The sequence below is a fragment of the Coturnix japonica genome, chromosome W (genome assembly GCF_054131305.1).
Source record: "Coturnix japonica strain WE chromosome W, WE-NBRP24, whole genome shotgun sequence".
NCBI classification, from domain to species: domain Eukaryota; kingdom Metazoa; phylum Chordata; class Aves; order Galliformes; family Phasianidae; genus Coturnix; species Coturnix japonica.
This window is the reverse complement of record NC_140701.1, coordinates 4,273,698-4,325,111: the sequence shown is the minus strand read 5'-3', so window position 1 is coordinate 4,325,111 and position 51,414 is coordinate 4,273,698. Positions and strand designations below refer to the sequence as shown.

At 46.5% G+C, this 51,414-nt stretch overlaps 1 protein-coding gene and 1 pseudogene across 1 annotated transcript; both read left to right on the top strand.

The window, feature by feature from the left end:
* The first annotated feature begins 25,764 nt into the window (after positions 1-25,764).
* On the top strand, positions 25,765-26,701 carry LOC146754302 (olfactory receptor 14J1-like; annotated as a pseudogene).
* A 5,930-nt stretch (positions 26,702-32,631) lies between these two features.
* LOC146754301 (olfactory receptor 14J1-like) lies at positions 32,632-33,615 on the top strand. The gene has a single exon (XM_085527510.1). It carries the CDS (start codon positions 32,650-32,652, stop codon positions 33,613-33,615), a length of 966 nt encoding a protein of 321 aa, XP_085383636.1. The 5' UTR covers positions 32,632-32,649.
* The last annotated feature ends 17,799 nt before the right edge of the window (positions 33,616-51,414 follow it).

Below are 51,414 nucleotides of genomic sequence, written 5' to 3'. Positions count from 1 at the left end.
TATCCAGAAGACTGCAATTTATCAGCCATGCGATATTGGAGGCAAAGTCATTGCAGGGGATGGGAGTGATCTACTTGTTCCAGAAGCTGTTAATAGAGCTCTCGTTGCTACTGGGTACATCATGATATACACTTAATTACACTACTTTTCAAATGGTATTTTTATTATGAGAACAGCCTCATTGCTGCCTGCTGCTGCATGGGAAAAGTAGTTGCACACTTGGTATAATTATATGTGGTTCTCTGCTGCAAAACTGACCTTTTACAAAATGTCACATGTGGTGTTTGGTGAGTCTCAGGCTTGCCTAATTTCTGTGCATTTTCGTAAGGCACAGCAAGTGCAGAAAACAGGTTGCTTTGTTTAGGGAAAAGAAAAACCAACCACAAATGTTTAGCTGACTTGCGGAATCAAACTCTATAATCCAGAGATGGGTTGTAAAGCAGGTATGTTTATTCCAGCGTTGCGCAGCGCCGGGTGCAAGGGGGAGAGCTCCTCCAAACCTGCACACCGACTTGTAAAGCCGTGATACAGAAAGCAGGCAGAAGAAACATCCTTCAAATCCAGAAGGTAAACTCCACCTATTCATTCCTTAACTGGGTTAATAAAGTGCATGGATTTGCCACCACTGAGTGTATGCATTCAACAATTCTATTACTTGCCTTCAAGTGTTGTACCAAACTACAGCACTTGCTATCAAAAATTTTTGCAAAATTGGAGTCCAAACTCCAGAAAGTCTTCTATCCTTCTACAGTTATGTATCCTTATAGGGTACCACTTTACCCTGACTGGGCAATCTCTTGCTTTTAACTTCTATTCAGGGCTTCATGTTTGGCCCTGATGCCCACACCCCTAAGTGCATCATGTTTGATATTGCTGTGACTCCTGGGGTACAACATTGTTTTTCCCCATTTGTGCTAATGTCAGACTTACAGTTTTTAAACAGTCAATATTGTTGGACCCTTAGCTCCAGTTTTATTAAATTTCTTGCCAGAGCAACCTGGCAGGTACAAGAATTTCTGTATTCCTACTTAGTTTATATTTAATTAATCCAAAAAAAACGTAAACCTTTTCTTGTTGGGCAGTAGCTTCTATTACTGTTACAAAACCATCTATGAGTAGTAAGAAGCACCCATATCCACCAGAAAATAAATCTCTTTATCCTGCTTCCCTAGGTGCAATTTCCCGTTGCAGTTTGCACACTGCTTTCCTTTCAGTGGGGCGGAGCCCTCCCTGGGCACTTCAAGCCCCCACTCCCCCCACCTCTCCCTGAGGGGATCTCTGGGTCCTACGGCCCTATTCTGGCACCACAACAGTAACAGCTGTTATTATCACCAATTCCCTTACTATCTGTTTGTCAAGCAGTTTTGTTTTGTTTTCATATCGTTCACCTCTTTTCAGTCCTGACATCCCTGTTATACCTTGCCAGTCCTTACTCCTCCAGCCTGTGTCTGTCCCAAACTTTCTCACTTTCCAAACTCTCATCATTACAAAAACTACTAACATCCTATTTCAGTTTCACCTCCTTCTCTCCAGGTGTCCAGTGCTAACACTGGGATTTCAGGTTTCCTACATCTCTGCACATGAAGGCTATTCTCACTTCCATTGCCCCCTCCTCCCCACCTCCCCCCTTTGCTGCTTACAGCAACAGTCTCCGTACCCGGCTCTCTCTCACTCCAAGAGTTCTTGCAAGGGGGGGGAAACAATACAGGGGGTTGCTCTCATGCTAGCACACATAAACTCACTTTCTCTTTAACCCTTTTTCCTTTGTACACAATTTCACTATTTGTACCTTCAGTTACACTTTGACACACCCTCAATTATACTTTCTGTATACCAATAGCAATTACACTTTCTTATACCATCAAAGCAGTTTGTCCCATTCCCTTCATAACCCACAGATCAAACAGTACAATTTTTCAGTTTCCACAAACACCCTTAATACCATATAACTTTCCCTTAGCAATTCATATCATTCAGTTCCTTGGGCTGTTCCACCCTTATCTTTATGGCCTTATTTCATGTTTTTCTTGATTCCCAATTTCATCTTTATCCCCTAGTTTTAATACAGTATTCTCAAAAAGTGGTACTGTCATCCCGGTTCTCTCTACCCCTGTTATCTTTAAGGCCTCATTTGTTAATTTGAGTCCTGACACCTTACGGGCCAGTGATGAACGAGCTGTCCCAGTATCAACTAAAACCACAACTTCTTCCCCCTCAAAGTTTTGAAAGCCCCAGAAATTGATCTAATTGTTCTGCTACTCTTATAGAATCTTCAATTAAAGATTTCATTTCCTTCTTAAAATTTCTAATTTCTCCACTAGTGAGTGGGGAGTTTACATAGCATATTTGTCCTTGTCCCAATGGGACCTCCCATAAGGGGTACACTGAGGTGCTGGTACAGCTAGTGTCTGGGAAAGGAGAAATTTTTATGTCCCTTTCACATTGTTTTAATTCTCTCCTGAGCCCAGCATGCGCCTCTTTTCTGTGAAATGTCCCTGTGTGCTTTACCATTTCCTCTTACTGGGGCAGCGCCTGTCTCCCTTTGTGCTACATTGGGGTTATATGGGGGGGAGATTCTCAGGAGGGTCCCATTGATTAGTTCCTTTTTCTAATTCCTCTCCTTCCTGGTCCGGGCCTTTTTCTTTTTACTAATAACAGGCTGATTTCTTGTATCCAACAGGCAGCATATTCTGATTCCTCCTTTGAAAAGGGGTTTTGTTCTTTACATATAAATTCGAGATCTGACAAACCCAACCTTCATCAGATCCACATTTTGGCCAAATACTGATTTTCCCTGTAGTGGATCTCTAGGCCATATCTAACACAATATTTAAACATCTTTTCCCTATCCTTTTTCCTGGTTTTGGGATCATTTTAACCCGTCCTCCAAGTTATATACTAACCACCAATGATGACATTATTTGATGAGGGTGTTCTTGCTTAGAGTCCCTCCCGGTTCCCCAGCAATATCCCTCTGATATTCCAATATACATCCTAAGAGATTTTCTTAGGTATCTCTTTCCCTTATGTTCCTACACACACGAGGAGGGGGAGCAATGGTTCAAAAACAAAGTTTGTAAAGTTAACATGTTAAAGCGGAGGTAACACAACCCTATTGTTTCTCTAATCTGGATCATTATCACATTTAAACCGTGGTATTTTCTACAACAAAAGCAACAGGGTCTCGATACTAATTGTGGTTTGCCTTTTGTGGGCTTTTACCCCGCAGGATCATCTGCTTCTGTCTTTAGTGAAAGGACTCTCCCTCAGCAATCCCAGACCCTGGAGGTTGATGAGAGAGTCCGGGGAATGGGAGATTTCCCTTTAGTCGGGGAAGAGGTGGTCTGTGAGTGCCTAGGAAACATTAAGGTCCATAAATCCATGGGACCTGATGGGGTGCATCTGCGGGTGCTGAGAGAGCTGGTGGAGGTCGTTGCTGAGCCGCTCTCTGTAATCTATCAGAGGTCTTGGAGAACTGGGGAGGTGCCTGAAGACTGGAGGACGGCCAGTGTCAGTCCAGTCTTCAAAAAGGGCAAGAAGGAAGACCCGGGTAATTATAGGCCGGTCAGCCTCACCTCTGTCCCAGGGAAGGTGATTGAACAGCTTGTTCTGGATGCCATCTCCAGACAACTGGGTGATATGGAGGCTATCAGGAGTACTCAGCATGGGTTCACCAAGGGGAGGTCATGGTCGACCAACCTGGTCGCCTTTTATGAAGATGTCACTAGCTGGGTGGACAGGGGGCGGGGCGGTAGATGTAGTCTACCTTGATTTCAGTAAGGCTTTTGATACTGTCCCCCATGACATCCTTATAACAAAGCTGAGGAAGTATGGGATAGATGAGCGGACAGTGAAGTGGGTCAAGAATTGGCTGGCTGGCAGAGTGCAGAGGGTTGTTGTTGGCGGTGCGGTGTCTGGCTGAAGGCCTGTAACTAGCGGCGTCCCCCAGGGGTCTGTACTGGGTCCGGTCTTGTTCAACATCTTCATCAACGACCTTGATGAGGGGATAGTGACCACCCTCAGCAAGTTTGCTGATGACACGAAGTTGGGAGGATTGGCTGACGCGCCTGAAGGCTGTGCTGCCATTCAGCGAGACCTGGACAGGCTGGAGAGCTGGGCAGTAAGACACCGGATGAGGTTTAACAAAAGCAAGTGTAGAGTCTTGCACCTGGGTAGAAATAATTGCATGCACCAGTACATGCTGGGGGAAGAGCTGCTGGAGAGGAGCTCTGCTGAGAGGGACCTGGGCGTCCTGGTGGACGACAGATTGACCATGAGCCAGCAGTGTGCCCTTGTAGCCAAAAAAGCCAATGGCATCCTGGGGTGCATTAAAAAGAGCGTGTCCAGCAGGTCAAAGGAGGTGATCCTCCCCCTCTACTCTGCCCTGGTGAGGCCTCATCTGGAATATTGTGTCCAGTTCTGGGCTCCCCAGTACAAAAAAGACAGGGATCTCTTGGAAAGAGTCCAGCGGAGGGCCACTAAGATGGTGAAGGTCCTGGAGCATCTCCCCTATGAGGAGGGACTTAGGGAACTGGGTCTGTTTAGCCTTGAAAAAAGAAGGCTGAGAGGGGACTTGATCCAGGTCTATAAATATTTGAGGTGTGGGAGCCATAGTGGTGAGGCTGGTCTCTTTTCAGTAGTGCGTGGGGATAGGACTAGGGGTAATGGGATGAAAGTACAGCATAGGAAGTTCCACACGAATGTGTACAAGAACTTCTTTACAGTGAGGGTGACGGAGCACTGGAACAGGCTGCCCAGGGAGGTGGTGGAGTCTCCTTCTCTGGAGATATTTAAGACCTGCCTGGACGCCGAGCTGTGCAACATGGTGTAGGGAGCCTGCTTTGGCAGGGGGGTTGGACTCGATGATCTCTAGAGGTCCCTTCCAACCCCTACAATTCTGTGATTCTGTGATTCTGTGATTCTGTGAAGTCACCTCACCACCCAGGCAGGACCGCTGAAATCAGTGGGGTGCACCTCTCCTGTCCAGGAACCCGAAAGAGGTGATAATAATCCCAGGCCAGCAATTGTAGTATTGATATGATGATTTTATTCAAAGTCTTTGTTAAACTAAAAGGGAAGGAAGGGAGGGGTGCGCTGAGGGGGGGAATGGGAGGGGTGGAGGAGGGTTGATGTCAGACTGTGAAATCGATTTTTTTAATCTTAATTCTGCTTCAGAAACAACATCTGATTCCCATGCTCTCTGCTTGGTATTTTGTCTTTTGATGCAAACACGTAAGCCCCATTGGTGCCTGGTTCAGCAGTTCAGCTTCCTTTGTGCCCTTTGCCTGGTTGTAGGGAAGGTGGCAGGCTCTGATTCAATGAGGGTGTTGTATGGACACAGTATTTATCGCCATGTATCCAAAGGTGCAACAGTTTCTGGAAACCCAGGTGGGATCCTATAGGTGATGGTTCTCTCGCCACCAAGCATCCAGTTGCCAGCAGTGGGTGAGTTCACTGGGACTTTGGGGATGGGAGGTGCCAACTAGCAAGCCTTCAATATCTGCTACTAAAATCAGACTTGGAAGCACGTTACACGTGGGAAATACACTTGGTGCAGGAAAGGGGATTTCCTTAGCCATCAAAAAAAGATGAAACTGCAGATCTATCAACAAAAATGTAAGCACGTGACACTCGACTTGGCGGGTCTGTGGGAAGGTCAGCTTCTCCGTGTTTGTATTTCAGCCATCATCCTCCACACTGGAGAGGATTTATCCGCTTGGCTTGCTTAATTGCAGCACGTTTCACACGCGTGGATAACCTGTGCATATTGTGTCACTACCTCTGTGGCCTGAGGTGGTGCACCAGGCTGGAAATAATGCCTTCCTTGGGTTGTTGAAGCTCTGCAAAAGTTTGCCAAGCAAAGTTGTGGATGCTCCATCCCTGGAGGTGTTCAAGGCCAGGCTGGATGGAGCTCTGGGCAGCAAGACTCTGTGGGTGGCATCTCTGCCCGAGGCAGTGGGGCTGGGGTTCTGAGTTCTTCACTGTCCCTTGCAAGCCAAGCCATTCTATGATTCTGCATTTCTATGATGTAAGCACCAGCCCCACACAGCCCTGGTGCAGTGCATCACAAGAGCAGCAGCCTGCGGGGAGCCGCCACCCGGAATCACAGAGATGTGAGGTCACAATGCCCCATCCTATGACTGTGCTGAGCTGCGTCATGAGCTCACAAGGCCTGGCCGCAGGCTTGGCTCAGTGCGACACTCACTGTGGCTGCAGCGGTGGTGTTGGAAGCGTGGTGCAAGTGTGGGGGCGGCCATGGACCCTGCCCGCCTTGTCCTCTTCCTCCTATTGGTGGCCATGAGTTTCCAGGAGAGCTGTGCTGCTCCGTGGCGAGCACGGGGAGCAGGTGAGTGGGTAGAGATGGGACCCAAACTGAGCAGCTCTGGGAGCAAGAAGTCAGGCTGTGTCCCCACGGCCCTGTAGTACACTTGCCTGGGGCCTGCCTTCCATGGGGGTGTTGCTGGGTAGGGGGTGATGGGCAGCACTGCAGGAGCCGGGCAAGAGCCCGTGGCTGCGCTGCTCCCCAGGGCTGGCTCCAGCCATGCCAGGCTGTAGCTCTGCTAATTGCTGGCTGCAGCACAGCCTTCGTCCTGGGAGATGCCCGGGGAGAGTTCAGAAGAGGCATGCTGGGCGTGCATGAGCATTTCTGCTTCAGGCTCATGGCACTCCCCAGTTTCCAAGCCAGAGCCCCAGTCCACAGCCCAGGGGAAGAGACAGGTGTGCTTTCCTCCAGTGCCTCAGTGTGACCTTGCTGTCCATCAGAGGCCTCCCAGTAAGAAAGCCCTGGGGGGCTGCATCTTCTTCCACGTAATCTGTGAGAGATGTGGCACGTGGCCCGGAGAGAGCACTGCATACGCTGCCAGGTGCCAGCCTACGGGTCATCCCGTCCACCCTGCAACTTTGGAAATCATGACCTGAGTTATTCTCCCATGCCCCACATCCAGTTACTGAGGGAGAAGGAGATCACACCATATAGTGCATATAAGTGGGAACTTATCTCATCTGTTCTTGATTCTAGATGATGAGCTTCGTGCTCCCTTTCCGGATGTTCCTTTGGATCCGGACTTCATGCCTGTGCCTGGGGGACAACCCAGGGGTAAGTTGTGAGTGTCTGTTTCCTTGGAGGCTGAAACGTTCATGCTCTCATGGTTTACCTGGGTGCAATTTTACTGGAGATCCTCTCCAGGTCTTCCAAGCCTGTTTGTGCCCAGAAGGGTTTGCACAGATGAGCCATGAGTATTTTTTCTCTCGGAGAGCTGCCACGTTTCAGTGGGAAGGTTACCGCTGCCCCTCTGCAGCTGAGGGAGCCCAGACCTTTGTATTTGGGCTGTGGCATTCCCCAACCACCGCCAGACCCTACAGGTCACTCAGGGAAAAGGAGGCCCCCACATGTGCCGGAAGCTCTCCTCACCTGTGTCTGATCACACTTGTGTCTGCAGGACCTGTCCCCTGTATGCTCTGCTACTCAGTTGATGCTGTAGTGTGTGACTAAAACTTTTCATGGGTCTTTGGTTGCAGAAGTGCCCCCAGTGTGGGCCTTGCCCGGTCATCGGTTTCCTCCTGTGCTGGAGCCCAGCTGGAATCCCAGCAGTGAGTACTCTGTCTTCACTGACTTGGCTGACTCGCCGCTGATCTTCAGATCTTCATGCACATGATATTTAACTTCATACATTCTGTTAAGGTCCGGAAAGAGAAGAGGATGAATCCAATCGAGGAAAATACTCTCAGGGCTCATCCCATCTCCTGAAGCGACTGCTGAAGGAAATGGAGAAGGCAGAGCGTGGTGGGTATACTTCAGCCTGTTCACTGTGGGACCTGGGAAGCTGAGGTGTGATATACAGGTGTGGGCAGGCTGTAGCCTGCACAGCAGGAAGGGATGGGTCAGAGCCGTGCTGCAGCCGTGTTCCGTGTATCACCTTGCAGGTGCTGTCAAGCACCAGAGCTGGTCTGCTGCCAGATGGTCTGCATCCAGCCAAGACCCAGAGGCAGCTGCTCCCCCAGCACAACCATTACTTGTCAGAGCTGCTTTGTGCAGTCATTGGCACCCAGATGGCAGCAAGTGGCAAAGTGGCAAGCGCTGTGCTTCTGTTCATCCAAAGCCCTCCGTGCAGCTGAGCAAGTTCAAGGCAGGAGGAGCATCCCGAGCAGGGTTGGCTGCCTTTGCTAATGCTGGAAATGAGGTGGAGATGCTGATTTTGAAGGCTTGGACTGTGTGTTAGATCTTGGATTTCAGCCTGCAGCTACCTGGCTGTGACGGGCTGGTGACAGCACAGAATGTGAGGGCCTTGCACAGGAGCTGATTCCTCAAGAGGTGTGAGGGAGTCAGCATTGTCAAATAGCTGGGAGGGCCCAAATGCCCTTGGGTAACAGAGGGGCTCACAGTGTACTTGGGGGGGGGGGCTGGACTTTACCTGAGCTCGGGATTGGAGAAGCTCAGTTTTTGATGAGGGCACGTGACATCCCAATCCTACTGCCCTGCTTTCTTTCTAAAGGAACGGACCAACAAAGTGAGCGGGATGCACTCCAGGAAGGTGGATATCCCACACTGCCCGTCCCGGACAGAGGAATGCAGGCAGCACCAACCGGCATGCCAGGTAATTTCTGTCCTATGATCATACGGTGTCACGAACCAGAGTCACTGCGTGCCTGCAGGCTCTTGCTGCCAGCTCTTGCACACCAGGTCAGCAGCCAGACCTGAGCGTGTGAGCATAGAGCACATGTAAAAGAAGCCAGGGGTGGCTCTCTGAAAATGGCTGGCCTTCGTGGGGTGTGGAGAGTTGTTCCAGCAATGTGCCAGGGAAGGTACTTGCAGACCTCTGTGACCCTGCTCAGCTCCCACCGCTCCCAGATCGCAGAGTTTGCCCTTTTGGAACGAAGCCACCTGAGGGTGATGAGTAGGGTCTTGTGTGCTAGGAGCCTGCAGGAGTGTTTCTCCCCTGGGCTGGCTCTGGCTGTGCCCTGTGCTGGCTGAAGCCTGACCTTCAGCCTGGGGGGCGTCCCACAGGGGGAGCTCAGGACACGCATGCCGGGAAAAGCGTGAGGGATTCTGCTCTGTAGCTCTCCCCACGGACCAAGCCCAGACCCCAGGGTACAGCCCCAGCTCTCGGCCCAGAGGAGGACACGGGTAGTGCCTGTGCAGCCTCTCCGTACCCAACGAGAGGTGGAAGCAATCCTTCTTGTCCTCCGGTGCTTCGGCACCAGAGACGGAGGCACCCACTGACAAAATGACCTCTTGGGTCCATGAAGCACACTGAGAGATTATCTGTAGCGCAGCTGAAGGTAACGTGGGACATTGTCTCATTTTTTCCAGGGATGAACACAGGCAAAAGCACAGAGGCTGCTGCTCACACATCTGTGCGGAAGCGCCACATTCCGGTGACGGTCTCAGCGATGCTGCTGCCTGCGCTGGTGCTGGCCGTTGGTGTTGGGATATGGGTGCTCAAAGACTACCTGTGAGTTGGCCGTTCCCCAGAACACCTTATTGCTGCATTTGGCAATGAAGCATTTATGGTGCCAGGATCCTGGACGGCCAAATCAGCCACTGGCAGTACACTGCCAGGACTTAGGTTGCAAAGTCTTTCAAGTTTCCCCTTATTTCCTGTCACTGAGTAGTGCTTTCTGAAACTCATTCTCACAGAGCACGCAAGAGGGAAAAGAGAGCAGCAGAAGCAGCAGATGGAGCTGGGGAAGGCAACGAGACAGATTCTGACCCAGTCAAACAAGAATCTCCATAATAGCTCCAGTCCGTTCCATTCTGCCATTGAAGAGGCCCGAAGTCTTCAAGGTCATCTGGAAGACCAGGAGCTTGAACTGAAAGCCATGAAAGAGATCCTTGGGAACAGTCCTGAGTGCTGCCTTCTGTCAGAGGATGGCCCTGAATGTGAGAGCAGAGCTTTTGTCCTTCATCCTGCATACTCCAGGACAGGTATCACCAGCAGTTTGAAGATTCTTAGCTCGACACAGCTACATTCCTGTTGAGGGTCCTAATGAGGACCCAGAAAACGAGCTTCCTCTGACTGCCGGACAAAACGTAATGTCTTTGGAGATGTGGGTGAGAATGGCTGGTTTCAGGGAGAGCTGACAGATGGCACAAGAGGACTGGTCCCTTCCAATTTGGTTGCAGTTGATGAACTGGATACACCTGGAGATCCTGTCAGAATTCCTGCACTGCTCCATCTGCAAGACTACCATTGCTCCACTCAATGGAACAACTCGATGTTGAGCAGAATGTGGTTGAGCTCCTTCGGGAACTCTCTGAGGCGACTGACAGCGGAACTGGATAGCTTTATTGTATATTAAAAATAACCAAACAACTGTCCCCTCCCTCTCCCTTCCCCTCGCACCCCTCCACCCCTCCCCCCCCCCCCCCCCCCCAAAAAAAAAAAGACAAAAAAAACAAAAATAAACCCTAAAAAACCAACAAAAAACAACCCACCCCCAATAAAACAAAAAACCAAAACCAATTAAAATCTCAACGCTGTTCTTTTTCTGGGATACACTGAGGTGACGCTTCTTCTAGCTTAGACTTTGCAATGAGTTTGTGTCACGGAGTTCTCTCTAGAGCTCACTCGGTGACAGTGGGAACAAACCCAGGGAGAGAAGGAACAAAGAACCTCCCCTCTCTAACAGCGTGGTGCGGCGCGGCCGAGAGGGGAAGGGAAGGGAGATTGTGAATGGGTCTAGGAGGGAAAAAATGAAAAAAACCCAACGATCTGAGAATGAACAGCAGTTTAACGAACCCAGTGACACTAAACAACAACGATGTTGCAGAACGGCGGGAGAAAAGCAGACGACCACACTTGTCATTGACATGATCAGAGAATCTCGTTTATTCCTTGGCTGCGTGTACCTTTATAATACGGATAATTAGCTCATACATATTGCAAAAGTGGAGCTCATCATTGGTTCCCAATTACATACCATCCCCAAGTATGTTAACAGCTTGTTGTTATCATCCTGAAAGATACTCCCTTGCTGAGTTCCCAGAACCATGGCTAGTTTCTAACCATCACAGGGCATCCTGATGTTCTCACTGTCCTTGCAGGTGTTATGGATGCTTGATTAACCGCACCGTGTTTACGACCTTTCTCAGCTAACTAGCTGTAAAAAACAGTCTCTACAGGACCCCACAGATTACCTTCAGAATTCAACAGTTAGTTCTGTTTCCTTTCTGAGTGCATAACAACCTGAGCAAATGAATTGAATGACGTGGCTTGTTAGTCTGGTACAAACTCTGCTGTACACTGGAACTTGGTCCATTTGTAAGCAGGACTTCGTCCATCTCTGCAGGACAGCAGAAAACCCTTTGTGCTAATCATGATGCCAAGAAGCAGAATGCGGCAAATGGCAGATGATCCAACTGATTCAGGTGTTCATTTCCTTAAAACTGCGAATAATTTTGGACTGAGAGTTTGTAAGCAGAACGGAGCTCTTAAAGCTGTCAGAGATTATTTCTGCACTGTTCAATTCTATCTGCATAACATACATAGGATCTCAGAACTGCATTGCTTGAACTGGTGGAACTTGTTGAAGTGAACTGGGATGAGCAAGTTTTAGAACTTAGTCAGAATGCTGTAAAAAATGGATAATCTCATGAGTATTAAGGTACAGGATTGCTATTTCTGCACTGAATTTGTTTTTATTTTACATGGCTGTGATCTGAAAGTTGCTTGAAACGCAGGCACCTAGGCACTGTTGTGTAACTGAATTTCACACATGATAGGTCCTGAAATATCCTGGAATCTAAAACTCTGATTTGTTTTAAGTCTGCTGCTTGAGTATAATCAGGGTCATAGTGTCTGTGTGCAGTGTTTCTTTCCCTGTAATGCTCCACATCATTTCATTTTGGGAATATTGAAGGAAATGGACTATGTGCCATAACTGTTGTTAGAACAAAGTATGTCTGGTGTGATCTTATGCATAGGTTCTGTAACTGCTCTTCACAGCTCAGGTGTTTGACCTTCCTTTTGGTGAAGTGATGAAATACTGCTGGTTTCTATTTGTGCTTCTAGGCACCTTGAAGCTCTTAGGAATAGAACAATTGTCTCCAGTTCTTTTCAGTGATATCAGTAACAGCTCGAGTGCTGCTGCCCACTAGGTAGACCAAAAGAAGCGGATTACAGTGAAACAACACACGAGCTGGACCTGCACAAGGATCACTTTCAAGACAGTGGCTCTGTTGCTTGAAGCCTATTTGCTTCTTCCTGCCGCCACTCTATTACCAAATATCAACAACCTTTCATGATTCAACTTGCAAATGTTTGACACTAACCCTTGTGTTTTTATGCCTTCCCAGGTGATTTGAGCCCTTGTCAACCCCAAAGATCCAAACCAAGTAGTGATGTGCAGTGTGTTTCCATCAATGGAGAGTTCTTATTAAGCACAAATCGCTGCAATTCGGATGACAGCCTTCCACATGGTAACAGTGATGGACACAAGGGGCTCATCCACGTTCATGCTCTCATATCTCCTGGCTCTGCTGAAGATGCTGACCTGAGCCTGCCAGACACAGCAGTCACCTGCCTGGATTGTGACCCAGCGCCTTTGCAGTGCTGCCCATCCCAAGGACAGCCCGAGTGCCCCAACAGCAGCAGAACCATGCAGGAGCAGGGCAGCATCAGTGAGGTGAAGCTGAGCATCTTAGATGGGGACTTAGAGTCAGGCTGCCAGTCCCAGGCACCAGGCAGCAGCACAAGCTCTGAGCCACTCTCATCTTGACAAGAGGAGTCCCATCTTCACCCTTGACCTCTCAAGCCCTCCTGTCTTTTATTGAATAAAGTCACTCTCATGCTCAGTCATCGCCTTGACTGCATTCTGAGTCTTCATTCACAGGGATTGGGATGAATGCAACAAAAAGCAAGGCAGCTCAGCTTGCAACGCTATGGCTGTGGGGTTCGTGCAGGCAGAGCTCTGGGTTCCCATTTTGCCTGGCTTTGGGATGTCTGCAGCAAGATCTCTACCATTTTGTATGGGAGCAAATAATCTCTAGCATCCAGGTTGCTGCTCATGATAATCCCAGTCTTCCTGGCTGTCGCTTTGTGATACCTTTCAAAGCCTTTTGATACTCTTTGATGCCTTGGCTGCTCCCTAACACCTCTGTCCTCCTGCCATGTTGACTCATGTCTCCCACTTTTAAGCTGGCTTTGCAGATCATCTCCAGCCCTGTCATCATCACGCTGCAGCAGGAGGTGCTCACCTGGCCCAATGTCTGGCAGTACTGCTTGTTCTGCAGATGAGCAGCTGCCTCCTCATCTCTTCAGCTACAGTAGTTTTTCTCAGGGAAGTTAGATGCAGTCATGCTCCTCTGGATTTGGTGTGTTAAATCCATGCTGCATGGCAGCAGTCAGTGCAATACAAAGGTGTTCTGTGTGCCACAGCATTTCTCCAGGGGCTGCCAAAGGTAGAAGCACAACACAGCACCATCCTTCTGACAGTAATGTCTGTGAGTGTTAGACATGTGAGCACTGCATCATCCCCAGCGTGTCAGTGCTTTTCCACACCAACCTGACTCTCACGCTCTGCACTGAATGTAACTCTGCTCTTGTGGAGACAAATGCTTTCTGTCACATCCTCCATCCCTGCAACCATTTGCCGGTAGGCAGCTCTTGCAGAAGAATCAAGCAGCAGAACCTTTTGCTCACCCTACAGCATGCAAATGCTATGAAAGCAGAAATAACCTGGCATGCTCTGGGTCTGCAAGGCTGCACAGATGGGAGAGGTAGATTGTGTTTTTGCAGTGGAAGTTTCCAGTATTTTCAGTACATAGTGTAGGCCCTAACTGAATGTATAACCCTCTTGTAAAACAGCTGTATAAGTAGTTTTTCCATCAAGAAAGTTGCTGAACAGAGTTAAGTTCAGACTGGGGGCATTCTGACATGGGGAGAATTGAGACAAGCACAAGATAAATACACAGGGTGGGTAGAGCCCAACACAGGACAGAATGAATGTACTGACTTTTGGAAACATCGCCCTTCTCTCTCCGCAGAAAAGTACAAGGCAGACCTAAAAACAAGAGGTTGGTAATTGACCTTCTATGGAAATGAATCCTAGCAACAGTCTGGAGGAGTCTGTGAGCCTGAGATGCTCAACCAATGAGAGCCATGAGAGCATCACCTGCATTGGGTTTAGGGCATAGAACAGAATTGATTTCACTGACTGGTGTGCAGTTTCTCCCTTGCCAACAGGGGATGTGTGCACAGTATTGCAATAATGAATAAGCACTGCTGCTATCGCTGCCATCTTTGCCTAACTAGAAATCTTTGACTTTGAGAGTTTCTCACACGAGGGGAGAGGGTAAGAAAGTAAAGAGGCACAGAAAACTAAGGAAAACTGCTCTTCTTTATCTATAAAAATTGATACGATCTTGTTGTGCATTTTTTTTTAATTTTATTTTTAATTTTTACCCAATGTCGGTTAGATTGTTTTAATATATCCACACACCAAAATCTGACTACCAAGCAAATTTAATGAAAATGAAATGAAGGTGAGTTAGCGGAAAGCACAAGGCCATATTATATTGGGCTCCAGCAAATTTACAGGCAGTCACTGCACGAAGAGGTAGATCTGAGTTGCACATTATATGATTCCCACAAAGATTAAGGAAATCTGAAGCTTTCAATATATTTTTTTAATTCTTTTTTCATTTCATTTTTAAACACCTGACCCAGACCCCAACCCTCACAGGAGCTGTAAAGATAACAGCATTAACCAGCAATGTAACTCTAATCCTAACCCTTACCCTGATTCTAAAATCGTCCCTAACTCCAAATGCAACAACAAAAATGATGCTAGAAGTTTGTAGCAAAAGGAACCTTAACCCTGATCATAATCCAAAAAAAAAAATCATTATGGTAACAATAATCTTTACCTTAAAAGTAATATTAATCAGAGCCCAGATGATGCCTGCATCCAATCAGAAGCATGCTTTGTATTATTTAAGAGTTGTATTTTTTCCAATGAACTCTCTCTATTATCACTTTTATAAAGTAACAGAGTCTGTTCTTTTTATCCTGACACTGTGCCTTACTCCTGACATCCCCTGGAAATGACCCAGATAGGGCACCATCAAAGTAATGCTAATAGTAATGTCAATCCTAAGGGTATCTCTAGCCTCAGTGTTAATGGGACGCTAACAACAATCCCAACAGCCTTAAACATTCTGGTGGTGTGAAAGAGGTGCTGCCGTGCTCATGCTGGGCAGTCCCATTGCCTGTTAAATGCAGGCGGCAGCGTAGAAACATGATGCCCGTGGTCAGAATGCCCTGTGGCAGATCCTGGCACCGGAGAACTGACCGGAGAACCATGAGAGAACTGACAACAAATCACTCGACATCAGAACCGACCCAGTGGTTATTTACAAGCCTTGGGTGACCCAGACAGGATCTCAGAGTGGTGAATGTAGGTACAGAAGTTGTTACTACTCTGTTTTCTTCTAAAAGCTGCTCAGCTGCTTTGCGTTTCAGACCATCCCTGGCTTCACTGTGTGCATCTGTCCAATTGATACCAGGTGTTTTTTTTTCATCTCAGAAGTTGGGGGGGGGGGGGGGGGGCCGGAAAGGGATATCAATTTAATTACTCATTAATTTATTGACAGACATTCACGTTTGCTACGTTTGGAGAAGTTTTTATTTGTTTGCTGTGGTTTGATTTTTTTTTTTTCCTTTTTTTTTTCCCCCTTCCCTCCTCTTCCATCTTTGTGTTCTTCCCCTATAATCAAAAGAGAACGGATCCCCAGGGTCTGTCCCGCAGACGTTCTTTCCGTGGTCTCTGCTGCCACCTGCTGGCCAATACACGGAACTGCCACTGTTGGGCGTTTGGTGCTGCAGGAAGCACAACGCAGATCTGAGTTCTGACCGGTCTACGCAGCAAATCCGCCAGTCTTTATTGCGATAAGCCCTCCAGACAAGAGCATAAAGTCTTTGCCTGAGGGCAGGGTTAGTAGTAGTGGATGTCAGTTTTGAAATTTCCAGTCCATTCACCATAGCACTTTCTGCCTCCATGTCCCATAACCAGAGCAGCTATGCTGGCATGCTCTCTTGGTTTCTGTCTAAACCACTGTACTATATCCATCAGTTCAGCTGCTGTATTATGGGCAGCAGGGTTTGGGGGGTGGACACTGGTCAGGGCACTCCCACCAGCCTATCCTGCATTTACTTTTTTTCATTTATGGGTTACAGTCAGTCAGATCTCAAATAGATCTAGTCCAAATGGAACCTCAAAATCTGACCTTTTAGTGCCTTCATTTACAGAGTCCATTTTATACAGATTCCCTTGTACAGGGCCCCCATGGTCCTCCAGACAGTTGTTCCTGATCTTCCATAGGAGAATGATTGAATTAGGTTTTTTTCCCATCAAAACTGCCACCTGTCTTTCCAATTTTTCAACACTATCATTCAATAGCTGATTTGCATCAGCCTGAGCCTCTTCAGTTATGTTCAGACAGTTCAAGGCCATTGAAAGTGGCCATGCCACCATGAACACAGCTAACTGTCATTCTCAAGTTGTACGTATGTCTTTGCTAAGACCATGGACATACTCAGTCAGGTGGGCCAGGGACTCATGGACCCTCCCTCCGTGCCACACAGGGCCCCATTTTTCAGTGACAGAAGCAGTGCTGCATTTTGAGGATCCTAGGAATCCCAGGACATGCCCTGACAAAAGGTCATTCAAAGGGGTAGTCTTTCCCCATCCAAACAACTCCATGATATTCACAGAATCACAGAATTGTAGGGGTTGGAAGGGACCTCCAGAGACCATTGAGTCCAACCCCCCTGCCAAAGCAGGTTCCCTACACCACGTTGCACAGCTCGGCATCCAGGCAGGTCTTGAATATCTCCAGAGAAGGAGATTCCACAACCACCCTAGGCAGCCTGTTCCAGTGCTCTGTCACTCTCACCATAAAGAAGTTATTGCACACATTAGTGCAGAATTTCCTATGGTCCAGTTTCTGTCTGTTTCCCCTTGTCCCTCCTCCACACACTGCTGAAAAGAGTCTGGCCTCACCTCTTTGCCCCCCACACCTCAAATATTTATAGACATGGATCAGGTACCCTCTCAGCCTTCTTTTCTCAAGGCTAAACAGACCCAGTTCCCTCAGTCTCTCCTCATAGGGGAGATGCTCCAGGCCCTTCACCATCTTTGTGGTCCTCCACTGGACTCTTTCCAAGAGATCCCTGTCTTTTTTGTACTGGGGAGCCCAGAACTGGACACAGTATTCCAGATGAGGCCTCACCAGGGCAGAGTAGAGGGGGAGGATCACCTCCTTCGACCTGCTGGACACGCTCTTTTTAATGCAACCCAGGATGCCATTGGCTTTTTTGGCTACAAGGGCACACTGCTGGCTCATGGTCAATCTGTCGTCCACCAGGATGCCCAGATCCCTCTCAGCAGAGCTCCTCTCCAGCAGCTCTTCCCCCAGCCTGTACTGGTGCATGCAATTATTTCTACCCAGGTGCAAGACTCTACACTTGCTTTTGTTAAACCTCATCTGGTTTCTTACTGCCCAGCTCTCCAGCCTGTCCAGGTCTCGCTGAATGGCCTCACAGCCTTCAGGCGTGTCAGCCAATCCTCCCAACTACGTGTCATCAGCAAACTTGCTGAGGGTGGTCACTATCCCATCATCAAGGTCGTTGATGAAGATGTTGAACAAGACCGGACCCAGCACAGACCCCTGAGGGACGCCGCTAGTTACAGCCCTGCAGCCAGACACCGCACCGCCAACGACAACCCTCTGCACTCTGCCAGTCAGCCAATTCTCGACCCACTTCACTGTCCAATCACCTATCCCATACTTCCTCAGCTTTGGTATAAGTATGTCATGGGAGACTGTATCAGTTATAGAGGTTATAGAGTTCAATTCCTGTAGTCAAGTTGGCGGCCCAGGTGGGACCAGCTCTGTTCGCTGCAGGACCAGCTGAGAGGGAGACACTTTTGGCGCACCCTGAGATTTCTCTGAAGGACTCCCTTCCTCACCTGATCACTGCAGGGACAGACAAGGACCACCCATAGGTGGACCAGGTATGTGTATGGTAAGTGGAGCCCATATGTCTTGAGGAGACATCCTACACAGTTTACAGCCATACGTGCTGCTCCCAGGGAGGTGAGCTCATGGCTTTGGTTGCCAGCTGGGTAGGAAGACTCCTTGGGTGAGTTCCTATGAAAGGGAACTGTATGTCATATGAATGGAAACAAGAACAAATACTCTCTCCCAGGTGGTTGGCAATAGGAGGGACCTAGGTTGGTCTCTCCTATGGGTATGGGATATAGTGGATAGCCTGTCAAATGGTAGCCTGGGTTCTCCAAGTTGTAATCACGGGGCTTATAGGTTGTATGTTCAATATTATCATCTGCTTTAAGTGTTTGGTACCGTGTGTCAAGCCGACTCTGGGAAAAACATTAACGTTTGCAACTGGTCGACCAGAGTATGAGTGTTATTAAGATTCCAGCTAGAAAACGTTGTCAGCATTGTGTAGTATGAATAAACCATGGTTTTTGATCTAAATGTCAGAGTGAGTGTGGTGTGAGTGAGACACAGAACAGCTGCAGGGTGAGTGCCGAGTCCCGATCCATGTTTCCTTCCTCCTGTGAGGGAAATGGCCAGACACGGACAAAGTGAAAGACTGTGTTGTCTGTCCACTCACAAGTACTTTCTGCTTGTATGTAAGAAGACGGGAGTTTGTACTCTGTAGATTAGTAAGATTGTCCTGAGGAGAGGTGTACATTCCACCCGACCAATGAATGTCAACCCATTTATGTAATACTATGTACTGCTTGTGAGGAAGTGTGTGAGAGAGGTGGTTCAATCAGTGCTGGTTCTGTGGCACAGTGTTTATAGCTGAAGAATACAGACTGTATTAAGGGAGTTTATGTGAACTGAAGAACTGTACTGTTTGACAAACTGTTTTGTTGGTATAAGAAATTGTAATTGTTAATGATATATGAAAGTGTACTTGAGGGAATGTGGAAGTGTATCTGAGCATACAAATAGAGGAAGCATTTACAGAGGAAAAAGGGTTAAAGCAAGTTTACCTGCACTGACATGAGAGCAACACCCTGCCGAACCGTTGCCCTGTGAGCTGAGCAGAGCAGAGCGGAGACACAGTCCCCATGTATCAGGTAGTGTTATTCTGCTTACCAAATGAATGAGTTCACTACAGAAGAGGCAAATCTTCACCTCTGCTGCATTTGTGGCATACTCTGGAGTTAAAGGCATTGCAAAGCTATGGCACATCTACTTTATTTCAATGATGACACCTTAGTGTGCTCTGGGCTCTCATTTCAATTACATCTAAAGAAGTCTAGGGTCATGCCAGCTGACAGGAAGCTGGCAAATGTTGACTCATTGTAAGGAAGAGCAAGAAAGATGACATGGGCAATTATGGACCTGTCAGTCCAGAGCCTGGTAAAATTATGGAGAAAATGATGGTGGGAGTTATGGAAAAACAGCTGAAGGACAATTCTGTCATTGGTCGCAGCCAACCCAAGTTTGTGAGGCGAAGGTCCTGTTTAATTTAAGCTCATTCTGTGACACAGTTATCCGTTTAGTTGACCAAGGGAAGCCAGTTGATGTAATCCTTGAGGATTTCAGTGGAGATTTTGACACTGTTTCTCACAACCTTCTGGACAGAATGTTCTGCATATGGCTAGACAGAAACACAATGTGGTGGGTGAGCAGTTGGACAGTAGGTCAGTCCCAAAGGATTATAGTCAGTTTTTTCCATCGGGCTGGTAGATGGTCACTGTCGGGGTCCCCAGGGTTCCATTTGGGGGCCACTTTCCTTTCATGTTTATGCAGATGACTTGAATGCAGGACTAGAAGACGTTCTGAGAAAGTTTGCTGATAAGACCAGATGAGGAGGTGCTGTTGCCTCCACTGAGGGTGGAGAGGACTTGCAGAGAGATGTGGACAAGTCAGAGAACTGGGTACCTGTTGGTACTAAGCATCAAGTGCATAAAGTATAACAAGAACAAGTGCCTGATTGTGCACCTGGGTAGGGGCAACCCTGGACATACACACTGACTGGATATGGGACACTGGAGAGGAGTCTGACTGGAAAGGGTTGGGGTGCTGGTCAGCATCACACTGAATGTGAGTCAGCAGTGTGCCAAGGCAGCCAGGAAAGACAACAGTCCCCTGGAGTGCATGAAGCAACTTCTTGCCAGCTGGGTGAGGGAAAGGATCATCCCTCTGCTCTGCATTTCTACTGCCTCACTAGCAGCACTAGGTGCACTTCTGGGCACCGCAGAACATAAAGGACTTCAAACTCTGGGAGAATGTGCAAAGGAGGGCACTGGAACTGAGAGATCTGAAGTTCAGAGTTTCACAGGGATTGACTGCTTGTTCAGACTGGGCCCTTCTCACATCCCACATCCTGCAATGAGACACAGGGCACATGTGGGATAGGATCTTAACAGCATCCTTGCACCACATGCAGAGCCTGGGATCTTCCGTTCCTATGTCTTTCACTTAACATCATATAGACTTCCAACTCACTGCCACAGGAAGTGCCCTGAGCCAACATGAGAGACAGGATCTCCCTACTTCTGGTCTTGCAATCAGGGCTTGACCTGTCTGCTTTGTAAGGCAAAGGAGAGGTTTCTTAGCATGCCAGTGCCTTTGCCTGCCTGTAGTCATGGCTTCCAGTTATCTTCTCTAACAAGTCCCTTGGAAAGCTTGCTTGTTAATGTTCCTCAGTGGGCCCATTAATACTCCAAGAAACTTCACTGTTACTTCTGACTTTGTCTTGTTGAGCACTTTGTGCAAACTTCTCTCTGCACTGGAGGCTGATCAACTCAGCATCAAATGCGCCCTGGGGCCCATTATAACCTAAATAATCTCCTGTGTTTTATGCCATCTTGTTATCTTCTTCAGGTTATCAGAACTTGTTCAGCAAAAAGGAGGGATATCTGGAGAGAGCTTAAAGAGAAAGAATCCATTATAAATTTATTGTCTCTTTATTTATAGCCGGGTTTAAAGCAGCACTGTGCAACTGATACCAATCCAGGATGTCCCAATGAGTTCTGTACTGTTACTGTGTTGACAAAGGTCCTTCTCAACCTCCCCACCCAATTTCTGCTCACAATGGATCTATGGGACTTACATCACTTTTCTTCACATCACTCTTCTCCTCTGCATTCATCCGCTCAGTGTTAAAACTGCTTTGCACCAACTCCCACTGGCTTTCCTCAGAGAACCAGCTACACATGGAAAAGGAAAGATTTCTCTTTTTTATCTGGCCAGCAAATGGAAGGAAAGGTGATGCAATTGAATGAACAGTAAAACACAGTGATCAACTGCATGCCATGTTCAAGCTGCATCTATTGAAGTTTGTTTTTCATATGGAATACTTTTAAAAGAAATGATTTTTACTGAGGTAGGATAGGATAGATTGAACCACAGTGAAGGAGTTGACAACAGAGGCCATCAGACTCTGGGAGATGGAGCGAATTCCAGTAATCTCCCTGGGATAGATAAGCCACGTAGCTGAGAGGTATCAACTTAAAACTGAACAGGACTTGTGAGTATTTCACACATTGAGATGGGTTAACACATTCTCATTGATTTATATCTTTGTCTTCAACTCTTTTTTCACTTTTACTGACATTAATTAACATCTTTTAGACATTGTGCTTTTTAAAAAAAGAAAAATAAAAACAATAAGAAAAAGAAAAAAGAAGAAAAAGAAAGAGAAAAAGAAATGAAAAAGAAAAGAAAAAGGAAAAGGAAAAGAAAAAGGAAAAGGAAAAGAAAAAGAAAAAGGAAAGGAAAAAGAAAAAGATAAAGAAAAAGAAAAAGAAAAAGAAAAAGAAAAAGAAAAAGAAAAAGAAAAAGAAAAAGAAAAAGAAAAAGAAAAGAAAAAGAAAAAGAAAAAGAAAAAGAAAAAGAAAAAGAAAAAGAAAAAGAAAAAGAAAAAGAAAAAGAAAAAGAAAAAGAAAAAGGAACAGGAAAAGAAAAAAGAAGAAAAAGAAAGAGAAAAAGAAATGAAAAAGGAAAGAAAAAGGAAAAGGAAAAGAAAAAGAAAAAGGAAAAGAAAAAGAAAAAGATAAAGAAAAAGAAAAAGATAAAGAAAAAGAAAAAGAAAAAGAAAAAGGAAAAGAAAAAGAAAAAGAAAAAGAAAAAGAAAAAGAAAAAGAAAAAGAAAAAGAAAAAGAAAAAGAAAAAGAAAAAGAAAAAGAAAAAGAAAAAGAAAAAGAAAAAGAAAAAGAAAAAGAAAAAGAAAAAGAAAAGGAAAAAGGAAAAGAAAAAGAAAGAGAACGACAAAGAGAAAAAGAAAAGATAGGAAGGGATAGATAGAATTATGGTGAAGGATTTGACAACACAGTCAATCAGACTTAGGAGAGACAGAGCAAATTCAAGTAATCTCCTTGAAAGTCAGAAATCAGACAGATAACTGGGAGGTATCTGACTGAACAAGGATGGGGAAATATGGCAGGCAGTGGGAGAAGCGTGAGTCCAAATGGTCTGCTGAAAACATGCCCTTAACCACGGCCATTTATTCAGGACAGCTCCAGACACCTGAAAAATGAGGGACATCAAATAGGCAGCAGGGAAGAGCAGCGGTGGACACTGGGCTTTAGTCGCAGGGCAACGGCAATGGCACCACTCTCTGTGTCTCTGTACCTGAAGGCATTTGAAATATAGGGAAAAAAAAAAAAAAAGAAGAAGACACAAAATCCCCACAAATTCTCACATTTACAACTAAAAATGGATCAAGACTCATGAGAATTTCTCATGATGAGAAGCGTTAAAGCATTTTCATTGAATTCTTTGTCTTCAATTCTTTGTTTCAGTTTTATTTACATGTATGTTCATCTTTTAATCTTACAGCCTCAAAACAAACAAACAAACAAACAAACAAATAAATAAAATTAGATCCATTTGTCTTTTGCACGTGGCCTGATGCCCCTCTCACTTTCACAATTCCCACTAGACCTTCATTGCCAGAGAGTATGAGATCCAGCAGAGCACCTCTCCTCTTTGGTTCCTCCACTGCTTGGTCAAGAAGCTGCCATCTGTGCTCTCCACGGATCTGCTGGACGGCACATGCCCTGCTGTGCTGTCTCTGCAGCACATACTGGAGTGAAAAAGGCTCCCAAACGGGACAATGGCCTGACAACATGAGTACTTCCATGTGTTTGCAGAGGGCACTTTCTACTTGCTCTCCCTGATCAGGAAGACAGGAACAGACACTGTTGATCTCCTCCATTGGCCATTTCCATTAGCTCTGGCCTGGCTGCTCTGCCACCCCCAGGCAGAGCTCAGTGCACTCTCTTTTCCTTGTCTCCTCACCAATCCATCCTTAAGAATGTATACCCCAGTGCTACCCCTGTATGCCCCTTGTGCTACAGTGCAGTTGTAGAAGCCATTCAACTGTACCACTGTGGTCCCAACAAGAGCTCAGGCATGTAACTCTACAAAGATTTCTAGCTCCTCAAGTTTTGTTGTTCTCATTAGTGCAAAAATATAGAAGTAAACATACTCATTGGAAAGCATCACTGGACAGAGCCTGACTGGATAGCTCATCTATGGTATTACTGTGAAGAAGGTGGCACACAGGCTTTAGATCCATTGTGGGTCTTGGAGTTGACACAGCAGCACAGACACACCATGGGCATGGCTTTCCTGAAGGCCCTGTTACAGTTGCATGTGAGTGTATGGGAGAGCCCAGAGACACTAGGCTGCTTCTGAAGCCATTCACTTGAGAGCCCACCGAAAACTGAGGTTATGTCTGTTGAAGAATAAAGACGTATATTATCTTTGTGTTGCCTTGAGCTCCAGAATATGCCGCAGATGGAGAACAGAGAAAGATCTGGCTCTTCTTTTGTGAGCTCATCCATTTAGTCAGCTGTGTAACTCTGCATTCTCAGTGGAGTTGGAGACAAAGGCACCATGAAGTGCCCTAAACGCTGGGGTCTGTTGTCATTCAGGATGGTCGATAATACCGCTGTTCCCTCTCTGCCCCGCAGCTGATGTTCAGGAAAGAGGTTTCTGTCCCAGGGATTTCCCACACATTTTATAAGCACTGGCACACATCAGGAGCAGCCCAGGCACCTTGGTCATCACCCAGTGTCTGTGTGTGAGCAACTGCCTCCCTGCTGAAGGACCGAGGACTCAGAGCAGGAGCTCACATGCAGGCAACTCCTTGTGCACTTCTGAACTGCATCAGAGGAATCCCAATGATACTGTGTGTCCATGGGGAGCTGAATCCAAATTTCAGCCCCAGGGTTTCCCATTAGGGATGAGACTCCTGAACTGCCTCAACTAAATCACTGCCGTGCACAGGGGAAGTCCGCCTCTCTCTGTCCTTGCCTGTATGCCCATTTTGTTTCATCACAGGATCTCAGGTATCAGGTCTGAAATCAGTCACTGACCACCGTACATTTGGTGTTTAATTCATCAGATTTCAAAGTACAATCATGATGCTGTTGTTTTTTCAGGATCTGTTGGCCAAGAGGACGCAGGGACATCTCAGGGGAGATGAGTGAGAAGGATAAAACATGACATCCTCTGATGCTGAGCTGGGCCGGGCTCCTGGGACACAGTGAGCTCATAAAGGTGGGCAGTGCTACAGAGAGAAAGTTGTGCTCAGGAGCAGCTCTTGTGCACAGCACAGCCTGCAGCTGACAGAAGGAGAGGCGAGAAAGGGGAGAGAGTTTCCAGGATGTGTACAGTGTGAGCAGGCTGTGGGCACATGAAAAGGTAAGTCTCACTGCAGACCATGCAGCTTCCTTTCATAGAGGGTTAACCAAATCAGGGACATCCCATGGCAGATCTGGCTGCAGGCACTGCATGTTTCTGTACTGTGGAAAAACCCTTCTGCTACAGCTGAGGGCTTCTGTGCTGCAGTATGAAAGCACAGCCCTGAGGGCTGCGTGTCCCAGCATGGCTGCAGGCTGTGCAGCCAGGGCTGCAGGCGGGTGCCCAGGGCTGTCCTGCAGAGCAGGGTCCCTGCTGTGCCCCAGGGGCTGTGTGCCGGGTATGGGACTCTGCCGCCTGCCAGGCTCAGCACTCAGCCTGCCCGGGGAGCTGCCCAGGGCGCTGCGGGGAGATGTGTGGGGGGAAGGAGCCCCCCGGCAGGGCTTGTGCTGCCACAGCTGCTGCCTGGGGCAGGGGATCATAGCCCCACTGCACAACTGAATGTTTGTGAAGGCCCTTTGCAAGAGGAGAGCCAAGGAAGGGTTTTTTCATATCTTGTTCTGAGGGAAGGCAGAAAGGACTGGAGGTGGAAATCTTATAGAGGCTTATAGAGGTAAAATTTAAAACACAGCTATGTTACTCCCAAATATTTCTTCAATCAATTGCTTGTTTTGTGAACAACCACACAGGTTGTGCTTTCAGCCTCTCGTTTCTAAAAGGAAAGAATCAGTTTAAGTTTTTGCTGTTTTCTGCAGACTCTAATATTGCACTTATACTGCAAACAGGAATATTTGACTAAAACATATTGAAGTGCAAAGAGGCTGGAGTTGGGGGCACTAAGAACAGTTGGAGTGAAGATATGAGACATGTAAACAGCTCCAAAGAGGAAAATATTCAGAAGCTCAGGATATGATTATGAAATGAGAACATATTAAGAGCTCCTTAATCTTCTATTTCTTTAGGGATTGTGAAGCTCATGAATTTAAATTCAAGTTATGGATTTAAATGAAAATTATCCAAAGGTAAATGAAAACATTTCAGAGTACAGCGGGAGGAGTGTGTCTGAGAATGATCTGGACTTGTCATTATCTTCTTCACTCTGAGCAGGACTCCAAGCCCAACAACAGCAGATGCCCAACAGCAGCTCCATCAGCGAGTTCCTCCTGCTGCCGCTGGGAGACACGTGGCAGCTGCAGCTCCTGCACTTCTGGCTCTTCCTGGGCATCTACCTGGCTGCCCTCCTGGGCAACGGCCTCATCAGCACAGCCGTAGCCTGCGACCGCCGCCTGCACACCCCCATGTACTTCTTCCTCCTCAACCTGGCCCTCCTCGACCTGGGCTGCATCTCCACCACTCTCCCCCAAAGCCTTGGCCAACGCCCTCTGGGACACAAGGGCCATCTCCTACACAGGATGTGCTGCACAGCTCTTTTTCTTTCTCTCCTTCATCTCAGCAGAGTTGTCCCTTCTCACCATCATGTGCTATGACCGCTACGTTGCCATCTGCAAGCCCCTGCACTACGGGACCTTGATGGACAGCAGAGCTTGTGCCACCATGGCAGCAGCTGCCTGGGGCACTGGGGTTCTCAATTCAATGCTGCACACTGCCAGTACGTTTTCACTGCCTCTCTGCCAAGGCAATGTTGTCAACCAGTTTTTCTGTGAAATCCCCCAGATCCTCAAGCTCTCCTGCTCAGCCTCCTACCTCATGGAATTTGTGTTTCTCATTTTTAGTGGTAGTTTAGCCTTTGGGTGCTTTGTTTTCATAGTGGTGTCCTATGTGCAGATCTTCATGGCTGTGCTGAGGATGCCCTCTGAGCAGGGACGGCACAAAGCCTTCTCCACGTGCCTCCCTCACCTGGCTGTGGTCTCCCTGTTTCTCAGCACTGCCTTTTTTGCCTACCTGAAGCCCCCCTCCATTTCCTCCCCACTCCTGGATCTGACAGTGGCAGTTCTGTATGCAGTGGTTCCTCCAACACTGAACCCTATTATCTACAGCATGAGGAACAGGGAGATCAAGCACGCTCTAAGGAAGGTGTTGCAATGCACATTATTCCAGCTACAATAAAGTGCACATTTTCCTTGCAAGATTCCCAGTGATGGTTCTTTATGTTTTACGAATCTTTGATTGTTTAATTGTGTGTGATATTGCAACCTGGGAAAAATAAATAAATAAATAAATAAAAAAAATTGATTGAACTTATAAATAAAAATTTATGTCACTTCTTTCCTACCTACTTTCCATTTTCTCACTCCAAGAGCTCATGTAAACATGGAAAAATATACCCTGAATAGGTTAAGAGATAAATAAAAAGCTTTCAAAATAGAATTTTCCTTATCTCTTCTCTCTTCCTACTTTGAATGGGTCTGGGGGAGGTACAGCCACAGACAGCAGCACAACGTGCTCTTTTCATTCCTGCTCTATTTATCCTATCTATTTATCCTGGATTCCCGCTGTGTCTGTTCCTGGCTCCTTGATCATGGAGAGCAAGTGGAAGGTGCCCTCTGCAGACAGATGGAAGTCTCATGTTGTCAGGCCATTGTCACCTTTGGGAGCCTTTTGCACTGCAGTATCTGCTGTAGGGACAGCACAGCAGGGCATGTGCCATCCAGCAGATCCGTGGAGAGCACAGATGGCAGATTCTTGACCAAGCCATGGAGGAACCAAAGAGAAGAAGTTCTCTGCTGGATCTCATACTCTCCAGCAATGAAGGTCTGGTGAGAACTGTGAAGGTCAAAGGGGCATCAGGCCAAGCAGAAAACACAAAAGGATCTCTTTATTTTTATCTTTATATATTTATTTATTTTGAGGCTTTATTATGAAGCTTAAAAGATGTACATTTATGTCAATAAAATTGAGACAAAGAATTGAAGACAAAGATCGAAATCAATGAAAATGTGTTAACCCTTTTCAATATGAGAAATTCTCATGAGTCTTGTTCCATTTTAAGTTGTGAATATGAATCTTTTTTTTTTTCTCTTTTTTTTTTTTTTTTTATTTTTTTTATTTTTTGAAACTACGATATTTTCCAGAAATGAGTTTTCAGGAAACAGATGCCTTCAGGTTCAGGGACACACACAGTGGTGCCAGTGCCAATGCCCTGTGACTAAATCCCAGCGCCCGCAGCTGCTCTTCCCTGCTGCCTATTTGATGTCCCTCATCCTCCAGGTGTCTCCAGCTCTCCTAAATAAATGGCCGTGGTTAAAGGCTTGTTTTCAGCAGGTCATTTAGACACACGCTCCTGTCACAGCCTGCCAGATTTCCCCATCCCTTGCTCTTTGTTCAGTCAGATACCTCCCAATTATCTGTCTGATTTTTGACTTTTAGGGGGATGGCTCAAATTTGCTCCATCTCGCCAAAGTCTGATGGACTGTGCTGTCATCTCCTTCCCCGTGATTCTATCTATCCCTTCCTATCTTTTCTTTTTCTCTTTCTCTTTCTTTTTCTTTTTCTTCATTCATTTTCTTCTCCATTTCCTTTTTCTATTTTTCCTTTTTTCCCTTTCTCTTTCTCTTTCTCTTTCTCTTTCTCTTTCTCTTTCTCTTTCTCTTTCTCTTTCTCTTTCTCTTTCTATTTCCCTTTCCCTTTCTCTTTTTCTTTCCCTTTCTCTTTCTCTTTTAAAATTTTCATGCTTTAAAAAGCATGAATTCTGAAAGATGTTCATTAATGTCAGTAACAGTGAAAAAAAGATTACAAGACAAAGATAGAAATCAATAAGAATGTGTTAACCCATCTCAATTTCTGAAATACTCACGAGTCCTGTTCAGTTTTAAGTTGATATCTCCCAACTCCCTGGCTGATCTATCCCAAAGAGATTACTGGAATTTACTCCATTCCTCAAAAGTCTGTTGTCAACTCCTTCACCGTGATTCTATCTATCCCATCCTATCTGTGTCTAACTGATTTACTGTGCAAATATTCCCTATGAAAGATAAACCTCAATAGAAGCACCTTGGACATGGCATGCAGATGATCACTGTTTTACTGTTCATTCAATTGCACAACCTTTCCTTGTGTTAGTTGGCCATAAATAAAGAGAATTCTTTCCTTTTCCATGTGCAGCTGGTTCTCTGTGGAAAGCCAGTGGGAGTTTATACAAAGGAGGTTTAACACTGAGTGGGTGACAGCAGAGGAGAAGAGTGATGTGAGGAAAAGTGATGCAAATCCCATTGGGCCAATGTGAATAGAAGTGAAGTGGGGAGGTTGAGGAGGAACTTTGCCCACACAGAAACAGAATAGAACTCATTGGGGGCATCCTGGATTGACATCAGTTGCAAAGTGCTTCTTTTACTTCTTGTATAAAACAAATATAAATAAATAGACAATAAATGCATTTTGGATTCTTGCTCTTTAAGCTGTCTCCATTTTTCTGAACAACTTCTGAAAACCTGAAGAAGATAACAGGAAGGCACGAGGCACAAGAGGCTCTTTAGGTTATAATGGGCCCCAGGGCGCATTTGATGCTGAGTCCATCAACCTCCAGTGCAGAGAGAAGTTTGAACAAAGTGCTCAGCAAGACAAAGTCAGAAGTAACAGTGACGTTTCTTGGAGTATTAATGGGACCACTGAGGGCCATTAGCAAGCAAGCTTCCCAAGGCACTAGTTAGAGCAGATAATTGTAAACCATGACTCCAGTCAGGTAAAGGCACTGGCATGGTGGCTCTGATGCTAAGAAAATCCTCCTTTGTCTTAAGAAGCAAACAGGACAAGCCCTGATATTCAGACCCTTGGCAGGGAGATCCTGTCTCTCATGTTGGCTCAGGGCCCTTCCTGGGGCAGTGGGATGGAGGTCTGTATGATGTTAAATGAAAGACATGGGGACAGAGATCCCAGGCTCTGCACTGGGTACAATGATAATGTCAAGTTCATGTCCCATGTGTGCCCTGTGTCTCATCACAGGATGTGGGGTGTGAGAAGGGCCCCGTCTAAACAAGCAGTCAATCACAGTGAAACTCTGAACTTCAGATCTCTCAGTTCCAGTGCCCTCCTGTGCACACCCTCCCATCGCTTGATGTCCTTTATGTTCTGCATTGCCCAGAAGTGCACCTAGTGCTCCAGGTGAGGCTGTAGCTGTGCAGAGCAAAGAGGGACAACCCTTTCCCTCACCCAGTTGGCAATAAATTCCCTGATGTGCTCCAGGGGACCGTTAGCTTTCCTGGCTGCCTGGGCACATTGCTGACTCACATTCAATTAGATTTTGACCAGGACCCCCTGTCCTTTTCAGTCAGAGCACTCTCCAGTGTCCCTTATACATTCTGTGTTTATGTCCAGGGTTGCCCCTACTCAGTTGCACAATTAGGCACTTGTTCTTGTTAGACATTATGCACTTGGTGCTTAGTACCAACTGGTACCCACTTTTCAGACTTGTCCACATCTCTCTGCAAGTCCTCTCCACCCTCAGTGGAGGCAGCAGCACCTCCTCATCTGGTCTCATCAGCGAACGTCAACAAAAAGTCTTGCATGCAAGTCATTCGCAAAAACATGACAGAGAAGTGACCCTAAAATGGAGCTCTGGGGAACCCTGATAGTGACCATCTACCAGCCTGTTGGAACCCATTGACTCTAATCCTTTGGGCCTGACCTACCAGCCAACATCTCACCCACCACATTCTGTTTCTGTCTAGCCGTATGCAGGACGTTCTGTCCAGAAGGGTGCTGTGAGAAATAGTCTCAAAAGCTCTACTAAAATTCTGAAGGATAACATCAACTGTCAACCCTTGGTCAACCAATTCACTAACATTGTCATAAAAAGACCTATAGTTAAACAGGACCTTCCCCTCGGGAACTTGTGTTGGCTGTGACCAATGACACAATTGTCCTTCAGGTGATTTTCAATCACTCCCACCATCACTTTCTCCATAATTTTACCAGGCACTGGAGTGAGACTGACAAGTCCATAGTTGCCCCTGTCATCTTTGTTGCTCTTCCTTACAATGAGACAACATTTGCCAGATTCCCGTCAACTGGTATGACCCTAGATTTATTTACATGCCATTGAAATGCGAGCCCAGAGCATACTAAGGTGTCATCATTGTAAGGACATAGATGTGCCAGAGCTTTGCAGTGCCTTGAACTCTAGAGTATGAAACAGATGGAGACATAGATGTGCCAGAGCTTTGCAGTGCCTTGAACTCTAGAGTATGAAACAGATGGAGCATAGAGAAAGACTGGCCTCTTCTGTTGGTTAGCAGAATAACACTACATGATACATGGGGTCTCTGCTCTGCTGGGAGTGTGGATGTGCCTGAAGGCCTTGCTTAGGAATCTGGACAGGCTGGAGAGCTGGGCTGAAGCTAATGGGATGAGGTTCACCAAGACCAAGTGCCACGTCCTGAACTTTGGGACCTGGAATGGACTTCCGAGTGTGGGGGTGGTGGATTCACTGACCCTGGAGGAGTTCAAGGAATGACTGGATGTTGTGTTGAGGGACATGGATTAGTGGGAGCTATTCGTGATAGGTGACCAGCTGGAGTGGATGATCTTTTAGGTCTTTTCCAACCTTGGTGATTCTATGATTCTATGATATCCTGTCCTTGTATGAGTGCCCTCTTTGAGCAAACACTCTCTGGGAGGACTCAGCAGATGTCTGGAATTAGTCACTGACCACTAGAAATCTGGTGTTTAATTCAACAGATTTTAATGTACTGTCATGATGCTGTTGTCTTTCAGGAGCGGTTGGCCATGAGGACCCTGGGACACCACAGGGGAGATGAGTGGGAAGGATAAAAAATGACATCATCTGTTACTGATATGCACTGGGCTCCTCAGATACAGGGAGCTCATAAATGTGGGCAATGTTTTAGATGTGCCAAGGTGCATCTCTTGTGCGCAGCACAGCAAGGCTGGGGCTTCATCAGCAGTTGACATGAGGATAGAAGAGAATGGAGAGAGAGCGTACAGAGTTCACACAGTGTGAGCCTGCTGTGAGCTGACTGCTGGAGCATTGATAACAGACCACAGCATGATAAGTGTCTAGCAGTAGGCAATGGAGCTACTTTTCCTGGAGGGATCACCAATCTGGGACACCCCATAGCTGATCTGGCTGCAGGCACCGCATGATTCTTTACTATGTTAAAAGCCTTCTGCTCCAACTGAGGGCTTCTGTGCTGCAGTGTCAGAGCACAGCCCTGAGGGCTGCGTGTCCCAGCACGGCTGCAGGCTGTGCAGCCGGGGCTGCAGGCGGGTGCCCAGGGCTGTCCTGCAGAGCAGGGTCCCTGCTGTGCCCCAGGGGCTGTGTGCCGGGTATGGGACTCTGCCGCCTGCCAGGCTCAGCACTCAGCCTGCCCGGGGAGCTGCCCAGGGCGCTGCGGGGAGACGTGTGGAGGAAGGAGCCCCCCGGCAGGGCTTGTGCTGCCACAGCTGCTGCCTGGGGCAGGGGATCACAGCTCCACTGCTCAACAGAATGTTTGTGAACGGTCTTGGCAAGAGGAGAGCGAAGGCAGGGATTTTGCAATTATTTTTCTGAGGGAAAGCAGAAAGGACTGGAGGCAGAAATAGAATAGGGGCTGTAAAATTTAAAACACAGCTATGTTACTCACAAGTATTTCTTCAATCAATTGCTTGTTTTGTGAACAGTGACACAGGTTGTGCTTTCAACCTCTCATTTCTGAAAGGAAAGAATCAGTTTGTTGTTATCTGAAGACTTTAATATTGCACTTACCCTGCCAACAGGCATATTTGTCTAAGACATATTGAAGTGCAAAACGGCTGGGGCTGGGGGTCTAAGAGAAGCTGGAGTAAAAATATGTGATGAGTAAAGGGCACCTAACAGGAAAGTATTCAGGAGTCTGGGATATGATTATGAAATGAGAAAAAAGTAAGAGCTCCTTAATCTTCTACTTCTGTAGTGACGGTGAAGCTCACGAAAATAAATTGAAGTTATGGAGTTAAATGAAAATTATCCAAAGGTAAATGAATACATTTCATAGTATAGCAGGAGTAGTGCCTCTGAGAATGGTCTGGACTTGTCATTATCTTCTGTACTCTGAGCAGGACTCCAAGCCCAGGAACAGCAGATGTCCAACAGCAGCTCCATCAGCGAGTTCCTCCTTCTGCCGTTGGCAGACACGCGGCAGCTGCAGCTCCTGCACTTCTGGCTCTTCCTGGGCATCTACCTGGCTGCCCTCCTGGGCAACGGCCTCATCAGCACAGCCGTAGCCTGCGACCGCCGCCTGCACACCCCCATGTACTTCTTCCTCCTCAACCTGGCCCTCCTCGACCTGGGCTGCATCTCCACCACTCTCCCCAAAGCCATGGCCAACGCCCTCTGGGACACCAGGGCCATCTCCTATACAGGATGTGCTGCACAGCTCTTTTTCTTTCTCTTCTTCATCTCAGCAGAGTGTTCCCTTCTCACCATCATGTCCTATGACCGCTATGTTGCCATCTGCAAGCTCCTGCACTACGGGACCTTGATGGACAGCAGAGCTTGTGCCACCATGGCAGCAGCTGCCTGGGGCGCTGGGGTTCTCTATTCCCTGCTGCACACTGCCAGTACGTTTTCACTGCCTCTCTGCCAAGGCAATGTTGTCAACCAGTTTTTCTGTGAAATCCCCCAAATCCTCAAGCTCTCCTGCTCAGAATCCTACCTCAGGGAAGTTGTGTTTATCTTTTTTAGTATCAGTTTAATCTTTGGGTGCTTTGTTTTCATAGTTGTGTCGTATGTGCAGATCTTCATGGCTGTGCTGAGGATGCCCTCTGAGCAGGGACGGCACAAAGCCTTCTCCACGTGCCTCCCTCACCTGGCCGTGGTCTCCCTATTTATCATCACTGGCTTTTATGCCTATCTCAATCCCTACTCTGTCTCCTCTCCATCCATGAACCTGATGGTGGCAGTTATGTACTCAGTGGTACCGCCAGCACTGAACCCTATTATCTACAGCATGAGGAACCAGGAAGTCAAGGATGCAGTGAGGAAAGCGATGTCCATATGTGTTTCAAAAACATTGAACTGCCCATCTTTTCTAATTCATGACAAGTAATGCAGCTTTTTACTGTTGCAAACACTTTGTTTTATTTAGTTTTGATCAATTTTTATAATTGTAATGTATTAAATGTTATCCTTTTTTTTTTTTTTTTTTGCTAAAATATAATTATTGAAATAAATTCCTCTTATCTTGTGCCTTTGTTGTGTAGCTGTGTAGCCCAGAGACACTGTATATAATGAACCAGGCTCTCTGTGAACCTTAACAGAATAAAGGACGTGCAGTGACTTTGTCTGTCCTCCTTCTTGTGAGACATTTATGGAGGTCTTGGGGTTGGATGTGCTCAGAAACCCACAGTCCAGCAGGAAGCAAATAGCTATTCATCAAACTGTGCAGTGACTTCAGCCTGCAACAGCTGACGGGCCATCCCTGGTCTCCTGGCTGGGGTCTGTGTTTTCAGGCTCACATCTGTCAGTGCCTCTGACAGGCCAGCAGCAGCAGCTGATTTGCACGTTGGTTGTCACGTCCCCTCTTCATCATTCCCTGTGAGACCCTGCACAGGACAAGTTCTTGGATATGGGTTATCACGTCAGAAGTTTCCAAGCTTCATAGAATCATAGGATCATAGAACTACCCAGGTTGGAAAAGACCTTGAATATCATCAATTCCAACCGCAGCCTAACCATAGTACACTAACTCTAACAACCCTCTGCTAAATCATATCTCTGAGAAGCACATCCAAAAAACTCTTGAACACATCCAGAGACGATGACTCAACCATCACCCTAGGGAGCCTATTCCTGTGTTTAACTACCCTTTCTGTAAAAAGGTGTTTTATAACGTCCAGGCTGAACTTATCCTGGCACAACTTCAGGCCATTTCCCCTCATCCTGTCACTTGTCACCAGTGAGAAGAGAATTGCCCCACTCTCACTGTAAGCCCCCATCAGATCCCTCAGCCTCTCCTCATAGGGTTGATTTTCCAAGCCCTTCACAAGCCTCTTTGCCCTTCTCTGGACCTGCTCCAGTACCTCCATGACTTTATTTTTCTGAGCTGTTCAGAAATGAACACAGTACTCGAGGTGTAACCTCACCAATGCCGAGTACAGGGGTAGGATGACTTCCCTAGTCCTGCTCACCCCACCATTCCTGATCCAAGCCAGGATGCCATTGGCCCTCTTGGCCACTTGGGCACACTGCTGGCTCATATTCAGCCAACTGTCCATCAGCACACCAAGGTCCCTTTCCATCAGGTAGCTTTCCAGCCACACCTCCCCAAGTCTATATGGTTGCCTGTGGTTGTTGTGACCAAAATGCAGGACCCAACAACTGGTCCCATTGAAGCGCACGCCATTAATCTTGACCCATAGATCCAGCCTATCCAGGTCCCTCTGTAATGCCCTTCTCCCCTCAGGCAAATCAACACTCCCTTCCAACTTGGTATCCTCTACAAACTTACTGAGGGTGCACACAATCCCCTCATCCAGATCATCAGTGAAGAAATATAGAAGATACACAAAATAGCTTCCAAAACCCAAAGATGAACTCAGAGCTGAATATGTACAAAACTTAATTTTGTCAGCTGCAAATTTTATCATGATATAAACCAAGGTCAAACAGCATAGCAAAATAAATACCCTAATCCAGAATCCAAAGTTGACAAATAATGCAGCAGGGAAAGGAAGCAGCAAGCAAGGAGCTGTGCACTGAAGCTTTATGAGAAGGCTCAGCAAGCTCCACAAATAAGGGAACAATCAGCATCATTGCCAGCAGTTCTCCAGCTCCCACGAAGCCCTGTGTTATCTCACTCTGAATAGATGTGCTGTTATCTCAACCCTTGGAGACTCACATCAGGCACCAAAATGACGGTGGTGGTTGAACCCAGCAGGCGGGTCAGCTGCACACAGTGCTCTGTGCACTGCCCCATTCCCAGTGCGATGGGGAGGAGAACTGGGAAAAAAAGTACAACTTGTGGGTTGTAACAAAGCAATTTACTAAGAGAGATAAAAGGAGAGGAGTAATAGTTATCACTGTATATCTGTTGATATGGAATTGTATGTAACAATTGATGCACAAGCACTTGCTCAGCACCACCAGACTGATGCCCAGCTGGACCCTGGGCAGTCAAGAGAGTGAGATGAACTCCCAACACTTTCAACACTCCTTCTGCTTGCTGTCAGATGGTACGCAACATCCCTTCAGCCACTTTCAGTCAGATGTCCTCACTGTTCCCTCCCACTTCCTTGAGCCCTCCACTGACCATGGCCTTGGCTCTGTACAACACTGCTTAGCAGCAGCTGTAAACACCACAGTGTTATCAACGTTTTTTTTCACCTAGAACCAAAACACTGCACCATAGCAGGCAGTCTGAAGAATAAAATTCCATCCCAGCTGTAACTCATATTCCTGCTTTTCCTCCTCCTCTTGTTCTTCCTGATCAGGAAGCAAGGAACACAATCTGCTGTTCTCCTCTTTGTGCCCTTTCCATCAGTTCTCAGCTGGCTCCTCTGCCATCCCCAGGCAGAGCTCAGTGCACTCTCACAGACGGCAGCAGCCATTTCTAATTGTCCTTGGCCATCCGTCATAAAGAATCGGTATCTGCTCTGCTACAGTTCAGAGGTGAGAACCATCCCACCATGTCCCTGAGAGACAAACAAGACCCTAGGCCTGAAAAGGCACAGAGATTTGGAGTTTGCTGAGTGAATGTTTGTGGTCTTCTCATTAGTGTAAAGACTCTTCAGAAAGCATCCCCTTCCAGAAGCATGTTTTGATTTAGCCTGGCTGGGCCTTGCATCTACACCATGGTACTGATGTTCAGGGCCTTGCTCAGAAGCAGCAGCCTGCATGAAAGGAAATGCTCTGTGGTTTTCTCTTGAGTTGTCCCGTTTATTTCCCATGCTACCCGCACTGGTCTACAGGCACTTTAGGGCAGCAGTAGGTCGGGGTTACCCCCAGAGGGTACACAGTAAGATTTAGGACGAGGTATTGGCAATAAGACCTTCTCTGAGGAATCCTCCCACAGTCCTATGGAACAACTCAGAGGCTTTCCCTGCAATCTCCAACAGCAACAACATCCCTCAGCCCTTCTCTGTCACATCCAATTCCCCTCCCTTCCCACTTCGGACCTGGCTTAAAGCCCTTTAATCAATCAGTGCAGGAGCATTTCAGATGGGGTCATGGAGGAGGCAGACTGCCATTCTTGGGGTGGCCATTTTCCCAGGAGGGCATGGTGGGAGGGCTTTGTCCCATCTGGTTCCACCAACACTTGCATCCACCCAGCAGAAGGCTGTGCCCTCTGTGTCCCACTTGAACTCTGCATGGAGCTTACAGTTGGCAGTGACATGGCTGAGAAGCTCTGGGCATGGATTAAGGGATAGGGAAGTAAGGTACCTTCCTAACTTCCTCCCTGCATGCCTTAGCAACTTCTTTGTAATCTCCCCAAGTATCCTGTCCCTTCTTCCAGAGGGCGTAGATTCTCTTTTTCTTCCTGAGTCTCAATAGTTTTTCCCAGTTCATCTGCACTGGACTTCTTCCCGTATGGCTCACCTTATGGCATTCAGGGACAGCCTGATCTCGTGCCTTTAAGATTTCCATCTTGAGGAGTGTCCAGGCTTCCTGGACCCCTTTACCCATAAGGAGCGACTCCCAAGGGACCTGTGCTACAAGTGTCCTGAACAGGTCAAAGTCCGCCCTCTAGAAGTTCAGGATAGTAGTTTTGCTAGTCACCCTTCTGACATCTCCAAGAATAGAGAATTCTACCATTTCATGGCCACTCTGCCCAAGACAGTCCCCAGCCTTCTCAACTCCTACCAGTCCTTCACTGTTAGTGAAGAGCAGGTCTAGCAAGGAACCACCCCTGGTAGGACTTCATACCAGCTGCGTAAGGAAGCTGTCTTGCATGCAATCTATAAACCTCTTGGACTGATTCCTCTGCTATTTATTATATTCCCAGCATATATCAGAGAAGTTGTAGTCTCCCAAGAAAAAGAGTGCTGGCAATCTTGCGACTTCAGTAAGCTGCTCATAGAATGCCTCACCCATCAATTAGGCGGTCTATAAGAAACCTTTAGCAAGATGTCACACTTACAGGCCTTTCCTCTGATCCTTACAAACATGCACTTCATTCTGAAGCCCAAGTTCTTCAACATCAAAACTCTCTTTAATATAAAGGGCCACACCACCACCCTTCCTTCCTCCTCTATCCCTTCTGAAGAGCTTGTAACCATCCATCACAGCACTCCAGTAATGGCAGTGGTCCCACCATGGGTCGGTAATAGCAACTAGGTTATGGTTTGTCAGATGCACAGTTGCTTCCAGCTCCTCCTGCTTGTTGACCAAGCTCCTTGTGTTGGTGTAGACACTTCAGCTGAGGCATCTGCCTCTCTCCCAGCTCAAGCAGCATTCCCCTAGGCTCATCTCTGGTGAGCTCTGTTTTGTCCCCTCTCTCATCGTAGCTAGTTTAAAGCTCTTTCGATAAGCCCCACTACCTTCTGTGCTAGGATTTGTTTCCCCCTTTGAGACAGTTGGGTTCCTTTCATGGATAATAGACCACAGGCCAAGTAAACTGTCCTGTGATCAAAGAAACCAAAATTTCTGGCTCAATACCAGTCTCTGAGACAACTGTTCATTGCTTTGCTTTCCAAGCCTGCTCCGTGTCCCTCACTGCCCCTGAAGGTACAGAACAAAAAATCACTTGATCTCACACTCTGTGAACTAAATGGCCTAAATTCCTGAAATCTCTTTTCATAGTTTGTAGTCTTATCTAAGAAATTTCATCACTGCCCACCTAAACTATGAGTAGTGGAAAATAATCAGTGGACCTAACCAGCACTGGGAGTTTCCTCATTATGTCCCTGACCTGAAGCCAAGAAGGCAGCAGACTTCCTGACAACTCGGGTCCAATCTGCAAATGGGGCCCTCTATTCCTCTGAGAAGGGAGTCATTCACCACGGCCACCCTTCTTTCTTTCATGGCAGAGGAAGTCACAAGGCTTGGTAGTGACTGCCTTGCATTAGGCTCCCTCCTAGGCAGATCCTCCATTGCCTCCCCATTCTTATCTCCTTCAGATTTCAGAGTGTCAAACCTGTTGCTTAGATGGATCAGGGGTTGAGGGCTAGGCAGGCATGGGGGGGCTCCTGTGATGTTGAGTTGGGACTCTCTTCCAACCCTCCTCATCAGTCAGGTCTGTCCGACTGTGACAGGGCAGGGAGTCAACCACTTTTCTGGGGGTATCTGCCTGGCAGCCTTCCCTCGGGGATGCCAGCAAGTCACTCCACCAGCCCATCTCCCGATCACACACCCTGATGGTAAATTGTGAGTAAAACCTTGAGTAAAGTGAGAGTTCACCTAGACAAAAGTATGAGTAGAAACCTGGATTGACGTGAGGGTAAACCCAGAGTAAACCCAGGATCCCATCCATCGGGCATGCACAGCCTCTGAGGGGAACATTTTCCAGTGTTGCTGTGTAAAAAAATAGGTTCCTCACATCTAACCTATGTCTCCCCTTTTTAATTTAAATCCGTTTCCATTTGTCCTGTTATCAACAGACCATCCCATCCTTATTCTAGCGTTAGGCATCTCATCCTCAGATGGAAACCCTGGGGCTGAATTGGGATCAGTTTTTCAAAGAACCACGGGGGCTGCAAGTTCACCTAGCTGAGTTCAGATGTGCACAGTGAGGTGTCTGTGTGTGAGTCCCTCATCTGAATCCTTGGTTTTTATTCCACAGGGACTGCACTGCTCGTACACAGTCTCTCAGTGATGCCCAAGGTGCCTTGGGTGATCCTAGTTTTGTGCTAGTGCTTGTAAACTGTGACGGAAAATCTATGAGATAGACACCTCCTTCTGGAGCATCAGCTGAGGGCCAGAATGGAGGTATTCTTGGCCATCCTAAATACCACCTCAGCCACGTGCTTAGGGCACCCAGTGTGTCTTTTGCACCTGTCCCCATGGAGTATGTAGTGATATTCAGCTTATCAAAAGGATGAGCTCAGAACAGAAGAGGCAGATCTTCCTCTCTGCTCCATCTGTGGCATAGTCTGGATTTCAAGGCATTGCAAAGATACGGCACATCTACATTCTTGCACTGATGACACTTCAGCATGCTCTGGGCTCGCATTTCAATGGCATCTAATAAATCTAGGGTCATACCAGTTATCAGGAAGCTGGCAAATGTTGTCACATCGTAAGGAAGAGCAAGAAAGATTACAAGGGGAACTATGGACCTCTCAGTCTCACTACAGTGCTTGGTAAAATTACGGAGAAAATGATGGTGGGAGTTATGGAAAAACACCTGAAGGACAATTCTGTGATTGGTCACAGACAACACAGTATTCCGAGGGGATGGTCCTATTTAATTTCAAGTCTTTTTATGACACCTTTATCCATTGAGCTGAACAAGGGAAGGCAGTTGATGCAATCCTTGAGGATTTCAGTAGAGCTTTTGATACTATTTCTTCAGCACCCTTCAGGACAGAAATTCCTGCATACAGCTAGACAGAAACAGAACATGGTGTGTTGTAATACAAGAAGAATTTTACAGAGCAGCAGCCATGGATTGAGATAAGGAGTTCACAGAGCAGCAGCTGCAGAGCAGGATAAACAGCATGAGAACCAAGGACATCTCTAGGAAAAGAATGAATGGCTCGTGGCTTTGAAGGGGGGTTATAGGGTTGTTATTGCAGTAGCTTTCCTCCAATTAGCGTGTGTGATTTTTGGACACCCTTGTCTGTCTCCTTTAAAATCATGGCTTTTCGGGCAATAAATTGATGCAGCTATATGTAACTATATTGGTGTTTGTCTGTTTGTCCCAGCACGCTGACATTTTGCCTTTCAGGTTCACCAGCAGTGGTGGGTGAGCAGTTGGCCAGTAGTTCTGTCCCAAAGGATTATAGTCAGTGGGTTCCATCAGGCTGGTAGATGGTCACTTCCAGAGTTCCCCAGGGTTCCATTTTAGGGCCACTTTCCTTTCATGTTTATGCAGATGACTTGAATGCAGGACTAGAAGACGTTCTGAGCAAGTTTGCTGGTGAGACCAGATGAGGAGGTGCTGTTGCCTTGACTGAGGGTGGAGAGGACTTGCAGAGAGATGTGGACAAGTCAGAGAAGTGGGTACCAGTTGGTACTAAGCACCAAGTGCATAAAGTATAACAAGAACAAGTGCCTGATTGTGCACCTGGGTATGGGCAACACTGGACATAAACACTGTCTGTATATTGGACACATGAGAGACGTCTGACTGAAAAGGATTGGGGGTCCTGCTCAACATAAAATTTTAAGTGAGTCAGCAGTGTGCCCAGCCAGCCAAGAAGGCCAACAGTCCCCTAAAGTGCATCAAGCCTTTATCAAGCATTTATTGCCAGCTGGGTGAGGGAAAGGGTCGTCCCTGTCTGCTCTGCATTGCTATAGCATCACCAGGAGCTCTGGGTGCACTTCTGGGCACCGCAGAACATAAAGGACATAAAACTATGGGAGAGTGTGCACAGGAGGACACTGGAACTCAGAGATCTGAAGTTCAGAGTTTCACTGGGATTGACTGCTTGTTCAGACTGGGCCCTTCTCACATCCCACATCCTGCAATGAGACACAGGGCACATGTGGGATAGGAACTTAACAGCATCCTTGCACCACATGCAGAGCCTGGGATCTTCCGTTCCTATGTCTTTCACTTAACATCATATAGACCTCCAACCCATTGTCCCAGGAAATACCCGGAGCCAACATGAGAGACAGGATCTCCCTATTTCTGGTCTTGCAATCGGGGCTTGACCTGTCTGCTTCGTAAGGCAAAGGAGATGTTTCTTAGCATGCCAGTGCCTTTGCCTGCCTGTAGTCATGGCTTCCAGTTATCTTCTCTAACTAGTCTGTTGGGAAGCTTACTTGGTAATGGCCCTCAGTGGGCCCATTAATACTCCAAGAAACTTCACTGTTACTTCTGACTTTGTCTTCTTGAGCACTTTGTGCAAACTTCTCTCTGCACTGGAGGTTGATGGACTCAGCACCAAATGCTCACTGGGGCCCATTATAACCTAAAGAGCCTCTTGTGCCTTGTACCTTCCTGTTCTCTTCTTCAGGTTTTCAGAATGTGTTCAGCAAAATGGAGAGAGCTTAAAGAGCAAGAATCCAAAATGCATTTATTGTCTATTTATTTATAGTTTGTTTTAAAGAAGAAGTTAAAGAAGCACTTTGCAACTGATGTCAATCCAGGATGTCCCAATGAGTTCTGTACTGTTACTGTGTTGACAAAGTTCCTCCTCAACCTCCCCATCCCACTCCTACTCACACTGGCCCCATGGGACTTGCATCACTTTTCCTCACATCACTCTTCTCCTCTACCGTCACCCGCTCAGTGTTAAACCTCCTTTGTACCAACTCCCACTGGCTTTCCACAGAGAACCAGCTGCACACAGAAAAAGAAAGAATTCTCTTTATTTACGGCCAACAAACAGAAGGAAAGGTGATGTAATTGAATGAACAGTAAAACACAGTGATCAACTGCATGCCATGTCCAAGCAGCTTCTATTGAGGTTTATTTTTCATAGGGAATATTTGCACAAGAAATGAGTTAGAAACAGATAGGATGGGATAGATAGAATCACGGTGAAGGATTTGACAACAGACTTTTGAGGAATGGAGCAAATTTCAGTAATCTCCCTTGGATAGATCAGCCAGGGAGTTGGGAGGTATCAACTTAGAATTGAATGGGACTCGTGAGTATTTCACACACTGAGACGGATTAACACTTTCTTCTTGATTTCTATCTTTGTCTTCAACTCTTTTTTTCACTTTTACTGACATTAATGAACATCTTTCAGAATTCATGCTTTCTTTAAAGCATGAAAAAATGAAAGAGAGAAAGAGAAAAAAAAAGAAATAGAAATAGAAAAAGGAAAAAAAAAAGCATATGGAAAGGGAAAAGGAAAAAGAAAAGGAAAAGAAAAAGGAAAAAGAAAAGGAAAAGGAAAAGGAAAAGGAAAAGGAAAAGGAGAAGAAAACGACATAGAAAAAGAAAAAGTAAGAGAAAAAGATAGGAAGGGATAGATAGAATCACAGTGAAGGAGTTGACAACACAGTCCATCAGTCTTTGGCGAGATGGAGAAAATTTTAGTCATCCCCCTAAAAGTCACAAATCAGACAGATAATTGGGAGGTATCTGACTGAACAAAGAGCAAGGGATGGGGAAATCTGGCAGGCTGTGGCAGGAGCATGTGTCTAAATGGCCTGCTGTAAACATGCCTTTAACCATGACCATTTATTTAGGAGAGCTGGAGACACCTGGAGGATGAGGGATCAAATAGGCAGCAGGGAAGAGCAGCGGTGGGCGCCAGGATTTAGTCACAGGGCAATGATGGCACTGTGTCATGGTTTTGTAATTTTGTAATTTTGCTATCAGTATTCCACATCATAACATAATGTCAAGTATGGATACTTCTGTTGAATGTGCAGTCCACAGAAGAAGACTACATATCCCAGAGAACAACAGGAGTAACAATAAGTCACGGGACCAGGACGCTGTATAATCTCGTTCCCAGGCTGGAGTGCCCTCCTTCTTCTCTCGAACTTCTCGGAGAGTGGGAAGCGTTCCAGCCGTGTCGCCTAGAGTTCACAGTAGGCCTCTCGGTTTTCGGGGACTCTCTCTCTCTCTCTGTTTGTTCGATTTGTTAGCCTTAATTATATTATATTGTGTTATCTTGTATTTCGATATCATATTTAGTAAAATAAGTTTTTCCTCCTTAGATTGTCACTGTTTTATCCCACTCCCCTTTTCCCCCTCCTTTCCGGGCCCCGGGGGGGGGGGGGCCGTGGGGTGGCTTCCCCTGTCACGGGCATAGGTAAATCTAAGTAACCCGTGACACACTGGCATTGCTATCTGTGTCTCTGTACCTGAAAGCATCTGAATTAAAGGAAAAAAAAAAAAAAAAAAAAAAAAGACACAAAATCCCTACAAAGACTCATATTTACAACTAAAAATGGAACAAGACTCATGAGAATTTCTCATGTTGAAAAGGGTTAACACATTTTCATCGATTTCTATCTTTGTCTTCAATTCTTTGTTTCAGTTTTATTGACATATATGTTCATCTTTTAAGCTTACAGCCTCAAAATAATAAATAAATAAATAAATAAATAAATAAATAAATAAATAAATAAATAAATAGAGATCCATTTGTCTTTTGCACGTGGCCTGATGCCCCTTTCACCTTCACAATTCCCACCAGACCTTCCATGCTGGAGAGTATGAGATCCAGCAGAGCACCTCTCTTCTTTGGTTCCTCTATGGCTTGGTCAAGAAGCTGCCATCTGTGCTCTCCATGGATCTGCTGGATGCCACATGCCCTGCTGTGCTGTCCCTGCAGCACTTACTGGAGTGCAAAATGCTCCCAAAGGTGACAATGGCCAGACAACATGAGACTCCCATCTGTCTGCAGAGGGCACTTTCCACTTGCTCTCCCTGATCAGGAAGCCAGGAACAGACACTATTGATCTCCTCTGTTGGCCATTTCCATTAGCTCTGACCTGGCTGCTCTGCCATCCCCAGGCAGAGCTCAGTGCACTCTCACAGAGGGCAGTCGCTCTTCCTTGTCTTCTCGCCCATCTATCCTAAAGTCTCTGTGTCCCCTTTGTGCTACAGTGCAGTTGTGGATGCCATTCAACTGTGTCCCATGGTCCAAACAGGAGCTCAGGACTGCAGCTCTACCAAGATTTCTAGCTTCTTGTGCGTTGGTGTTTGCATTAGTGCAAAAATACAGGAGCAAACATCCTCACTGGAAAGCATCACTGGACATAGCCGGACTGGAGAGCTCATCTATGGTATCAGTGTGCAGAAGGTGGCACACAGGCATTAGACCTATCGTGGGTCTTGGAGCTGTCGTAGCAGCACGGACACACCATGGGCATGGCTTTGCTGAAAGCCCTGTGCTGCACTTGTAGCTGCATGTGAATTCACCAGACAGCCGGTGCTATCTCCTCTCTGGCCCTCAGTTCATGCCCAGGAAGGAGCTGTCTATCTCAGGGATTTCCCACATGGTTTATAAGCACTGGCACACATCAGGAGCAGCCCAGCATCAGTCTTAAGGAGTCTGTGAGCCTGAGATGCTCAACCAATGAGAGCCATGAGAGCATCACCTGCATTGGGTTTAGGGCATAGAACAGAATTGATTTCACTGACTGGTGTGCAGTTTCTCCCTTGCAAACAGGGGATGTGTGCACAGTATTGCAATAATGAATAAGCACTGCTGCTATCGCTGCCATCTTTGCCTAACTAGAAATCTTTGACTTTGAGAGTTTCTCACACAAGGAGAGAAGGTAAGAAAATAAAGAGGCACAGAAAACTAAGGGAAACTGCTCTTCTTTATCTTATCTATAAAAATTGATACAACTGATGCTGTCGTGATTTTTTTAAATTATTTTTAATTTTTACCCAATGTCGGTTAGATTGTTTTAAAATATCCACACACCAAAATCTGACTACCAAGCAAATTTAATGAAAATGAAATGAAGGTGAGTTAGCGGAAAGCACAAGGCCATATTATATTAGGCTCTAGCAAATTTACAGGCAGTCACTGCACAAAGAGGTAGATCTGAGTTGCACATTATATGATTCCCACAAAGATTAAGGAAATCTGAAGCTTTCAATATATTTTTTTTATGCTTTTTTCATTTCATTTTTTAAACACCTGACCCAGACCCCAACCCTCATAGGAGCTGTAGAGATAACAGCATTAACCCGCAATGTAACTCTAATCCTAACCCTTACCCTGATTCTAAAATCGTCTCTAACTCCAAATGTAACAACAAAAATGATGCTAGAAGTTTGTAGCAAAAGGAACCTTAACCCTGATCAGAATCCAAAAAACAATCATTAAGGTAACAATAATCTTTACCTTAAAAGTAATGTTAATCAGACCCCAGATGATACCTGCGTCCAATCAGAAGCATGCTTTGTATTATTTAAGAGTTGTATTTTTTCAATGAACTCTCTCTATTATCACGTTTATAAAGTAACAGAGTCTGTTCTTTTCATCCTGACACTGTGCCTTACTCCAGACATCCCCTGGAAATGACCCAGATAGGGCACCATCAAAGTAATGCTAATAGTAATGTGAATCCTAAGGGTATCTCTAGCCTCAGTGTTAATGGGACGCTAACAACAATCCCAACAGCCTTAAACATTCTGGTGGTGTGAAAGAGGTGCTGCCTTGCTCATGCTGGGCAGTCCCATTGCCTGTTAAATGCAGGCGGCAGCGTAGAAACATGATGCCCGTGGTCAGAATGCCCTGTGGCAGATCCTGGCACCGGAGAACTGACCGGAGAACCATGAGAGAACTGACAACAAATCACTCGACATCAGAACCGACCCAGTGGTTATTTACAAGCCTTGGGTGACCCAGACAGGATCTCAGAGTGGTGAATGTAGGTACAGAAGTTGTTACTACTCTGTTTTCTGCTAAAAGCTGCTCAGCTGCTTTGCGTTTCAGACCATCCCTGGCTTCACCGTGTGCATCTGTCCAATTGATACCAGGTGTTTTTTCATCTCGGAAGTTGAGGTGGGCGGGGGGGAGGGGAAATGGACATCAATTCAATTACTCATTTATTTATTGACAGACATTCACATTTGCTACGTTTGGAGAAGTTTTTATTTGTTTGCTGTGGTTTGTTTTTTTCTTTTTTTCTTTTTTTTTTCCCCCTTCCCTCCTCTTCCATCTTTGTGTTCTTCCCCTATAATTAAAAGAGAACGGATCCCCAGGGATCCCGCAGACGTTCTTTCCGTGGTCTCTGCTGCCACCTGCTGGTCAATACACGGAACTGCCACTGTTGGGCGTTTGGTGCCGCAGGAAGCACAACGCAGATCTGAGTTCTGACCGGTCTACGCAGCAAATCCGCCAATCTTTATTGTGATAAGCCCTCCACATGGCATTGCGCATGCACTCGAACACGCAGCAGGCATAGATTTCTCCTAACTCCTTGAGGAGCAGGCAAGCAGAACAACTGAGCGCACCACTGCTTGTGATTGGGCCACCCCCATCATAGAGATGTGTGTTAGATCTTTTACCCACCCCTGGACTGGCCTTGTTGTTTAACGATAACCTCTGAAATCTGAGTTACTGGTTCTACCACCTGTAGTGTAGAATAGGTAGCCAATAAATGCTTTTCAACTGTGATGTATCTTTATTCTGCTCCATGCCAAACCTGTGACCAAAACCTCATAGGGGTTCACAAAGAACTCTGGCTCTGCCAGAGCCCCCATCCAGACCCTTCTTGAGTTACATTCACATCTAGTTTGCCTGAAAAGGTTGGACTGAAAATACTCAGTGCTTGGGCCTGTTTAACAGATATTTTTTCCTGATTATGCTGTCCATCGATCTTTTTAAACTGAACTCCTGCTCTAATCTGGTCTTTAAACATTTGTTGTCTCAAGACCCTAATGGGTCCAGACTGGATTACCTTAGGGGCTGGACACCTAAGTCATGACAGCAGATGGTTCTCTGACCTTTCCACCACCATTCAGAGACTGCATCTGGCCGTAGGCACTCTTGTCTCCCCACCAATTGGGCAGCCTGTTGTATTACAGCACCTGAGGGCCACTGGGGGGTTCAGTATGGATAACATAGACCCATCCTAATGTAAAGGTGATGGCTGTAGGATGAGATCCCTCGTTCCTGATGAAAAATTTATTGACGGGGCTCTCAAAATCATCTTCATAGATTGCCTCTTTCATGCCTAATTCTCTAATATAATTTTGTTAGTCCTCCATAGAGGACCACAGGCTGATATTTAATGCTATGTCATTCTTATTTGGCCATGTCATATGACACACATATATCCTCATTATGTTGGAGAGAGCATACAGTCTTTGCCTGAGGGCAGGGTGAGTAGTAATGGATGTCAGTTTTGAAATTTCCAGTCCATTCACCACAGCACTTTCTGCCTCCATGTCTCATAACCAGAGCAGCTATGCTGGCATGCTCTCTTGGTTTCTGTCTAAACCACTGTACTATATCCATCAGTTCAGCTGCTGTATTATGGGCAGCAGGGTTTGGGGGGTTGGACACTGGTCAGGGCACTCCCACCAGCCTATCCTGCATTTATTTATTTTTTTTTTCATTTTTGGGTTACAATCAGTCAGATCTCAAATAGATCTAGTCCAAATGGAACCTCAAAATCTGACCTTTTAGTGCCTTCATTTACAGAGTCCATTTTATACAGATTCCCTTGTACAGGGCCCCCATGGTCCTCCAGACAGTTGTTCCTGATCTTCCATAGGAGAATGATTGAATTAGGTTTTTTCCCATCAAAACTGCCACCTGTCTTTCCAGTTTTTCAACACTATCATTCAATAGCTGATTTGCATCAGCCTGAGCCTCTTCAATTATGTTCAGACAGTTCAAGGCCATCAGCAGTGGCCATGCCACCATGAACGCAGCTAACTGTCATTCTCAAGTTGTAAGTATGTCTTTGCTAAGACCATGGAAATACTCAGTCAGGTGGACCAGGGACTCATGGACCCTCCCTCCGTCCCACACAGGGCCCCATTTTTCAGTGACAGAAGCAGTGCTGCATTTTGAGAATCCTAGGAATCCCAGGACATGCCCTGACGAAAGGTCATTCAAAGCAGTAGTCTTTCCCCATCCAAACCACCCCATGATATTCACAGAATCACAGAATTGTAGGGGTTGGAAGGGACCTCCAGAGACCACTGAGTCCAGTCCCCCTGCCAAAGCAGGTTCCCTACACCACGTCGCACAGCTCGGCATCCAGGCAGGTCTTGAATACCTCCAGAGAAGGAGATTCCACAACCACCCTGGGCAGCCTGTTCCAGTGCTCTGTCACTCTCACCATAAAGAAGTTATTGCACACATTAGTGCAGAATTTTCTATGGTCCAGTTTCTGTCTGTTTCCCCTTGTCCCGTCTCCACACACTGCTGAAAAGAGTCTCGCCTCACCTCTTTGCCCCCCACACCTCAAATATTTATAGACCTGGATCAAGTCCCCTCTCAGCCTTCTTTTCTCAAGGCTAAACAGACCCAGTTCCCTAAGTCTCTTCTCATAGGGGAGATGCTCCAGGCCCTTCACCATCTTAGTGGCCCTCCACTGGACTCTTTCCAAGAGATCCCTGTCTTTTTTGTACTGGGGAGCCCAGAACTGGACACAATATTCCAGATGAGGCCTCACCAGGGCAGAGTAGAGGGGGAGGATCACCTCCTTCGACCTGCTGGACACGCTCTTTTTAATACACCCCAGTATGCCATTGGCCTTTTTGGCTACAAGGGCACACTGATGGCTCATGGCCAATGCGTCGTCCACCAGGACGCCCAGGTCCCTCTCGACCCACTTCACTGTCCACTCATCTATCCCATACTTCCTCAACTTTGGTATAAGTATGTCATGGGAGACTGTATCAGTTATAGAGGTTATAGAGTTCAATTCCTGTAGTCAATTTGGCGGCCCAGGTGGGACCAGCTCTGTTCGCTGCAGGACCAGCTGAGAGGGAGACACTTTTGGCGCACCCTGAGATTTCTCTGAAGGACTCCCATCTTCACCTGATCACTGCAGGGACAGACAAGGACCACCCATAGGTGGACCAGGTATGTGTATGGTAAGTGGAGCCCATATGTCTTGAGGGAACATCCTACACAGTTTACAGCCATACGTGCTGCTCCCAGGGAGGTGAGCTCATGGCTTTGGTTGCCAGCTGGGGTAGGAAGACTCCTTGGGTGAGTTCCTATGAAAGGGAACTGTATGTCATATGAATGGAAACAAGAACAAATACTCTCTCCCAGGTGGTTGGCAATAGGAGGGACCTAGGTTGGTCTCTCCTACGGGTATGGGATATAGTGGATAGCCTGTCAAATGGTAGCCTGGGTTCTCCAAGGTGTAATCATGGGGCTTATAGGTTGTATGTTCAATATTATCATCTGCTTTAAGTGTTTGGTACCGTGTGTCAAGACGACTCTGGGAAAAACATTAACGTATGCAACTGGTCGACCAGAGTATGAGTGTTATTAAGATTCCAGCTAGAAAACGTTGTCAGCATTGTGTAGTATGAATAAACCATGGTTTTTGTTCTAAATGTCAGAGTGAGTGTGGTGTGAGTGAGACACAGAACAGCTGCAGGGTGAGTGCCGAGTCCCGATCCATGTTTCCTTCCTCCTGTGAGGGAAATGGCCAGACACGGACAAAGTGAAAGACTGTGTTGTCTGTCCACTCATAAGTACTTTCTGCTTGTATGTAAGAAGACGGGAGTTTGTACTCTGTAGATTAGTAAGATTGTCCTGAGGAGAGGTGTACATTCCACCCGACCAATGAGTGTCAACCCATTTATGTAATACTATGTACTGCTTGCGAGGAAGTGTGTGAGGGAGGTGGTTCAATCAGTGCTGGTTCTGTGGCACAGTGTTTATAACTGAAGAATACAGACTGTGTTAAGGGAGTTTATGTGAACTGAAGAACTGTACTGTTTGACGAACTGTTTTGATGGTATAAGAAAGTGTAATTGTTAATGATATATGGAAGTGTACTTGAGGGAATGTGGAAGTGTATCTGAGCATAGAAATAGAAAAAGCATTTACAGAGGAAAAAGGATTAAAGTGAGTTTACTTGAACTGACATGAGAGCAACACCCTGCACCGCTGCCCTGTGAGCTGAGCAGAGCAGAGCAGAGACACAGTCCCCGTGTATCAGGTAGTGTTATCCTGCTTACCAAATGAATGAATTCACTACAGAAGAGGCAAATCTTCCCCTCTGCTCCATTTGTGGCATACTCTGGAGTTCAAGGCATTGCAATGCTATGGCACATCTACTTTCTTTCAATGATGACACTTTAGTGTGCTCTGGGCTCTCATTTCAATTGCATCTAAAGAAGTCTAGGGTTATGCCAGCTGACAGGAAGCTGGCAAATGGTGTCTCGTTGTAAGGAAGAGCAAGAAAAATGACATGGGCAATTATGGACCTGTCAGTCCAGAGCCTGGTAAAATTATGGAGAAAATGATGGTGGGAGTTATGGAAAAACAGCTGAAGGACAATTCTGTCATTGGTCGCAGCCAACACAAGTTTGTGAGGCGAAGGTCCTGTTTAATTTAAGCTCATTTTGTGACACAGTTATCCGTTTAGTTGACCAAGGGAAGCCAGTTGATGTAATCCTTGAGGATTTCAGTGGAGATTTTGACACTGTTTCTCACAACAACCTTCTGGACAGAATGTTCTGCATATGGCTAGACAGAAACACAATGTGGTGGGTGAGCAGTTGGCCAGTAGTTATGTCCCAAAGGATTATAGTCAGTGGGTTCCATCAGGATGGTAGATGGTCACTGTCGGGGTCCCCAGGGTTCCATTTTGGGGCCACTTTCCTTTCATGTTTATGCAGATGACTGGAATGCAGGACTAGAAGACGTTCTGAGCAAGTTTGCTGATAAGACCACATGAGGAGGTGCTGTTGCCTCCACTGAGGGTGGAGAGGACTTGCAGAGAGATGTGGACAAGTCAGAGAAGTGGGTACCAATTGGTACTAAGCACCAAGTGCATAACGTATAACAACAACAAGTGCCTGATTGTGCACCTGAGTAGGGGCAATGCTGGACATACACACTGACTGGATATGGGACACTGGAGAGGAGTCTGACTGGAAAGGATTGGGGCGCTGCTCAGCATCACACTGAATGTGAGTCAGCAGTGTGCCAAGGCAGCCAGGAAAGACAACGGTCCCCTGGAGTGCATGAAGCAACTTATTGCCAGCTGGGTGAGGGAAAGGATCATCCCTCTCTGCTCTACATTGCTACTGCCTCACTAGCAGCACTAGGTGCACTTCTGGGCACCGCAGAACATAAAGGACTTCAAACTCTGGGAGAATGTGCAAAGGAGG

Coding starts and splice junctions, on each gene's coding strand:
- LOC146754301 (XM_085527510.1), top strand. CDS start 32,650: ATGTCCAACAGCAGCTCCATCAGCGAGTTCCTCCTTCTGCCGTTGGCA.